The sequence below is a fragment of the Strongylocentrotus purpuratus genome, unplaced genomic scaffold (assembly GCF_000002235.5).
Source record: "Strongylocentrotus purpuratus isolate Spur 01 unplaced genomic scaffold, Spur_5.0 spur5_scaffold_19, whole genome shotgun sequence".
NCBI classification, from domain to species: Eukaryota; Metazoa; Echinodermata; class Echinoidea; order Camarodonta; family Strongylocentrotidae; genus Strongylocentrotus; species Strongylocentrotus purpuratus.
In genome coordinates, this window is record NW_022145604.1 from 14,562,873 (window position 1) to 14,634,757 (window position 71,885).

A 71,885-nucleotide genomic window follows, 5' to 3' on the forward strand; every position below is an offset into this window, starting at 1 on the left:
TGCCTTACATATTCCTTGTGTATGTGAAATTCCAGAACAAGATGTGAGGAAGGAAAAAAACTTTTATTTTTCATGCAAGATTTGATTTTGCTCATGGACAAAATAAAACGAAAGTTGCAAAATGTATTGGACTTTGTTGTGTACATTTTTGTATGTTTGGGGCAGCCTAAAGAAGGAGCTCACGAGAATATAATAGAAAGCCATCGTTAACGGTAATCCCCTTTTTCCGGAGCTCTGTGATGGCCATTAAAAAAAGGAGCTTGTGAAACTAAACAGAAACCAAATCGTTGTTAACGGTAATCCCCCTTTTCCATGGGTTTGCGGCTGTCATTTAAAGAGAGAGAGAGAGAGAGAGAGAGCTCATGAGATGGCAATGGAGACTTGCTTGTTGAGTGTTAAGTTGTGCTCTCCAATTGTTAACGGTGATTCCCTTTTTTGGGGGGGTTTGTGATGGCATAAAAAAGGGAGCTTGTGAAACTACATAGAAAGCCGGTCGTTAACGGTAATCCCCCTTTTCTGTGGCTTTGCGGCGGTCATTTAAAAGTGGAGGCATGTTTGTTGAGTGTTAAGTTGTTCTCTGCCTTTTCCGTGGGTTTGCGGCGGTCATTTAAAGAGAAAGAGAGAGAGCTCATGAGACGGCGATGGAGGCATGTTTGCTGAGTGTGAGGTTGTTCTCTGCGTCCGTATGGCTGGTGATGAGAGTAGATCCGTCCAGGATGTCACGAGGGGTGCTGTCCACCATGATCGTCCGACCCTGGAAAGTCTGAGAGAGGAAGGAAGAATGATAAATCGTGAATTGATTGATAGATTGTGAGGAGTGAGAGAAGAACATAATACAGGGGGGTGTTTCATAAAGCTGTTTGTAAAGTTACGCATGACTTTACGAACGACTTGTATATGAAAAGCCAAATGGGATGCTCAATCATAATTGATTATTATTTATTAAGTTGAACTGTGCAGATGTAGATTAACATTCTTATTATAACAACCATTTTTAATGCAAAGTATATTTTTTGCCATAATTTAATTGAGGTTATTGGAAATATCAGGAAATTTTTGGGCATCCTATCTGGCACTTCATATACAAGTCGTTCGTAAAGTCATGCGTAACTTTACGAACTCTTTATGAAACACCCCCCAGATCTATCTATATTACTTACAGTTGTGAGGTCCCGATACACAGTATGCTTTGTGGAAGGGGGGGGGGGGTTGCATTTTGTTAAATCTTTGTCAATAATGATAACAATAATTATAATAATAAAAATGAACACGTGTTTAAGTGTCAACTTTTCGGAAGTGGTCTCATTACCTATTACTGAACTCATAATTTTGGAGTATTTCCTAGGCTTGCTATGATTTTTAAAGGAAGAACAAACAGAGACTTTACTCTATTTTTTCTGTGTGTGTAAGCTATTGCATTTTTCAAATTCCACAGGTCGTGGCAAAATTAATATCTTTGCACAATACCTATACAAGATTGTCTACATAAATGGCTACTATGCTTAACAGTGATATAATGCAGGTAATTAATACATGTAAATTTTTAGTGAACTACTCAAACTACCACAAGCACTGCAGATTCCATTTCTAATACTATTATACTACTACTAAAAATAAATATGTACTAGCAACTGCTTATCCAAATACTTACCGTTGTCTGGAGTGAAGGAAGATCAATATCATGGAAAGAGTGCCTGTAGGTACAAAAAGAAAAGCAAATACATTTAAATAGCTTTGAAGCATGTGATAGATAAAACACTAATTAACAATTCACTGATAGAATCAAATCATATCTCTGTAACCTATGTACTGCTGTCTGCAGCAAGAAAATCTTTGAACCTTGGTTTTGTCGGTTAGTTTTACCCGACTGCTATCAGAGCATGTGTATGCTTGTAAGTAAGCAACCAGGAGACCAATGGCTTTAAGTCCTCTCCAAGGGACTTGGTAATGGGGATTAATAATGCCTTACCAAAGAGCTCGGGTGCATCGACTTGGTTTCGAACCTGGGACATCACGGTTACGAGACCACTGCTCTACCACTGAGCTATCAATCACGTCTTCTCAATGAGATAACGATGCACTATAATTCCTGGGAGGTGTTTCACAAAGATCCTAAGTCAAACTTATCTCTAAGTTGGACTTAAAAATTATGGAAAGCCGTTAGCATCTTTGAAAATACTTTGTAAAAGTTATTTTGAAAGGCACAAAATGTTGATTCAAATCATTCATATTTTCTAGTATCTAGGAGATGTCATGTTCTTGATGTGGAATTTATAAAAATTCTAAAATACTTCAATTTCTGCTTTTGAATATATTTCATTTTAAGTCTACAAATGGCTCTCCATAATATTTAAGTCCAACTTAGTGTTAAGTTCTACTTCGGATCTTTGTGAAACACCCCCCAGATTGGATATTTTAACGATGTTGTAGACAACGGATGAACCAAGTGAAATACAATACAATATTACATCAGCAATTACAATGACATAGAGATATAATACAACTTACTCGTTGTCAATCTGCTTGGCTCTAGAATCGTCAATGGCAACGTCTTGTCTACCCTTCGAATTCTGTAAAATAGAACAGAAGACATCACGGTTAATTAACCCATTGAATACAACAGTGATTTTTTTCATTACATACGTTACTATGGGCGTTACTTACACATTACAACTAAATTATTCAAACCCCTTGTAACTCAAGAATGAAAGGTGGACTGGCTGAATTATCACATTCTCAAGAAAACATAAATCAAGAAAACTCCATTTCTCATATACTTTTTGGAAAAAAAATCACAAAACTTAAACTGTAGTTGTGGAGAAATGGAGATGTTTTCAGTTTTTATATCTCAATATTTATAACCTTTCAAATTATCTTTGTCCAAGAAATTCTTCCCTCCCTTCTATTCCACCCCACCCCACCCCACAAATTGAATGATTCATACCACTATTTTTTTCTTCAGCAAAATTGTCTTAAATAGAGGCAAGTTTCTGGTTTGAGAGACAGTAATTTAATACTTCAATGTTAATATCTCAGAAAGTAGTGACTACAAATTCCACTGCCAATTTCAACTTTCTATTACCTCAAATAAACCTAGGCCCTGATTTATAATTCATGACTATCTCCATTCTTAATCAGCCCATAAATGATTCCAGAATCGTATAGCACTTATTATAAGATGATGACGTGGATCCTAATCAAATGATTGGTCGAGAGCGTACACATGACCAGGCATTATTTTGCCTAACAAGTAATTCTTATAATGGCCGGTCATTACCAAATTGGCTAATAACCGGTCATTAGTAAAATCATGTTATAAAACAAATAATACACATAAATTTGTTCATGCATTAGTAAAATTACCCACACTCGGTACCTTAAAAACAGTCCAAACACCCTAGGCTATCACCTTGGACTGTTCCAAAGGTACCTTGTGTGGGTAATTCTTACTAATGGTCTTATACTGCTGTGTATTATTTGTTTATTGTAACTTGTTATTTCTAACATGTTTCAATGAAAAGTAGCTGTATATTACCTTGAGGATGGCATAGTTGGACGTTCTAGCCACAAAGTCATCCCATTTCTTGATGGATTTCTCCCGCTGTTTGTGATTCTCTTTAATCTGAAGAAGAAAATACATATCAAAGCAAATGATTCTCACTCTTGTAAGTTAATTGTTGAATCCTTTATTAAGTTAAAAAATCAGCTCTCAATTAACATAAGAAAAAGGGCATCATGGGGGACCAACGAGTATCACTTAGGCATTGTTTGCTATATAGAGGGTGCAAGTAGCTATAAGTAGGGCAGTGGGGCTTTAAGATAATCTGTAAAATGTAAAGAGAAAGCATACTCCAGCAAGAATAAAGTCAAAGGGGATTTCTGTTATTCCTTTTCATGTAAATGTATCTTTGGTTCTTTGTAGCAATCTAAATACATGTAAGAAGATTCATTACCAATACACAAAATGGTAGTAGTTTGCACGAGAATCTAGCTGACTTACCTCTGAATAAAGCTCCTGTTCTTCCAATAAGGCTTGTTGTCTTTGTGATTCCAGAAGCTCATTCTGTTCTTCTGTGATCGTCTCAGCCATCTCCTGGTTTGATTTACTGAGCATCTCAAGCAATTCCTACAAATTTGAAAAAATTGGTATATTTCCATTAAAAGATATTCACTTCTTCATTACTGCACTGGAATATATTTATTTCAATGGTAAAATACGGTGCCTGAAGAGTCTAGAAAAGTGAATTCTATGATTTTTTAACATAACTTTTCATTATTTGTTTATAAAAACATGACCTGTTTCCTCAGCAAGATCGTACATATTTGGATACTTACTACATCTCCAACCCTGTGACATACATAATTTTAATATTGATGATTAATATTAATTTTCTATCTTAAATCTGAGATGCATGGCCCTACGTGTTATCAGTGTCTGTGATATGGTGTGATATTGAAGCCTTAAATATTTGCGCTTCAAAATGATCATGATGTGCTTCAAAAAGTAGAAATCTTTGAGTGACTGGTTTTACCACACTCATTTTTCCCGATAGATTGCAGTGTTAAACTGTTCAAAACCGTTGGGAAAATGGTTCCAATCATAAATATCTTGATAATTGAACATGCGATTGGCTTGTAAAAGTCATGGGATTAATTTCTGACCTAAATGTTTATGATCGCAGCATGAGCTAGATCCAGGATTTTGATTAGAATCAGAGGCAAAGATACCTATCATCTTTAATATACTTAAATCTATAACTGACAAAGGGTCACATGATATCTAAGATTAATGTCTATAAAAGCATGGTTCTTTGCTGATATAGGGAACAGAGCCTCACCTGATCAGGAGTGACAGGTCGTAGGTTCTCCTGCTCGAGCTCTGAGGTGATCTCCACCCAGATCTCGCCCTCTTTGAAGTCCAGAAACCTCCTGATGATGACCAGGGTTACCTGCTCCTCCGTAGACAGTCCCTTGGGGTCTTCAGAACCTGTGTTAGGATGCATATAATAGTAATGATAATAGTGGGTTCTTGTCTAGTGTCTGGGTCCCGTCTTACAAAGAGTTGATATCAATCGAACTTATTTGCTATTGATATCAATTGCAACTATGTACATAAGAGATAGGAGACTGCAAACTTGAGATTGATTTGGATCAATCGTAAGTCTTTGTAAGACGGGGCCCAGGTATGTTAAACTTGATACAATTATTACCCTGGCTTTAGCATGGCTGCCATTATGGTGCTCTAACATTTCAAGGAATTAATTCCTGCCAGGTACCCATTTATCTGACATGGGTTCAGTATGGCAAATGTAGATTAATATCCTGCCAAAGGAAATTAGTGCCTCAGCGGGACTTGAACCACGGACCATGTGATCCACAGTCTGGCAACGTATCCACTTGATTAATGGTAATATTCCATGTTTGGCGCGCCACCCACCCAGGCGCGCCTTGGGGTGATAGCAGTGGAGGCAAATTTCCCTTGAGCGTATAAAAACAGCCAGTCCTCTCGTAGCAGTCGATATCTCTATAGCCTACTATGCCCCTGAAAGCAGTCAATATTTGTATTTCATATAATGACCCAAATCAGCTTCCACAGTAATTTAGATATTAATAGCCCATCTGACACAAGAAGTGTAACTTAACATTGGTTTTAATCTCAGGACTAAAAATCAATTTTAACAAAGGAACTTGACTGAGGTCTATACTTACCAATTTTACAGAAGAGTGCATAGATCTTAGCTCTCATATTCTCTGAGATGTCAGTAATAGCATGACTGGGCTGATTAGCAGGTAAGGGCTTGATACCAGCCTCTTCCTGAAAACTGCCCATTAGGGGTACCGCTGGATCTGGATGAAATAAAGATGGATGAAAATTATATACCGGTAATTAAGTCATATATTCCAAGACACGTACTGCTCAGGAATTGCATATTAATTAAGGAACAAAGATGTAATAAATTACAGTCAAAGCAATTCAACAAAGAGACTGCTCAAGAGAGTTTTTTTTTTAATGTGTCCTTTATCGGAAATTAGTCTTTATGTACTGGTCCCCTATGATACAGGTTGCAATGAGAAACACTGTTCCAGGGGGAAAACAAACAATTGGTCTTTCTATACATGTGGTTAATAAAGAAGGTTCCATGGTAAGATATTTTACATTGTCCTTGAAATTGAGGTGCAATATTCATTACTTTCCTTTTTAATTTACAGCTATTCTTGCATAATCTTAATTCAAATATGAAAATAGAAAAAGAGAGAGAGAGAGAGCGGAGAGATAGAGAGAGAGAGAGAGAGAAAGAAAAAGAGAAAGAGAAAGAGAAATAAAGAAAGGCAAACACAGAGACAGAGAGAGAGAGAGAGAGAGAGAGAGAGAGAGAGAGAGAGAGAGCAAAGGGATAGTATAAGAGAAAGACAGGTGAATTCTATTTTAATTCAGGCTGCAGATGGAGTCATTTTGAACTCCTAAACATGTCCTCATCTTTTAAATGTTAACTGGAACTTTAATTCTCATTTGAAAATGTTCAAACATCATCTTTTCAAAATCATCTCTTTTGACTACCGGTAATCCTAAACTATTAGAAAGAATGGTTTGGAAAATCTTTCACTGACTGGAAGAATGGAAGGGAAGGTAGGGGTAGAAGGAGGATCTGTGGATGAATAGCTCAAGGAGTGGGATTTCTGAAAGTGGAATTGATCTCGGGGAGAATAAATTACTTCATAGAACATGGGACAGAGAGTTGTGGCATTCCATGGTCACCAACGTCTCAGGACATATGGCCCATAAAGAAGAAGAAGAAGAGGAAGAAGACGAAGAGGAAGAAGAGGAGGAGGAGGAGGAGGAGAAGGAGGAGGAGGAGGAGGAGGAGGAGGAGGAGGAGGAGGAGGAGGAGGAGGAGGAGGAGGAGGAGAATCCTAAACTCATCTCACCTATGAGGACTCCGTTCTCGTCCCTCTTGACGCCCATGTGGGTCTCCTCCTGCCTCCAGATGTCCACCAGGAGGCTGGCGATGGTGCGCTCCTTCTTGCCCTTCCAGGCCATGAGGTGGGGGACGGTCTTGGGGTTCTCACACAGGTCCGTCAGGCAGCCCAGCGACAGGTTGTGGGTGTTACGAGTCGAGGACTGTTGGGAGAGGAAAGGGATAAATAATCAATGAAATTGATTATTACTATATCTACAAAAATTCTTGAAGGTGTTTACAATATAAATTCAATTTTTCACAGGGCAGTTTCTTGAAGCAGGTTACAATGTCATATGGGGGCAGTAGGCTTAAATTAGGCTCCTTTTATACTTAATTCAGGGTAGAAATTTGTTGGGCCTGAACATATTGGCTTTTATTCTTCAGATTGGCAACACATGCATTTTCCTTTACAGCTAATTGGTTTAAGCTGTGGATCTGAACTGAACACACATGGACTGAAAACAACAACAACAAATTGCCAATTTTGTATGGAAAAATAGTGACCTTGAACTTTTCACGATGCTGCCAATTTATGGATTTTGATGCAGATTCATACATTCAGAGAGTCAAATGCCACATAGTGTGCAAAAAGTGTGTGATCTTTTTGCTCATGCTCTTTTGCATTGTTTTTTGGGGGGAGGGGGAGGGGGTTCTGAATCAGAAGTGATTTGAGCTAAAACTATAAAAAATGTGGGCAATTTTCCCAAAAGGGCCAAAATCATTTTGAAAAGTACCTCTAATAGATCGATGAGAAGGAAGACCCCCTGGCCTTCTAGGAACTGGTCCTCGTTGATGTAGGCCCCGATCACACAGCACCAGATGTTATCTACAGCTGCTAGCATGAGACGATGATGTCCCAAGCCTCGGTTCAGCTTCTTGGCGTCCGTCCTGAGGTATCGTAGCACCACCTCCACACCCTTCTCACCATAAAGCTCCTATAGAGGACAGAGAAGATTTTAGTGATGAGGCAAGAAATTTCAAGAAATATATATTTCAGCATACCTGCCAATCTCTTGTAGGAAAAATTAAAAATCTCCCAATACAAATTTACAAATACAGTCTCTATTGTGTATACTTTTTTAACAGAAGTTTTTGAGGAAGAGAGGAATCTAGAGGTATAGTTTGTAGGCCAAAATATAGACATTATTCCTCCAAAATAGGTATGGTTGGCAGCTACGTATTGCACTGTTGTCTTTGATTGTACACATAGGTATGAATTCTGTGAAGATGAATGAATCTTTTATTACACAATTGCACACTTCCTGGAGTGTTTTGCTTCTAATGTCATTCAGCTAATCTTCTCTCTAATGTATGTATATGTTTACAAAATTCTGTCACCTCGAAAAACAAAAAAAATTCTGAATTGTTACAAGTGTAGGCTTTATCTCCTCTATTTCATTTCATTATCATCTAAGTGCAAAACAAAAGAAAACTAGATGGAATTTTGACTGCGCGCAGTCGAAAATGATGCCTCCGCCATAGAGCAATTTAAACAAGTTTGGAGTTTAAATCTCCAGTGGTTCTTGAGATATCATGATAACAATCTCAATGTATGGAATTTCATAAGTTGACCTCTGTGACCCTTGACCTTTGACCTACGTGCTCCAAAATCTAATCAGATTGTCTTCCTATGGTGATACACACTATCATTAAGTTTGAAGTTTAAATCTCCAGTGGTTCTTGAGATATTAGATATGGTGATACATACTATCATTAAGTTTGAAGTGAAAATTCTCCAGTGGTTCTTGAGATATCGCGATAACGATCTCAATGTATGGAAGTTCATAAGTTGACCTCTGTGACCCTTGACCTATGACCTACATGCTCCAAAATCTAATCAGATTGTCTTCCTATGGTGATACACACTATCATTAAGTTTGAAGTTTAAATCTCCAGTGGTTCTTGAGATATTATGATAACAATCTCAATGTATGGAATTTCATAAGTTGACCTCTGTGACCCTTGACCTTTGACCTACGTGCTCCAAAATCTAATCAGATCGTCTTCCTATGGTGATACATACTATCATTAAGTTTGAAGTGAAAATTCTCCAGTGGTTCTTGAGATATCGCGATAACGATCTCAATGTATGGAATTTCATAAGTTGACCTCTATGACCCTTGACCTTTGACCTACGTGCTCAAAAATGTAATCAGATTGTTTTCCTATAGTGATACACACTATCACTAAGTTTGAAGTTTAAATCTCCAGTGGTTCTTGAGATATCATGATAACAATCTCAATGTATGGAATTTCATAATTTGACCTCTGTGACCCTTGACCTTTGACATACGTGCTCCAAAATCTAATCAGATCGTTTTCCTATGGTGATACATACTATCCTTAAGTTTGAAGTTTAAATCTCAAATGGTTCTTGAGATATCGCGCTAACAAACTCAATACAAGGAATTTCATAAGTTGACCTCTGTGACCTGTGACCTTTGACCTACGTACTCCAAAATCTAATCAGATCGTCTTCCTATGGTGATAAATACTATTCCCGAGTCTTAAGTTTAAATCTTAAATGGTTCTTGAGATATTGTGATAACGGTCAAACGGGACGGACGTACGGACGTACAGACGGACGTACGGACGTACGGACGGACGTACGGACGTACGGACGTACGGACGGACAACCCGAAAACATGATGCCTCCGGCACCACCTTCGGTGGCGGAGGCATAAAAATATGTGAAGTGCAGACACAATTCTGCAAAGTATTTGCCATTATCATTATCATTTAGGAAAAAAATATCAAATTTGATCATTTGATAAGTAAACTTCTGCGGGGTATGCAACGACGTGACTGAAAGGGATAGCTCAGAATAGACTTACCTTTCTATGTATATTTGATTCACATAATACTGAGAGAATGAAGAGCATGTCACACTGCATCTCAACATCAATAGCATCGTCTTCTATGCTGGACCTTGTAGCGCTCAACAGGATATCTAGACAAACAAAAAAAAGGAGAGAAATCATGTTGAATCATCAAAAAGGAATTGTAGGGGTTAGCTAAAAAAAAGGCAAGATAGCCCATTGGTAAAGAAGCAGTCGCATAGCTAGAAGGTCTTAGTTAAAAACCAAGTTGATGAACTGGTGTCCTTTCAATTTTGTCCCAAGTACCACCACAATAGCACTCAAAACATCAAACACAATCAGAAGATTCCATCTAGACATGACAATTGGTGGTAATGATAATGGTGATGCGATGATAGTGATGATGATTACAATTATGATCATGACAATAATGACAATAATAATGGCAATAATAATAATAAAAACAACAACATACTGTTGCCCATCTCACCTAGCAATTGGTTGATGGCTCCCTGGTCGACGAGGTCCTGGTTGACCTCGCCGTCGTTGAGAGAAACCACGCTCCTCATGAGATGAAGGCAGTACCTCATCTGAGCCCGCTTGTTACCCCGTCCTCCTTTACCGTGGAATGCGTTCCCATGACCAGCAAAGTCATCTAAAAGATGCAAGAGAAAAAATGTTGAAAGTAAAAGTTGAAGATAAGAAGCTAAACTCAAATGATGAATACAAATATCTACCCATATTTTATATAATGTACTTCTTTATGATTCATAGCAGCAGAAAATGAGGCACTTGCATGCAGGAGTATCAAAAGAAAACATCACTTTATATAGAAAGAAATCTTGTGGTGTCTTGACATGCTGTGTAGTCCTAAATGCATAGTGGTGTTATGGTGCATAAGGCAGACAATACGTACATACTCTACAGTAATCTACTGTAATACATGAAAAATATACAAGGTGTATCATAAAAACCTTACCTTTTCCAACACACCATTCCAGCAGCAGAAGTAACCTTGTGTTTCCTTGACATGTCATGTAGTCCTGGATACAGAGCGGCGCTAGCGTGCACAGGGCAGACATGGCATGGAGCTGGGTCTCTTCAAACTGGGCGGGGCTCCACTCCTGCGGCTGGCTGGAGTTCTCATTGTTCTTGATGAACGACAGTAGAGCTAGGATCACATGACCCTCGCTAAGGAGCTGATTCAAAGAAAAACAGAAGTTTAAAAAATTAACAGAGCAATTTTATGAGGCCTCTAGAATTATTTTCCTTGCAAATTGTTTGTTATCAAATAAATGTCAAGTAAAATCAGTTAACAGTAAACACTTTTTTCCACCTGATTTCCCTACCTTCATATCATGTAAAGCACTGTGAAACCAATTAGCCCGAATTCACAAAGGAGGTTTACATTTAACCCATGGTTTAACCCTTCATTTACATAACCCATGGTTTAAAATTAGCGCAAAATAAGCATACCTTGCCTGGCACGCGTCTAATATCGGACCCCTTGACTGTGTTGCGCTTATTTTGCGATAACTTTAAACCATGGGTTATGTAAATGAAGGTTTAAATCATGGGTTAAATGTAAACCTCCTTTGTGAATTTGGGCCATTGTGTTTGAGTACTACCTGGTATATAAATTCACATATCACAAAAATGCGTCCTCACCTATTTCATAATTTTTTTCCACTTGATTTATTAGATTATGATTTTTTCCACAATCTGGTTACATGGGCTCTGCCTAGGAAGAGTTGCATTTATCTCCCTCCTATTAATTCAATCACAACATTACAATCATTTTATCTCTTATTCAAAGTGCTACTCTTTACACTTTGGGGCCCCAGGATATAGGAAGGGGACAGGAGGAATATGGTTCCATCTTGCCTACTTACCGGAATGACCGCAGGTTCTTTGCTGAGGACAACCAATACATTGATCAGCATCTTCTTCAGCTCAAAGTCTTCAGGGCTCTGCATCAAGCAATTACAGAATAGAAAGAAAAAGAAAAACAAAATTACAAAAAGCTGTAATAAAGAAGACTTAAACCAAATCTATACAAGATGGTATTCTTATTTGATACATTTCTTTAGGTCTCAGTTTGCAACAGCAGTATTGAAAAGATTAATGAGAGAAATTTCCAAGTTATTATACATTCTAATTTTCATTATTCTCTGCAAAATTAGTTCTAAGATAAATACTTTCAATTTGAATCTTTTTTTTTCGTTAAAAAGAAAAAATGTATTTTAATTAGACAACAGCTGGAGGTAAATGACCATATAGAAAAACACAATGAGTCATGTCTTCCTAAAAGATCACTAACATGTATGTTTCAAAACTGCCGACTAGAAATGGCCCACATTTTGTTTTATTGAATTTCGGAGCATCCAATATTTGTATTTAATCCTGAGAATGTACATACCGTTCCTAATTTCAGGTATTTGACCAGGGCATTGTGACTTCTAACTTCTTGGAATGTGGCAAAGAGGATCAGGACTTTTGCGTAACCGGTTTCCTAGAGGATGAGGGTGGGGGGGGGTGGAGAGACAGGAGATCAATTTTGTAAAAATTAGCAAATATGAAAACAGCTCTGCTTTCCGTCATGACATAACTATGGTATTTTCAGAAGCCGATTGAAAATAGAGATGATGATGATGGTTGTAAATTTACATTTTGCAAAATCTATACAGTACCAATGAGAAAGGGACAAAGTGTCAATGATCTTGATGTGACAAAATAATAAGAGGAAGGAGATGAATTTTGTGAAGATCAGCAAATATAAACCAGTTCTGCTATCCTTCATGACATTGAAAGCCAATTGAAAATGAAGATTATAATAATGCTGGTTGTAAATTTACATTTAGCAAATTTCATACAGTACCAATTAGAAAGCTTTTCAATAATTTCTATACTACGTAATGTCTAGATTCATATAAGTTGTGACAATTCCTTCATAAAATTACTATTGCAGTAGATTATCTTTCCTTTGTTAACATGTTTTATTTAAAGGTAAAGTTGAGTTCTGGTCATGCGATTGCATTGTGAAAGAAACGTTGTGAAATCGATCAGAAAAGGTTGATCATCTAGCATCTAGCATCTGCAAGGTTCTGGAATCATCAAAATGATAAGAAATTTGGCCCATTCTTCGTAAAGTTACAAGCACTATACACAGAAAGATGTATATGGGACTACCCTATACTCTCACAGACCATGAGAGAAACAAATTTACCAAATATATGAATTAGTAGGCGGTTTCCCGGCAAATTTTTTATCATCATGTATTAGTCAAAACATATTCTTTCACATGATTGGTAATGAGAGCTTCCATTTCATTTTTTGAAATTGGGGCGTTTCCAATACTGGTCTTTACCTTTAAAAAGAACCATTAATGTACATTAACTGCAACTTATCATTATTCTCTGTGATTTTGAATACAAAAGATTATTTTTTGAAAAGTTTACAAGAGGGAATACTTACAATGAAAGGTGCCTCAGGATTGTTAGCTACTGCTAGCGTTGTTAGCACGAGAAGGTCATTCCTGTATAATGGAAAAAATTAATAAGATATATTGCAGAGCTTAGATTTTATGACCTAAACATTTAATGTCTCAGTATAGTCAGTAAGTAAATCAGAACTAATCCCATCAAATGGAGAAAAATATGCAACATATACTACAGAGGTAATTCTATGGCCAGAACATAGAATTATATCTTAACTACACTAGAAAAATGCCCCCCCCCCCCCTTGTCCCCTATTCACATCTTATATTTTTGTTAAATAAAAGGCAGCTGGATATGTAAATACTTCCTCTCTCTGTCTCCCTCCCTCTCTCTGTCTTCCTCCCTCTTTTGTTTTGAATGTTTGCATGGCATAGACTTTTTTTTAAGTATTCACCCCCCCCCCCCCCCAACAATGGAAAATATACTTTTCTGTGTGTGAAAGCTCTTTTGGGATTCGGTGTGTACAAGTTCTCACAGTGATATTAAATTATTTCAATGTTGTTGTTTTCAAGAGCTAAATCGCTCACCGCTCCCTCATATTTTTGTTGCTGCCCCCCCCCCCCACCCACAATCATGGATTACTATATGTATTGTTGTATTGAATCATGCCTTACCTCAACTGCCTATCATAATGACTGTAGCCGTTTGTCATCTGTTGGGTGAAAGCATCTTTCAGTGCCCTGTAAAAAAAAACATTTAAATAAATAAAGAATTAGAAGATTGAAACACATATCATGAGCTTCACTCTGAATTTTTAATTAAACAGTTTTATTCCGACTTAATTATAGTATTTTTTTTATTTATTAATGCATAATTTTTTAAATGGAAGGTACAGTTTTCAGGGTTACACCATGTAAAAACTCTGAAAATCAGACTATCACTTAGGTGATTACAATCACTTATGTCGATTCAACAACTAATGGTCGTTATTTTCCACACAAAAAAGCCATTTTCAAACTCTTTCGTTTTGAGGGAAGTTCTGAATAAGTATTGTCTTTCAAATGGCGTTGGAATTTAACAACTTTTTTTTTTAACCTGCAAATGGGACATAGTTCCTTTAAATTAAGAGAACTTGTAAGCTTTGATACAAAAATAAAAACTACCGGTATACAAAGTCAAACAAACATACATTCTAAAATTGATCTGTTGTTAGTATATGTTTGTTTCTTTATTTTATTTGTATGTATGTTTTGATGTGTTTGTTTTGTTTGATTTTGTTTGTTTGTTTTGATCACTTTGTTTTGTTGACTGATCAGGAATCGTACTCACTCTACACAGATAAATGAGTTAAGCTGTCTGGCCATCTCTTCCCTATCTCCATTCTCCATCAGATTCCACAAGATCTCAATGGAGTGGAACAATAACCTAGAAAGCAGTGAAGAAATATGTGAGAGTAGTGAGCAAGATGAAAAGAGATCTGGAAAAATAAAATCACATTAATAACTTTTTTTTAATTTTTTTTAAACACATAGGATTCAATGTATTCAATGTATTCAATGTAGGATTGCCATGGCCGAGTGGTTTGAGGCGCTTGACTGGAGATGTGAAGGTCGAGGATTCAAATCCTGACACAGCACTTATATCCAGGTAGTGTTAAATGGGTACCTAGTAGGATTTTTAGCGTCAAGTAACGCCTGGCTGGGTGCTCCCCAGGGAATGGAGGTTGTGCACAGTGTGTGCGGACAACTATTGAATGCAATGACCGGGGTAATAGTATATCTGTAAAGTGCTTGGAGACATTTGTATTAAGCGCTATATAAAAGCGGAATATTATTATTTATTCTATTTCTAAATCTCATTGTTACAATTGCAAAATCCAAAAAGATCACCTGTAAACAAAGTATTATCTACACAGCAAACTTGTCAATCAAGAAATACCCCCTCGTCTCTTGGAGAGTCTTCAGGAGATGTAAACTTCCGATAATGACATTACCATATGGGAAAAAAACGGGAGCATTACATAAAGCCTGTTGGTCATGAAACTGACGGCTTACCCTGGTGATTGACATCCCCTGTTATTGGGTAAACACCTGAACGGAACGGTGTCAAATTCCCCATAAGAGCCAACTTCTACAGTATGTGTTGAGTAGTCACCGAAGAAAATTTATGACAACTCATAATATGGACAAATTATATACGGATGGAAAGATTTTCTCTTGAAAAACATGAATAATTTGCTGAAAAATCATATAGATATCATGGAAAGGTGTAAAATGCAATTGTGTGGCTAGCTGTGTCCCATATCTGACGTCATCTTGACGCTCTACGGAGGACCACTGAAGGCAGAAAATCTGGATCTCAAAATTAACCTTTTTGAGAGATGATTACTGCAGGCCCCGGATATATTTTGAAGAGGGAAGTTGTTATATTTGATCAGTAAGGCTTCCCCTTCGCAATGATATGAATTTTGCATATTTAAAAACACTTTTGATTCTTCGGGTGACTACTTTAAAAGTAGAGCATGAAAGGAGCTTCAAGAAGCCAACGTACTTGCCGCTGGGGTCCGGGTCATTCATCCTGCTGCATATGCGACTTGCTGCATCGGCTGAAAGCATAGAGTTACAGTTGATAGGGGAGAAGGAAGAGAAATGCTGCAGGATGATCATCAGCCGCAGTTTGACCTCCAGGTCATTCTCAAGCAAGGTCAAACTCTGGAAGTGAAGAAGCAAAGGAAGGTTTACGTAAAACTTCACAATTACTGACAATTGACAATAATATCTCTTTTTATTCCGAACGGATTTACCATTGTTTGATGCCTAATGACTGAAGAATTTCTTTTATATGCAGTAATCATTAACTGAAATCCCATGTTAATTTTCGTTTCTTTTCTGTTTATCCATTTAATGCTTTGATATAAGCAACAAGTTCTTAAATTCGGACATACACTGTACACGTAATTAATATTTTCTACAATTTGAAGCAGTTGATAATCTCTTTGTTGAGATACGTGTAATGTATTCAACAATAATTTTAAAGGGGGAAGTCAATGATATTCAAAGCAGGAAAATGAGAGAAACAAATTAGTAAAAATTTTGAGCAATATATCAGATTAAAAATAGGAAAGCTATGATTTTTTTTTGTACAGGGCAAATGAGAGGGGAGCTCGCAAGATACATCACAGAGTTGCCAATTTGTGTTATATTGATCGCACTTTCAAAATTGCTAACATTCTTATTTTTATTTGGTTTTGGCTCAAACTTTCACTGTCCCGTTTCTCTCATTTTTCTGCTTCTATTGAAACCAACTTGAGTTCAGGGTGGACTGAATTCCCCTTTAAGGTTTAGTTTGTTCTCTATCAAGAAGGTAGAGAGTGATTTCTTACGATAACATATATAAGAAGACAATATCTATACCTTCACTAGTGTTTCCGCAATGTCACTCCTCTCCACCATGGCTGCATTATAGGCCCTAGTGGTAGGCTGGTGGTCTTGGACGAGCAGACCCTTTGTGTTATTGGTGTAGATGGCCTCCAGTGTATTGGCAAGCTGGATGCGCACTTCTCTGCTGGGTACTCTCATCAAATAGCCTGGCAAAGAGACAAGGCAATATATGTAAAAAGAGAATGTAATGTTGTGTAACACATACGATATACATTATGTAATCAATCTCTCTCTCTCTCTCTCTCTCTCTCTCTTTCTCTCCCTTTCTTTCTCAAAAACAATACAATACAAACACATCTACCTCAATTCTATTCCTTATTATAAAGTTTTCTTCCACTTCTCTGTCTCTTCTCTACAGAAAATCAAAAGTATTTTGGACTTGATAGTTGTAAGCATAAATATTAAATAGTCCTACCTGCTTTATCAAAAACCTGTATAAAAAGCAACCTGTTTAACAAAACATTATTTCCATTGAATAATGTTTATTAAAGGAACCTTCATTGAAACCTTCAGTTGGAAACATAAATATTAAATATTCCAGCCTGCTTTAGCAAACACCTGCATAAAAACCACCTGTCTAGCGAAACATTATTTCCATTGAATAATGTTCATCAAAGGAATCCTTCATTGTAGCAACATAAAGACATCCTTCTCATTAAAATCCCCTTTCTTGTCTCCATCGAGCAGGTTTTATATACAGGTTTGTTCTACAGTAAAAACCTGTATACCAGTAATTATAAAGACCACTCAAGGAAGAAAAATTAATTGGTCTTTATAGGCAGGTGGTCTTCATGTACAGGTTCTTTTTAGTACATTCAATGAGAGACTATTTTCAAGGGGAACAAAAAGTGTGATCTTCATAGACGGGTGGTCTTTCTATACAGGTGGTTGTTAAAGCAGGTTTGAATGTACTACACTTACCCAATTGAGAGAATGATTCAATGACAATCTGCGAGTAGGTGGTTTCATCAGATGACTTTTCCCGCAGGAAAGGCAAGCTACAAAGCTTCAGCATCTCAATCATGGGCTTGATGTACATGGGTTGCTCGTGACTCCTGTCAGCACACACATTGAGGATTTTGAACACTTGCACCAAGTCTTTGAGGAGCTGGGGCGAGGAATCCTCGGTCAAGGAAAGTACTCAATAAAACCATTATGACAACAAGAGGGTTCTACTTTGACTTATTCAACCTCTAGCATCTCACACAACAGAACATTACTAAAAACAGTGAAATATTAATGAAAAACAAGCAAGTTTAACACGTGGTTTATTGGATCTCCCATTCACGAACTCATTGAAATGCGTATACACATATATTTACATAATCATGAATATGTACATTATCATTAACATTTAAGGTTTGTAACACTATAAGAATGCAATAAAAGTTGAGAAAAGAAAAGAAAATATTCTTTCCTACTGCTGGTACTATAAAATATTTTCAGTCAATAAAAGATCAAAAGAATATGCCCCAAGTCATCCCCCTTGCAATAATGAGGTCAGTCTACAGCACCCTTCTCATCATATACAACTAACATAATGCAGTTTAGATTGAGCTTAACAATTAAAAAAATTTAAAGATTGCAGAGGTATATAGCTAGAGCCACTCCTTGTGTACAATCCTACTATTCCCCCAAGATTTTTTAATAGGACTTACTTTTTTAAAATTTAGTGGCTATTTATATTGTAAGACATTGTTGAGTACTGATTCTTGTTTTTTAAAGTATCGATTGTAATAGTAAATTCATTTTTTGTTTTGCTACGTTTTCTACACTGATTTGTACCAAAATACTTTGTTTAGCTGTTTAAGGGGTTAGGCTCGACTAGCACATGTGCTATTATCTGGCCCCTTTTACCAACCAATAGTTTGTCTTCTTGTATATCTAAATTATTGTACAGTATGTATGAAATGTATTGCTGTATTGGTAAATGATTTTCATTAGCGAATTTTCTTTTAAAATCATCAGTAGCATTTTAGAAAGGATACAAATCCAGCACTGTAGTGTCTGATGAGTCTCTGCAGAGCATGGTTGTGTCTTTCATAGAGAGCCACCTGAAAGAAAATTAAAAGGATATAAATGATAGTCACAATTCTGGACAACACTACATGTAAATTGGAGACAACCTGATTTGTTTACCTGTGTTTATGTGTATCTGTAGAGTAGTTCAAATTTTTAATCAAATTTATAATGGAGGTTTCTTCCACACAAAGGTTATTAAAGTTGTTGTTTTTTTTTTTAAATTTTATTTAATTTTTTTGTTGTTGATTTTTTTGTTGTTGATTTTTTTTTTTTTTTTTTTTTTTTTTTTAATTTTTTTTTCCAGGGGAGATTGAATTCACCCGTTTGCCCAGCATATTGGCACCTTTTATCAGGCAAAAAATTACTTCTCGCAAGTGTTATAACAAAATTGACAGAGTGGTTTTAACACCTGACAGGGGATGCAGAGGTGTTGAGTTCAAGCTCTGTCAAAAGTCACTGATATCCCCTAACAAGACACTACACGAACATTAAAAATGGATTTGCCATTCTCTACCCAGGTGTAGAACCTGTTAAGAGATGAATTTCTCAAATGCTAGAACTTATAGTAATCGTCTTAAGGCCAGATAATGAGGCTCCAGGAATATTGTGTAAGACAGACATGAGTGGTACAATGTTTAAAAGAACGAAGTACATGCACATTATGTATGGCAAGTGTAACATATATTATATTTTGTGGAACATCCTCGACTTCACCCCCATTCCTCCTTCTACTTCTTCTTTTTTTTTTTAGTTAGGGAATACTTACCGAATGTGGATCTGTAAGAAGTTTGATGACTTTAACAAAGTTAACCTGCTGGATCTTGATTCCCTGTAGTTTGGAGTGAAAGTTAAGACAAGAAAAAGAACATAAAATGGGTTACACAATCGTTACATTTGGGCATCTTCAAGCAATTTTAAAGACTTTAACATACTGTACATGTAATTAATGGAGTTTGATAAGCTAAGAATCAAATTTGGTAACATAATCTACAAATTCATGTGTGAGTGTGTGTGCTCACATCAAACCATGTACACATGTACAGGTAGGTCACGTACTGCTTGAAAAACATATGATTATAGTGCAGATATTTTTGAGAAATGTTATTAGACCTTGAATTTAAATATTATTTAATCATTGACTTAGGAGAATGGCAGAGAAAACCATAAATATTTAAAAATAAAAGACACTACAAAGTTCACATCTTTAGAATCAGAGTTTAGGAGTCTATTAAATTAAATTGCCTAAAACTAAAACAACAACAACAACTTTGGATTTTCACAATTAGAGTTTAGACTCTACAAAATAAAGACAAATTAAATGAGAGGTCTAGATCTAGTCTGCATTAATTTGATAAACAACCAATTTTAAAGCTTTTTAAATTTTATTTGAATTAGGTCTAAGTTAGACCGAAAGCTTCAGTCTCTATACCGTCGGTTGTTCCACTGAGACTACGTCTGGCTCCACTAGACCTCCGGTTATAGAGACAGAACGACTGCCTATGCCAGCCTGTGTTGAACTTATTCCGCTAGATTTTAGCCGCTAGGCCCCTCCCACAAACTTGCCACGGCCGTATTGTTATGCCCCCAAAATCCCCCAAAATGTCATTTTACCTCGTCCATATCCAATTTTAAATTAGGCCTAGGCTATAATACATCGGTTCCACTTACTAATTTGATGGAAATAATCCGTTTAATGGTCCCTTTTAAGGAAATTATGGGTCAAAATCGACATCCATGTTGAAAATCTTGCAAGCCGTGTTAAACTCTCGTTGCCGTCAATCTCATCCCTTCTAGTCTACGCCGAAGGCAAAATGATTATGAAGGAAAAAACTGTGATAACGCCATTACGAACGTGTAGATGGCGCACAGTTTTTCCTTCATTATCATTTTGCCTTCGGCGTAGACTAGAAGGGATGAGATTGACGGCAGCGAGAGTTTAACGGACGGCTTGCAAGATTTTCAACATGGATGTCGATTTTGACCCATAATTTCCTTAAAAGGGACCATTAAACGGATTATTTACATCAAATTAGTAAGTGGAACCGATGTATTATAGCCTAGGCCTAATTTAAAATTGGATATGGACGAGGTAAAATGACATTTTGGGGGATTTTGGGGGCATAACAATACGGCCGTGGCAAGTTTGTGGGAGGGGCCTAGCGGCTAAAATCTAGCGGAATAAGTTCAACACAGGCTGGCATAGGCAGTCGTTCAGTCTCTATAACCGGAGGTCTAGTGGAGCCAGACGTAGTCTCAGTGGAACAACCGACGATTATAGAGACTGAAGCTTTCGGTCTAGGTCTAAGTCTGCTCTCTTGACAAGATCCAATTAAAATGATATGAATGGAATAATTTAGATTTAGCCCAATTAAAGGTCATCAATGTAGTCTAGAGTTATAAGAACTGAAGCCTTGATTCTTGAAGGAGTAAAAAAAAAAAATTCTTGGTCCATTCAATTTGCCTATTCTAGTACATTTTCACCTTTTTCAAGCCCATCTCTTCATCTGTGATCACATGTCCAACAACAGGCACAGGTGGTTTAGGTTGCAGTTGCGTTGCCATCTTTGTCGTCTTCTTTTCAATGTCTGAATTTGTTGATGTTAACTTTTCATTCAAGAAATTTGACAATATTGTTTGCTGTTACTTAGTGTAGTGTTACTGTAGTGTTCCTGGATCAAGTCACAACTGTCATGTTCAGAAATAACCAGCACTTGCACTTAATTACAACGATCCCAATTTTGATGTTTCTTTTTTTTTGTGGAGAAATTCTCAAATCGTGCAATTCGTTTTATGCAATTGAAAAGGGGCTTCTAACTTTGCCTTATTGCAGGTGAAAATACCAATCTATATAACATTCAGTTTCCAATCTTTTCACACAACACACTGCTCCAGATAAGAACGACGAAATCAGAGCCTTGTCCTTCTCAAAAGGTTCTTGTGTGTGCCACTGCACTGCACTGCACAGTCCAGATTCAGCTGCAGCTGCAGACCACGGGAAGCGTGCAGGGATTTACCGGGGCGCTGTCGGCCCAGGTAATGCGGTTGTTGATAGAGCTTCGCCGTCCAACGCAGATTCTACCCGACCTAGAAATCACTCTTACAGTCGTTCTAAATTTTCCCTCCTTACGACAGAGAATATCCTGGTAAATAGAATATAAAATTTCAAAAAATAGGTGATCGATCACAAGCCAGTATAATATGTTTTATATCCTTGCTTCTTCAAAATAGAGAAAAATCACTGGCGAATCAACGCCATATTTACAGTTGCCACGATACCCCAAAGGATGCTGGGATATGATATTATTAGTAGTCTTTTTAAAAATCTTTATGAAATATATTTGAATGCAGATGATAGATAAATATTATCTCTTTAGTATATAAATATTTAAAAAATGATCAATACTAATCATTAAGTAATAATATTGCATAGTCAATGTAAATTAAGACGAAAAATGACTAAAAAGACAAAAAAAGATTACGATTCACATCTTTAATAATTCAGTACACATTGAGCCATCTCTCGCATGATTTCTGAACTGCGTAGTCTAAGATTTCAGGCTTCTTATCCACAAGCAGGTCAACAAGCGTCCGAATGCCTAGAAGGGTTGGGGGGGGCACAAGCTAGTTTAACTCGTGGTTTTAGAAAATCTATCCTTAAGGTATTATTTCTAAAGCTTATCTATTAACAAGCAAATTTGAAAAGAAAAGAAGAATGATTGAATTCTGGAAATGGAAATTACTATAGAGAAATGCCATGAAATGAAAAATTAATACAAATGAGAGAGGGGTGAAAAGTACATGGAAATACTTTTAAAAATTACAATTTATATCAGATTGGGACAGTTTCTCATAGGTTATGATAGTGACGCTGCCATGCATTCCCTCAAGAAAATTGAGCTGGTTTGAGTTCAGCCCGCCCCCTCCAGAAATTCGGATTTGACAAGCACACGCGCCTAGCTATGATCTTTTTATATTAATAATGACTCGAAAGACAAAGGAAGATATTTTTTTAAAACCAAAAACAATTGTGTGGTGGGATGTGTGGAGGGGGCAGGGAGCAGAATCAGGGGCGTACGCAGGATTTTTTCAAGGAGGGGGGTTTTAACATTTATAAATCGGTCCGAAAATTTCGCAACGACTCAGCCAGCCGCTGAATAAGCCGGGGGGGGGGGGGGGGTTAAGAGGACACTTTTTTTTTTTTTTGGTCTCGAAATTTGGAAATTTGACATTTTGCTCAGTTGGGGGGGGGGGGTAAGGTCACCTTTTTTAGGTCGGCCGTGGGCATAATTTTAGGTTTTTTTAGGGGGGGTTTACATACATAAAATTACCAAAGGGGGGGTTAACCCCCCCCCCCCCCCCCCTGCGTACGCGCCTGAGCAGAATGGATATGATTCATCACTCAATAGATGATTGGGAATTATTAAACTTTGGTCTGATTGTTGCCGTTTGTTTTTGTTCTTTTTTAATATGTTTCTTTTTTGTTTTTTGTTGTTGATTTGTTTGGTATTATTATCATAATCATTATTTTTGCCTTGATTGGCGTGGTCAGACGTGATTTGGTGTGGTTTTGTCTGGTGTGGTTTTTGTTTTGTATGTTTCGACATTCCTTTATTTTTTTATTTTTTTTTTGTTACGCGAAGGAAGGGGCTGGATGGGTCCGCATATATAGCAGAAAGTATGCCCGCTTCAAGTTTGACGGTGCTCAAATTTATTGAGAATACACAAAATGTCCCTCAGTCTGTTTTCTTCCTAACTGAATTTCTTTCTGTTTACTAAGCCCGATCAAACATATTCTTCTCCTTCTTACTCTCCTTCTCCTTCCCCCGGTTCTTGTTCCTCGTTTTATAGCCGGTCGGTGTTGTTTCCATAGGTTTTTATTCTCTTCTCTCATAAAGAAAATTGTACATAATTTATAACATTGTATACAAAATTACAAAATAATCTTTACGTAGGTTTAAACAAATTTGCAATTGAACTTTTACATTTCCATACGAGGTTACAAATAAATGAAGTTCCACATTTACTGATGAAAAATATTCACATAAACAAAATTATATTTTCACATTTTAAACAAATCGCAAAATAAGTTTGTACTATTTCTTCAACCAGTTTGCATATAAATTTCAAATCGTTTCTTTTCTTTTCCAAAATATTTTTTTTGTTTTTCTTCATATTTCCTTCAGATAAATAATGAAGGGTTATGATAAACTTTAAAAAAGAAAGAGAACAACTACCCCCGCCCAACACAACACTTAAACACATAACAAGTACAACAGTACACACACAAACAAACAAAAGAAAAAGAAAAGAAGAAGAGAGAGGGGGAAAAAAGAAAAAAGAAAAGCAAGGGTATAGTGAAGAGAGGAGGGTCTAGAAGTTGAATATAGAGACAAATTTAAAACACAAAACATTTATTCTAAGTCTTCCCATGAATTGAAAGGGTTTCTCTTTCCAATGAAAGTTATTTTCTTCATTTCCATTTTCCAGTATAATCTATATTCTTTTTCTTTTGCTTTTGGGGGGTTTCCCTTCTCTCTAATGTGGAAAATCATAAATTTAGTCGAAATAAAAATGTGGTTCAATAATTGCTCTGTTTTAAAGTACAGTCAACTATTCCTATTATATATGAATTTCCTTCCGAGATAATTTCTTCAGAATTGGTAAATTAAATCTATCTGAACACCCCCCCCCCCCCCCCCCTCCCGATGGCGTTATTTTTTTCTGCGGCTCAGATTGGGGTTAGGTGCGTGTTGAGCCTATGGGAAAATTTAGGGTTAGGGTTAGGGTTAAATCAAGACCTCTTTTTAAAAAAAGCCCCAATCTGTGCAGCAGAAGAAAATAACGCCCCCGATGATGTGACCCGATATCCCGGTCTGGTTGATAGACTACGTGATCGAAAGAATTGCGTTACCGAACAGATGATGGCCGAATGAATGAGTGATGTATTAACAGATAAAAGAGGATTTGCATGTCTGCGGTACATCGCAGCGTTTTAGGTAACAATGATTAATTAGCCGATACGTTCATATTCTCCTTAAACAATGTTCAACATCACCCAGAAATATTAATAGTGTACGTTCTTCAACTGTTCCATCTAGAAACAGACGTTCCAACAAGGCGGAATTGAAGTTGGAAGTCTTGAAATCTCCATCTGGCTTGAGTCTTGCATTTGCACAGGCACGGAAGGGCTCCCGCTCCCCCAAGGTTGGGCGCTCAGTCCAGTCAGTGCTACGTTGCCTGTTGGTAGATCTCCTCTACCATTGTCATGATTGTCCCTGACCAGTCAACTAATCTGATTAGGCATGTAAGGTATGTTCAAGAAGATTTCATTCCTACCCTATGTTCTGTTGTTGTTGTTGTCGTCGTTGGTTTATAAAATAGGAGTAGTGGCAACCATCCGATTTTTAATGCAAAATATTGAAGTTTGTTAGTCATAAAATTGAAGGAGAGTCACGTAAAGAACCCATTGCACTATTTGATAAGAAACCCCGGTGTAGGTCTAATGGTCCACCTGCAAGTCCTGCATACCCCAACTAGGCCGAGTATACGGCATCTGCAAGAATCTTCAGTATTGAAGGAGGCAGATTATCTTGAAGAAGAAGAAGAAGAAGAAGAAGAAGTTCAAAAGTGCAGACCAGAGAATCTGAGATCAGAGAAATAGAATTCATGTAGGGTCTAGGCCTAGGCCTAGAGGAAAGTGAATGTAATTGGATAAACAACAAGAAATTAATGAAACAAGATACTAAACTAGATCTAGATCTGCAACGAAGTAGATCTACAAGGTAGGCTACAATAATCTATTTCTGGAAGCTGGTATAATCAGGATTTTGTACTAATTTTTTTTGCTCTCGAAAATCTGAAAATCGCGCCAGCCGCAAATTCGCTCAGTGGGGGAGGGGGGGGGGGGAGTGTGCACTTATTGTTTTTTGGCCAGGGGGGGGGGCACGTGCCCCCCCCCCCTCCCCGGATCCGTCCCTGAATTTTTTTTCTGAATTCATTCTATCTTCTTTTGTCAGCTGAATTTTGCATTATTTGTACTTTTGTTTGTTTGTTTTATAGTATTACCATCATGGCATTCTATTCTGATTCATTTTCTTTATTTCTCATTATTTTGTCACTAGCATACCACACATACATGTACATATGTAGTTGGGCAACAAAAAAAACATGTTTAGCGTCCTGCCGCGTTTTTGTAAAAAATGGTGGAGGAGGCCCCTTTTTTTTCTTCAAAATAGCTGCTCGGCACATTTTCCAAGACGGGACCAGGCGGGGCCATTAATCAAGATGATCGCCAGCTTTTTATTTTTTATTTGTTTAATTCTCTGAAAAAGATAATTTAAGCAGTATGTTTTTTCATTAAAATTCTTTTTTTTAAAAAGCAGGTAGCCTCAAAAAAAGGAAGCAGGTGGGGACACTAAAACATGATTTTTAAAAATAAATTTCCCTTAAAGAGAAGGGTGAGTTATTGGAAGAGGTGAAAAATAATTTGCGACCATTATCAACATTGTTATTGCAAACTTGTGTGGAAAAACATCAGATAAAACATGTTCCCTGAAAAGCATGGCTCTTCAAATGCCTTCATATTCTAAATATGGCATGTAACATCATGTAACATGAAAATCGGGATGGATTTTTATGCCACATGGTCGTGTAGTCCCATATACATCTTTCTGTGTGCAGTGCGTGTAACTTTACCAAGACTGGGCCAGGGGAGTGTTTCAAAAAGACTGAGATCGACTTTAAGTTGGACTTAACTATGGCAATTTACTGGCATTTGTCTTTTAAGGGACGTACAAATCGTGGTCACAAATCTACAGAATTTACCTTTTTGATAATTATTTATTGAAGGAAAAATATTATATGAAGATCATAATTGAGAGACCATTTGTGAGAGCAACCAGTGGCATTCTGAGCGGCCTGCCATAGTTAAGTCCAACTTAAAGTCGATCTTAGTCTTTGTGAAACACCTCCCTGATTTCTTATCATTTTGATGATTCCAAAACCTTGTAGTACTTATACGCTAGATGATCAACCTTCTCTGATCGATTCAACATCATTTCTTTCACAATGCAATCGCATGACCAGCACTCAACTTTTAGGACACTATGTCCCTTTTGCAGCCAACATCAAATTCTGTAGAACTTTGCACTTTTATTGCAAGAATTATGACTATGTCATTTATGTCCCATCTGTGAAATTTGAACATTAGCAGTGTCCTAGTCAAATTGTGCAAGGAAACCTGTTAACCTTCTAGACCTCACTGTCTAGACCTCACTATTGAGTGACTGACTGACATCTTTTTTTCTTTGGTAATACTAATAACATACCGGTACATAAAATGAACTGTAACAGGTACATGAGCATTTGTCTACATGTACATGTACGTCAATAACCCATTACTTGTAATGTCGAAAATTAATCTGAGTGAATGATTTGAATTTTTGTGCAGCACAAAACGTACGTACGACCATTTGGAAAAAGGGTCTGAAAATCAGACTATTACTTAGCTTTCCAGATCAAAAGATAATGCAAAAGTTTCACTAAATGGGTTATTAACTATTTATCAGGTGTTTTTGCTAGCAAGTTGCAAAGTCTTTGATACATGTACAGTATGTAAGTCTAGAAAACTTAGATTGTATTTTGCAATGCAATCAACAATCCACTAATAAAGCAAATATATACAAAAAAGTGCCTGGACGATTGTAAGAAATATTGACCTGGGATGACCTTGATCTAGTACGCAGTCAGTAATTTGAGGTGTCTTGTACAAAATTGTGATCCATTAAACCAAATGTGTTCTGTTGGGTCAAAACGGGATCATACATGTACGGGTAGTTCATTATTGACACTTTCAAGTGTTATAGCATTTTATAGCACAAGCAAGTTTATTTCTTTTCTTTTAATTCATTGAATTGGAGATTATGAAATTTGTAATCTTGTGACAGGCACTGATTTATACTTGCGTAACTTTGTAATTCATATACACTTTAAGCTATTGTTGTAATCTGAATCAAAGTACGCACCCGCTTATCTATTTTCATTGAAGTGGCTACATAAGGGCCAGTTATGGAGCGTCACCTCTACATGTACTTTGCGTGGTCAAACTTGCGAGGAGGAACTGATTACATAACTTTTGCCCCGTTCAGATAATGGTTAACAATAGATTGCATGCATGAATGGGGTTGAGCTAGCTTAGTATTCAGGCTGGATAAGTTTTCCGTATCTGAGCAAAAGCATGTTCAATGAGTGTGGGCTTCAAGACTACCCATTTGATGCTTTTATTTGTATAAAGAGGAAAGTGAGGTAATGGATAGTCTATACTCTACCATAAATCCAAACTTGGTTTAACATTTTTTCAGATAAGAGTTTTACGGAATGAACTTCAGTGGAGTTGTCCTTGAAGCTAGACTAGATTTGCTGATATATACACTGTTATGTATGAAAGAGATGTTACACAGTCACTAGTTAGCTAGAGCAGTTTTGTTGCATAAGTCTGGAAAGACCTGTTTTTAAAGACCTGTTTTTAAATGTCTGTTTTTTGGTCTAGGGAAGAAGTCTGATCCTGGATTGTTTTGGAAATAATTTCACTCTGTCACAAATGCCGAATCAAGACAGAATTATGTTGTTTCTCTCATGATTGCACTGTTTGTAGCAAGGATGTTCATGTAGGATATAATCTTTTTTGTCTCATAAACTCCTACATGTACAGTTTTTGTACCATCACACAAGAGATTTTGTTGAGAGATCTTCCAAGGCAGGTAGACCTACATGTACGTAATACGTTCAGGTCATACATGTATATGTGCTTATAAATTGAATTGTTTTTAAAAATATATTTAATTGTTTTTTCTGCATGCATGTACACTGTGTATACATTTGAATATATACAGAAAACACCCCGATAGTTATTTGTTGGGTTTCATAAAAGCAACTTTTTTTAGAGAGAGAAACAGATCAGTAAAAGTAGTTTGAGCAAAATGTGATTTTAGAAAAAAAAAGGAAGATATAGTTGAAGTTGTATTTCATAATTGGCAACTCTCTTTAATACTTTTGTGTGTGTTCTTCTCCCATTTGCTGCATACAAACAAAATACAAAATTTACTTAGTTCCTGATGAAGGACTTTTTTACTTTTTATACAGGGGTAGGAACATAGATGTGCAGAGAATATATCTAGGGGGCATCTACGATTAAATGTTTTCTGTAGAAAAATGATAACTTTTATTACAGAGCAAATGGGAGATACATTAGAGAGTTGCCAGTTAAGTGTTTGGTAAATTAAAACTGTAAAAAACTTCCTTTCCCAAAATTCTGTTGGTCTGTATCTCTATTTTTCTGTTTTTATTGAAACCAACTTGATATCAGTACAGACTTTCCCTTTGTGTTTGAGGTCTTATGTGTTCATGTGTGTGTATAATGTGACTACCACAAACTCAGTTCCTGGTCTAGAGAATTGATTTTCATTAGGTTTTTATCAGACAACAATAAATGATAATGTAACCTACCGGCAGTCTATACCACCGTTCCTTATGAGACATATATGATTTAGGCAGGTACATGCATATATACAGGTAAAGAAACTTCATAATTACCATATGGCACTGACATTATTTATTTCCTGTCACTTCTCCCTCTATATTTGATTTGATTGATTTGAAAATGTTTTATTATTATGTACAATTTACATTGCCAATAATAAATACAAATGTGGATTGATATTCTTGTATGTTGAACAAATATGACATTGAATTGGATTGCATTTAATTCAAATGGGATAGGTTGTACATGCATGGTAACTTTAAGCTTTGTATCAGGCGTTTACATGTACCTTGAACAGATTTCATCGTTGTTTAAAAAAAAAATAATAATAATAATCAACTGTGAAGGAGTTCAGCTCTGGAGAAAATATGTGATTACAGTCTTAAATTCTTTGTTGTTGTTATTGCTGCTGTTAATGTTCTTCCTCTTCTTCTTCTACTTCTTCTTCTACTTTTTCTTCTTCTTCTACTTTTTCTTCTTCTTCTTCTTCTTCTTCTTCTTCTTCTTCTTCTTCTTCTTCTTCTTCTTCTTCTTCTTCTTCTTCTCCTTTTTCTTCTTCCTCTTCTTCTTTTGCTTCTTCTTCTTCTTCCTCCTCTCTTCTTTTTGTCATTGTTATTGTTGTTGCTGTTGTTGTTAGCAGCTGCAGTAGTAGTAGTACTATGATAAGTATCATCATTTTACTGTTTTTTACATCCAGTATATCTGTGGAGATAAATTATGGAAAGTTTTCAAATGTAAACTACAGTAACCCATTTCTGCTTTCCTATTTTTAGTTCTGGTTGAAAGCCAGGTTCTTGAGCTTCTCTTGCTCTTATCTACATAATTGATCAATAACACTTTCCTGCCTTCGCTTCTAATTCTGTTATTTTTTTAATTACTTGGAATAAGATTCAAGGTTTCAAATTAATTGGCAAAATACATGTACTGTATCTCAAACATGCAGCTTTTACAGAATTTAGATTATTATTGACTACTTCAGACTTCAGACTTCATAGGAAAATATACATTGCTACAATAAAAATGTAATGTATTGAGTACCGGTACTTCCGGTAGTATAAATATGTTATGTTTTTTTTTTTTGGGGGGGGGGGGGGTGGGGGTAATAACCTACTGATTTCTTGTGGTTTACAAGTACATTTGCAAGCACATTCTCTAAGTTGACTGATATTATGGTTATTGCTTCAATTATTTGTTTGTCTGTACACAGATGATTATAATATACAGCTGTAGTAAAGAAAGCATTTCTCATTTTGTTCAAAATTGCAGTCACAAGCACTGATGAACACCAAGTACCTTTTATCTTCACGACCTTAATAAAACATGGCTGAAATACCAACAACCACTTTCGTGTACCAAGACGATGCCAATACCAGTACGGGGACTCCAGCGACGCCCAACGGAACAGTCCTCGCCTTCCAGAACCTGATTCCGGCGCTCGTGCAATGCTTCACGATCATTTTATTTGGATACATCGCGGGACGGACGCGGATCGTTTGTCCCTCTCAGGCCAAGGGTCTCGGTCACTATGTCTCGTACTTCGCTCTGCCTGCCATGCTGTTCAAGTCGATGGTGGAGCTCGATTTCAGTGAGGTGAGAAAATGGCAGATGAAGATTTAGACCAATTTCTGGCTAATAATTAATAGGTTTATTCCATGCATTGTGAAATGTGAATAGTTTAACATACTGTGTGTCTTTTATCCAATTATTTTATCAAACAATGACAAAATCTCTTGATGTTATCACTCAATAGATGTAGTTATTGATAAAGAACCCTTAGTCAATAGGCAGTTTGAGAAATATTCATTTTCTGATGAAATAGATGGGTTATTTGGGACACATTGTACGGAATCACCATATTTTTATTTTTTTAGCTTTTTATGTATATTTAGCAAAATATCTGATCATTGGGGCTGCCATTTGCTTTGAATGACATCACAGTATTATAGTGCAGCCAAACAGTGTAGTTTGTATCTCATTTTGCACATCAAACATCAATTTTGACTAAACCATTTCTTGTATCAATTTAAAAATTGAATTAAATTATGCAGAATTTGTTTCTAATCCCTAAACTACTAGTACTGTAAGTACTTTTACCTGTATTTATTTTGTTGATAGACTTTTATAGACATATAGTTAATCCTCTTGAAAAATATTTATATGTTTTAACAATATATCTTACCATCATTTGATAATACAATGTATTAGCCATATGGTATTTACATATGTATGGTATTCTTATGAAAGAAGGTTCCAGGGTTGCATTTATAATATGTACCGTGTGCAGTGTACATGTACCGTATGTTTGAGGTCAGATAATCCTGTACTTACCGTACATATCAAGTTTCATCTAAAGGAAACCACATTAGGCCCGTCTTCACTATCTCGAGATTGCCAAATATCCAGCTATTTGAACTATCCCGATCGCAAACTATCCAGCTAATTGCGTCTTCATGAGAACGAAGTAGCAAATTAGCTGGATAGTTGGTCGGGATAATATCCCAAGATATCTTGGGATAGTTTGCAAAATATCCTACTATTTGGCAAAATATCCAGCTATTTGTCCCGTGCGTCTTTACTAGACCGAAGATTCGCAATACACGCTAACGCTGAGCAAAATATCTCGAGCTAATTTCTCAAGGTCGATTTTCAAGTTTCGAGGTCGAATCTCGAGATAGTGAAGACACGATTTGTTACTTCGGGATTATTTCCCATCGAGATGATGAAGACGCACCTAATGTACACAAATCAACTATGAGGAGTCCCTTTCTAACATTACGGGTGGGCAGGAAACCTGCATACAGTACATTGCTGATACATGTGCATGACATTGAAAATGTGCCAACTTGGTCCCACGTACTGGCATGATGATAACAGTTTTAGCATGAATATTTATGTATTTGAACAGTGAACATTCCAGACTTACTGTATATGTGTGAGAAAGCCACAACATGATGTTGTGCCAAAGTCACAATCAAGATATGTTTTGTAAAATACAAAGATAAACAATAGTACAATACTCCAGATGGTGTTTGAATCTGGTATAAACATAATTTAGAAATGTGTGCTTTTATCTTTTTTTTAAAAGCTGCACGTCGGTATAACATTTTTTTCAATGATAACTTGATAAGGCATAATATTTGTTTGTTTTTTAGTTTTTTGGGCACAGTAGGTCTAATGTTGAATACTGTAGACCCTTCAGAATTATAGCCACCACATTGATAATGATTATGTACATGTATGTACAGTATACAGCGCATTGTCCCTATACATTTTCAAATGCGCTTTACAATTATGCTATTAACAGAAGAGGTGAATTTTTTGATATTTTGTAAAGGTATCAACGTATTAAGTCATGGAAGGATACATGCACATAAGCTGTAGTGGCCAATTTCATGATAGATATTAATAACAATATTGATAACAATATTTCTCCCTTTCAAATCGCTTGCACAAAAAAGTGGAGAAATAAAAATAAAGAAATAATAAATTAAGAAATAAAGAAAGAAAATTCTGACGAAATCAATAGGTGGTCTGTTGACAACAGACCACCTAAAAATCAAATTTACGAGGGGTGTGAATAATTTAGTTGTTACATGTAACTGTACATGTACATGTACATATTGCATTTTGTAAGTCCTCTAATTTTTTTTCTTCTCATGTACATTTAGGTGAACTGGCTATTTTTTTCCAGTGTGCTGATTGCCAAAGCGATTGTGTTCACTGCGGTCTACATCGGAACCCTGGTGCTAGGTGGGAGTAAGCCCTTAGGCAAAGCGGGTCTGTACAGCATGTTTGCTACCCAGAGTAATGACTTTGCTCTGGGATACCCTATTGGTAAGTTGAATGGTTAAAAAAAAAGATTACTGAGCTCAGTTCAAAGTCATTGCCTGCATGTACATGATACATGTACATCAGACAAGAGTTTAATGTAAAATTATTCAAATTAAATTTTCTTAGGTTGTCTAGTGTAGGGTGTATGCATTCATTTGATCCCATATACACTGTTTATATTGTGAAAATCAATTTAAAAAGTTACACTTTTTAGCTAGTGAATATGACACAGCCCAAATCATAATTAGTTGCAAAGTTTGTGTTCTCAAGTATGGATGTTAATGATACAGCTGCATATGTAATGTAGAGATGTGGTTAAAATAGTGAATATAAAACTTTTACTTTTTGCATGTCCTGGTATATGTACCATCAGAAATTCATTATGTATTCAGAAAATAATTAGGAATTTCATACTTCCTGATACTTTTTTTTGTTGTTGTTGATGAAATTGCCTTCAATAACGTTGAATTAATGTGTATCTACAGTGTATGTTGTTGTTTTTGACACATTGCGCTCCCTGTATAGCACTAGCAACCTATAGATCATACATTACATCTATTATCTTTGCACCAATCCGTCCACAGTGTAGTGTTTCTGAACACATGTTGTTGTTGTTGGTTGTATTAATGGCGTTCCGTCAAATTTAACTATTTACGCCTAGTCTAGTTCTTTAGTCGTTTCGAGGTAGTCGAGTCGTAATAATTCCTAGCTTGAAAACTCTGTGCGTCTGTGTTTTGCTGGTTCACTGCTGGGGGATGTTTCATCCTGGCGAGCTTATCTAGCCTTTGGATCTAGGCCACTCTGAACTCATGGGTAGTTTCCCCTCTTTTTTGTCAAAAGTTAAGAAAATGTTTTTTTGAGTGGTACAGTTACAACTCTGCCTTCAGTAATATTTTAATTATCTTTGTTTTTGTAAACAGTGCAAGCCCTTTATAGCACCAGTAATCCCGAGATGATGCAATACATCTACATCTTTGCACCCATCAATCTGTTGTTCCTGAACCCATGGGGATTCCTGTCATTGGAAGTTCAGAAGATGTCCCGAGCAAACGAACGTAGGAGTAAAGCATTGGTGGTGTGGTGAGTACCAATTTAATAGACCAGTTTGCAGTTAGCACATGGTTCAAATTACCCCTAACTAACCACATATCTTTTAAACATGGACAAGTCTCTCTGTTTTGGATATTTAGGATAATCACTGCCAAAGTCATAGAGATGCTTCATGAATACCTTTTCTTGAAAAAAATACTTCCACCTGTGTATCATAAAAAATTTACCGTCGGTGAATAAATCAATAATGATCACATAACTTTTGACATTAAACGTAAAAATTTCCTCCTAAATCACCCATCTTTCTGTGACCTTTGACCCCCTTACAGGTCGGTCTTCAAAGGTCTCGTCACCAACCCCATCTTCACAACGGTCTTCATAGGGATCATCTTCAACTTTACCCTCTCTTTCTCTCTGGGATTATGATAGTTCTCTCATTCTATTAAACAGGTCACCATTTCCTCCTAAATCAAATGTCTTTATGTGACCTTTGACCCCCTAACAGGTCAGTCTTCAAAGGTCTCGTCACCAACCCCATCTTCACAACGGTCTTCATAGGGATCATCTTCAACTTTGCCCTCTCCCAGAGGTTACCGACGATCCTGGACGACATCCTGACCTCGCTGGCGAACTCCTTCGGGGCAACGGCTCTCTTCCTCTTGGGGGTCAGCATGGTGGGAAAGGTCAAGCAACAGAGTGGCCTGGCTCTAGTCACGCCCGCACTGCTGATTGCTTCCAAACTGTAAGACATGGACTTCTTTCTTATTCCTAATCATAAGGATCATGATATTTAATTTAAGAGAAGAAACGTACAAGTTGTGAATATTTCATGTTGTGCCATAATTGACCCCACCACAAGTACATTGTTCCACAGTAGACTGTTTATGGCGGCCTTACTTATAGTTCATTGGTTCCAAAACTCTATTTCTATTGAACTTTCCAGTTCTTGACCCATTATATTTACTATAGCTGTTAAAAACTTCTGAAATCCTGGCATTTCATTGGCTGAGAGCGAAATTGCCATAGAAATTTAGCATTTGTTATTGATAACATGTTTTTATGAGAGAGGGTCCTGAAATGTGTGGACCCGGGGTTCATGTTTCATGTTTTTAGAGATGTTGTGGTCTAGTGTCGTGGTCTAGGGGATATGTCACCAGACTGTGGATCACATGGTTTTCAGTTCGAGTCCCACCGCGGCACTACTGTCCTTTGGCAAGACATTAATCTACATTTGCTACTCTCCACCCAGGTTTTAAATGGGTGCCCAGTAGGATGTGAACGTTAATGTGGTTGGATAGGCATGTGTGCGCTTGTAAAATGGCACCTGGCTGGAATAATCCCCAGGGAGCGTAGCATGAGAACTATCATGTGCAGATTAGCAATTGAATTCAATAACCAGGGTAATAATAATTACAATGTAAAGCGCTTAGAAACGTAGTATTAAAGGGAAGGTTGAGTTCTGGGAGAGGTGAACAATAATTTCTGAGCATTTTCATTCTTATCATGCAATTGTGGAAGAACATCAGAGTAAAAATGTCCCCTGAGAAGCATGGCTCTTCAAATCGCCTTATATTCTAAATATGACAAGTAACAGCTTAAAAATGAGGCCCAGTTTTTATGCCACATGTTTGTGTAGTCCCATAAACATCTTTCTGTGTACAGTGCTTGTTACTTTACCAGGACTTTGCCAATTTTCTTATCATTTTGATGACTCCAGGACCTTGCAGTACATATATGCTGCATGATTAACCTTTTCTGACCCTTTCAATTCCACAGGGCAATTCCACGGTAACGGAAGGACACTCAGACAAGATTTTTGAACTTCAGGTTCATACTAAAAGAAATGTTTTATTAGTATGTATTAAACTATGGGGAACAAAATGTGTTTCAGTCAAGTGGAAAGCTTCATCAACTTCACAAAGTTTGGATAAACACTAATTAACTGGAAAAACCATGTCCATTTTTATGTCCTTCCGTTACCGAAATAATTAATATGCACATTCTTAAACTACTTAACTATAATGACAATTTTTTTGGGGAGAATTAAAGGCACTTATATAGGTATTATATCTGTACTGTTTCACATCTTATACTAATAAAACAGTTCTTTTAATATGAACCTGAAGTTCAAAAATCTTGTCTGAGTGTCCTTCCGTTACCGTGGAATTGCCCCACACCGTTTCTTTCACAAACCGCATGACCAGAACCCAACTTTATCTTTAAGCGCAATACAAATGCGACTTTTATTATTATTATTAATTGTCTGATTTTTTTTCTTTTTTGCTCATTATTGCTACAGATTGGTACTCCCCCTTTTAACCAATCAACTGGTGTATGCCCTCAACCCCGGTGGAAGCAACCAGACTCTGACAGACTCCTACGCATCGTTTGGATTCCTTTACGGCTCCCTTCCCACGGCACCTACTGTATTTCTCTACGCAACTCACTATCAACAGTCCATAGATATGGTAAAGAACGTGTTTATTGCATTTGTTTATCATTGTGACAAAGGACTTTGCTGTAGTTTCTTTTTTACATAATTGATTGAGATGAAACCGGAGACCGTAGGTTGAAAGATACGGTTCTATTAGGCCTAAAATAAAAACTTGTTGCATTGCCCTTTAGGTGCCAAAACATGGGTCGGTCGGTCGGAAAAGATCTTATTTTTTTTAAAAAAAATTTATCGCCCTCTTTGGGCCAATATTTTTCAGTTTCAAATGTTTTTTTGTTTTTTCCCGCCATCTTTTGGCTGATATTTCTCAGTTTGTATTGCTTTAATCCATGGTTTGCAATGTTGTGTTGAGACAACACCCTGTGCTTTCCTGCTGACGAAGTTGGTTTTTAACTCCCTGTAAAACTTGCCAGCAATGTGAAGATTGTTTGGAATAATTTGATTTTTTATGCATTTATATCAAAGTCAAACAAAATACATATTTTTTTATTCATTAATACAACAAATTCTAAAAAACGGTTGAAAAAAAACCTTTTTTAAAATGCCGACCGTAGATTTTCAGATTTTTGGGTCGGTCGCAAAGGGCAATGCAACAAGTTTTTATTTTAGGCCTTATCAGGGCACCTGATGTCTTTAGCTACGCAACTCACTATCAACAGTCCCTGGATATGGTATAGAATATGTTCATTGTAGAGATTTAATCATGATTGTTTAAAAGTATTTTGACCTTTGAATGACTATATTAATTAATGATTTGATGATTGTATTATGAAAGTTGATACCTCTAAAGCCTCTGCTTCTGGAACCCGAGTTGGACTTGAATTGTATGTATGTCCTCTTTTGAAGTGAAACAGTATTATCTTTTTTTCGTGTGTGTTCTTAAAGATAAAGCCGAGTTCTGATCACGAGATTGCATTGTGAAAGAAACGGTGTGGAATCGATCAGAAAAGGTTGATCATGCAGCATAATTATATGTATTGGTGTGTACTGCAAGGTTCTGGAATCATCAAAATGATAAGAAATTTGGCCCAGTCTTTGTAAAAGTAACAAGCACTGTACACAGAAAGATATATATGGGACTACACAAACATGTGGCATAAAAATCAGGCCTCATTTTTAAGCTGTTACTTGTCATATTTAGAATCTGAAGGCATTTGAAGAGCCATGCTTTTCAGGGAACATTTTTTCTCTGATGTTCTTTCACACTTGCATATTTACAATGAAAATACTCACAAATTATCTTTCACCTCAGCCCAGAACTCTGATCAATCTTCTCTTTAAAAATGCTGTTTTAATTTTATCTGCTGTATGAATGAATACATGCAGACCCAGAACTGCAAAAGGAAATTATACTTTAATGCTGGTTATGTTTATTGTTTCACAATCCTGTGTTGATATAGGGGATACAAAATGTCCAAACATCCTGGACTTACCCATCACTTCTCACCGTTTGTATCCGTTTGTATAATAGTCGATCTAAAAATAAATCTTGAATGCTCACTGCCAACCTAAATCCTTACATGTGAAGCCATTTATTTAGACATACATGTACTGCACCCTGTATCCTGCTGTCACTGACCTACATGTATTGACATATGTTCTTCCCAAGCGGAACTGAAGTTTTGATTAAAGGGATGGTTTAACAATGTTAAATCTGAGATGCATGACCCTACGTGTTATCAGTGTCTGTGAAATGATGCAATATTGAAGCCCTAACAAAATTGCACTTCAAAATGATCATGAAGTGCCTCAAAAAAGTAAAAATCTTTGAGTGACCAGTTTTACCATACTCATTTTCCCCTATAGACTGTAGTGTTATAAAAAGCGTTAGGAAAACGAAAAATGAAATTTTGATTTCCAATCATAAATATCTTGGTAATCAGACAGGTGATTGGCTTTTAAAAGTCATGGGATTCCTGACTGACCTAAAGGTTTATAATTATGATTGCAGCATGAGCTAAATCCAGGATTTTGTCCAGGAGTGACTTTAAAGACGAAAGTATTTGGTGTTTAATTGCATTTCATCATCATTGGTGAGTCTCATGACTTCAATTGTTGCCTTTAGATTATGATTAAAATCACAAGACTATTCCTATTATATCTTTTATTAATTGAATTACAGATTGCCCCTACCATGGTGTATTGCACTTTTGTCTCCGCCCCTTTCATGTTTATTACCGCTACCATGGTGATGATCCCCATGGCAACGGAAGGACAATACCACAACGCCCTTTCCGAAGGTGCCTTTGACGTGAGCTGTCTTGGTCTAGCATCTGCAGTAAGTTTCTCCTTGTATTATTTATATTTGAATAATTAATTGTGTAAACGTAAATGCTGTCAGTAACTCAGTGTTTTCTTCTTCTTTTTGTTTATTTCACTTTGAAGAACTATTACAAAAAAAATTGTCAGTTTTGTCACTTAAACAAATAGTTAAACACATGCAAATGTCTACTGAGGACCAGAATTGCTCCACATGCAATTATGTAGAGCATTATTAAGAATTCAGTCTTCAATGCATCTTTGTATACGTTATTGCAAGTTCTGATTACTTTTCTCTCACAAAAACAGTTTTAAGAGGATGTAATATCATCAAATCAGTTCTTTTAATATTTAATATTAGAGTATTATTCAAAGTCTAATTATTTTGTGTTTGTTTCTAAATCTTGATTTCATACTACCATTTTTCCAAAATCTTCTTGACTAATATCGTTCACCCTCTCTTTTTTGTTAAGATCTGGGTTTTCATCATATTCCTCCTGAGAAGAAAAACATCTCATTTCCCTCATCAATTCACAGCCAATCTCATTGTAGCACAGGTAAGAAATGTAGAGCATATTTTCCAAATGTTATCACTTTATGCTTATATTTCACATTTTCGTGCGGTTTTATGTGTATGTTCCTGCTCTCAAAATAGCTCTAAAACTGGTCAAACACCCAACTTTCACTTCGGACACCGCACTATATCTACCCCTAAACTTAACCTATAACCAGCATTGCCATACAGAGGGAATAGCAAATATGTTTGCCAGCCTTGGTTTTTTTCATTATCATGATTTCAGGAATCCATCCTTAAAAAAGGGAAAATCTCCATAAAATTTTGTTGGGGGATATAGGACCAAGAAAAGACTTGCAGAGACATCCTAAGGCCAAATGGGGGAGAGGAATGCAGATTTTTTTTTCCCCTGGAATATGGAATATAACATTTTTAACAGTGACAAAGCTTTTTTTCTCCCTGTAAGTGGAGTTAAGGGGTGGAGGAAAGCCACTCATAGCCCCCCCCCCCCACCAACATTTGGTTTTATTTCAGTATTCTTTCATTCGTTAATACCAGGCGCTAGCAGCATTTGGTGTGATCCTCTGCCACACGGTGATCTTCAACACCTACTGGGGTAAGCTGGTTCACTTCATCATCATGCTGACCGGTGTGTTTGGCGCTCGCTGCTGGACGGCCATGGTGGCGCTCTCCCTCTTCCTGCTTCGCTACCGTAGCACCTGCTTCGTCATCAAGCACCGCTTCTGGTTCTATTTCTATGGATGGGGGTGAGTTCAATTCAATTCTCATTTATTTCATTCTTGGTTGAAAATTACATTGATACAAAAGATACAAAATACTTCATAAACAAATTTAGAAAATGAAATTGGGAACTACATAAACAGAGCCCTTAGGCCTTGTATGATTTAGCACCTGCTTCGTCATCAAGCACCACTTCTGGTTCTATTTCTACGGATGGGGGTGAGTTAAAGAAATGGTAATGATATTGATGTTCATTTTTTGTTTCATTTCAGATCAGTTTACTTTATTTAACCATTCTAGATCAAATATACCTAGTGTTGAGCTTAGGAAGAACAAGAAGTTTCAAACTTCTTCTCCTTAGACAATATCATATTGACTGAAACTTGTAAATGAGAATATGTGATAAGGGTGATAACGTTGACTTAATATTTTTTTAATTTTTCATATTTTCTTTTATTTTCAGGATTCCTGTGATGACTGTGGGTGTCCTTGTTACTGTTATACCATTAGATGATGCTGAGGTGGATGTCTTATATGAGATCGAAAAGCCACAGGTAAGATCTCTTATACCAAAAAAATCATTGTTAAACTGTATTTTAACCACATGGTGTTCAATTTTTTGTTGTTGTAATGGCTACAAGATTACGTTTGTGGGATCCTTATTTGTCTAATGAATTACAAATGGTACATAAATGAAACGTATCTTGGGTGTTTAGGATAGAAGACGGGGCTATTATATGAAATATTAATATCATCATCCTATTCCTCAACTTCCCTTTCAATAATCTTTCAAATATTGCTCCTGTTGTATGAACATTTGTATCTTAAGTTTCTTGCATATTTATGTCAGTTGCATTGTCAAATCATAATCTATCTCTCTCTCTCTGTTTCAATATCCCCCCCCCCTTCTGACTTTTGCTTTCAATTAATTCTCTCTCTCTCTCTATCTCTTTCTCTGTCTGTCTGTCTCTCTCTCTATCTCTCTATCTCTCTATCTCTCTCTGTCTGTCTATCTCTCTCTCTCTCTTTCTCTCTATCTCTCTCTTTCTCTCACTCTCTCTCTCTTTCTTTCTCTCTCTTTATCACTCTCTATTTCACTCTCTATCTCTCTCTCTCCCTCTCTACCTCTCCAGCTCGTTGCCAGCATCATCATCCTCATGCTCAACCTGGTGGTGTCTCTGGTATCCCTGATCGGATTACATCGATGCGACCGGTTCCGTCGTCAGGGTTACCAGCCCATCCTCGGCAACGACTCCGAGGAGGATGAGAATGAGAGCAGAACCACAGTCAGTCTCAGCAAGTCGAAGCAAAATGTTGACAAAGAAGGTATAAAACTGTTTGTTTTTTGTTAAAGCCCCACTGCACTACTTACAGCTACTTGCGCCCCCTACGTAGTGAACAATGCCTGTTGGTACCCCATGATCCCCTTTTTCTTATGTAAATTGAGAGCTGATTTGATGAGATAACGACCTGTCAGTGACCTTGCAGGGAGGTCTAATCCCCCTGGCCAAACTAGTAGAGACAGGCTTTAAATCTTTGTTAATAATAATGATTATTTGATAATGCCCCTCTGCGTCTCAAAAGGATTTGGATATCATTACCTTACCCAAAAAATGTGCAATGAAGCCTGTATATAAAGACAGCTCAAGGATGACAATAAAAGTGTTTTTTATAGACAGGTGGTCACTATTTAAAAAGTAGGTTTGGCTGTAATGTAGCTTAAGCTCTGGCAGCCATTATTAGCGCATTGTGCATTTCAAGAAAATTAATCTTGCCAGGTACCAATTTAACCTCTGGTTGGAGAGACGCAACCTTATGTTAAATGCCTTGTCTATGGACTCCTTGGATTTGAATCTTTTCATGGGCCTTTTTCATTAAAATGTTGCCAATTTGATCGGGAGATAGAAAATCCTTGATTACCTGGTCTTTTCACGCAACACTTCTGATAACTTGCCTACACCCTATGCAATATTTTTTCTCTCATTATTCTCTCCATGGATGGGTTATATTTCTTTTCATTTCAATATTGCCAATTTGAAAAGGAATCCCTATCCTTGACATCTGTCTTTTCTAATCTCATTTGTTCTTTCAGGCGCTACCTCAGATGACTCTCCCACACCCCCGGGCAACGATTCCCCATCATCATCCTCCTCCTCCTCCTCCTCCTCATCATGTACCCTCGGCGACATCGAGGACCTCCCGAGCCTGAATGCCGCCATCAGCCGTCAGATGTGCGGCCGCAACTTTGGCTGTTCCCGCGTCCAGAGCAGCGAGTGCCGTCGCCTGCTCCTGAGGAGGAGCATGAGGGACATGAGCAGGCAGGAGGAGGAGGATGCGGTGATGCTGAACGAGGCGGAGAGACACCAGCTCGGTCGCCACATCCTTCTCCTCTACTTCCTCGTACTATCCATGCTTGTGGTAAGTTCACTCCATGTTATCGTGATGAATTTGGTCACAATTCAGCCACTTATCTTACACAATTGCTTCCTTTTGGTATGCTGTTCCTTGTAATAACAATGTTATTTTTAATACTCTTTAGGTTGTGTTTTCATGTTTCTAGTTTTGCAGTCAAACAGTGATCTTCTAAGAATCTTCCTTCCTAAAATTCTAGATTTTCATGCAAATCCTTTATTTTGTAAATTGATCATTGTGAGCTCTTCAGCTGTATGTTTGATGTAGATTTATGATGATAACAAATAAAAATCCTAATACATTACAATAATAGCTGTTTTTGTTCTCCTTTTTGTCTCTCTCTCTCTCTCTCTCTCTCTCTTTCTCTCTCTTTCTTTCTCTTTCTCTCTCTTTCTCTCTCTTTCTCTCTGTCTTTCTCTCTCTCTCTCTCTCTCTGTCTCTCCATCTGTCTGTCCCTTCCTCTTTCTATCTCTCCCTCTCTCTCTCTCTCTCTCTCTCCCTCCCTCCCTTCCTCCCTGCCTCCCTGCCTCCCTCCCTCCCTCCCTCCCTCCCTCCCTCCCTCTCTCCCTCTCTCCCTCTCTCTCTCTCTCAATGCAGGCTGTGTCACTGTGCTTCTGGAAGTTGATTGGTTCTAGCCAGTCAGGGATCTTCTTGGAATTGTCTTTCCTTGACTGCATCCTGAACTATGGACAGGGGTTCATGGTGCTGGCCATCTTTGGCTTCGACACCGAGAATGTCATCATGCCCGTCGTCAGATTGTAAGTAAACTCTAATAAAAATAACCGTTCCCTTTCCCCAACTACTTTTCTCTCCCTTTTCACATTCTTTCCTTCTTGTTCGTCCTCCATTTGTCTTCAATCCCTCTCACTGACTTACTTAAAGCCCCACTGTACTACTTAGAGCTACTTACGCCCTCTATATAGCAAACAATGCCTAATCGGTGCCTGTTGGTCCCCCATGATCCCCTTTTTCTTATGTTAATTGAGAGCTGAATTGATGAGATAACCACCTGTCAGTGACCTTGCAGGGAGGTCTAATCCCCCTGGCCAAACTGGTACAGAGGGGCTTTAAATGTAATAATCATTCCCTTTCCCCAACTACCTTTCTCTCCCTTTTGAACGCATTCTTTCCGTTTGTCTTCCATTTGTAATCTATCTGTCTCACTGACTTACTTAAATTTTTAAATTTTACAGTGACTAGCAAACTCTCCATTGGCTTTTTCTAACAAACCAAATTTGTATGTGCTTTTTAATTTGTTTTTCATGCCCAATCACTAAATCACTTTTGAACTTTTTTTTATGTGCTTTTTCTAACAAAGAATATTAAAAGCACACTGGATGTTAATTAAAAATAAGAAGAGCAGGGGGGGGGGGGGGGGTTGCTGCTCCAACACATTCAATGTAATTGCCATCCCTGTATTAACAATTGTTTGTAGTGGCTACTTCACTGTTTACCCAATCCATTCCAAAAGTTATTAGATAAAGCTCTTTTTCCTTGCAGTTACAAAGACAAAGCCAATCCAAATTTGTAATGCAAAATGTATATCTAACGGGCAGTGCAATCTACATTTTAGTGGTGATTGGCTGATTTTGATGTATTCCCCAGCTTTGGGGGTTTCTATTTTTTTTACAAGCAGAAAAAAAAAAATTTTGCTTGCAGAAGTACGAATGTGTCCTAAACATGGCAGAAATACAGCAAACTTCGGGTCAAGATCGATACACTTTAATACATATTTGCAAAAAAAATCTCTCTGTATGTATACTATTTCCCTTTGGTGACCCATATATACACTGTGTATATAGTTTGCCACCTTTGTCTTGTTAATGTTAATTAATCCTTTCAAAACAGGATTCAATTTTAGAGCTAAATTGAGCACAGATTGTTCTTCAAATTGGCAACAATAAAACGAAATGTAATGTCTTTGAAAATAATATACATGGGCGAGAATGTTGTCGAAAAGTTGAAGAATTTGTCAGTTTTTATCGAAATACAATGATTTATAATCTCTCAATCTGTTGCCAATTTAAGGATTTTAAATCATATTTTCCTTTTCAAAATTCCTGGTATTAAACGCTATACAGTCGTGAACAAACATTGAATGAATATGTGCATATATTATCCCATTCCTACTCATGCATCTGGCTTATTTTTAGGACTCTGAAAAAAAAATTATTGATCCAAACCGTAAAATGTTTGAAAGATTGTTGCTAAAGGGTTAACATAAATCCCAGGGAAGGTCAAAGTTTGATCCTTTTGGTTTCTCTTAGTAATAATAATCTGGATTTATATAGTGCTTAATTATGTCTCTAAGCGCTTTACAGACATTATTACCTCAGTCATCGGATTCATTCAAGCACAATGTGCACCATCTCCACTATCTAAGGAGTATTTCTACCATATGGTCACTTTGAGGGCATAAGCAATTATTAATTTATCATATGACTTTGATACACAATGCTTTCTTAATCTTTTTTCCTGTCCTGTTTACGTCTAACTTTACATTTTCTATCAGTTTGTATCTGTCACTAAATGGTAAATTTCTAACACATTTTTGTGTGTTTTTGCACAACTTTTCTACTTTTATTTGCATCTTTAAACAAATAATTGATTACCAGGATGACGAGATGCAGTAAGCCTTTCAAGAAAAGGTATTTGGAAGAAAGCAAAGCTGTGTGCGATGTTTTTTATTTTATTTTATGTCATGCCTGGCTTTGCTTTGCTTTAATATGATATTTATTTTGATATGACCTTTGTTGGCGGAGTATTTATACATTTATATGGAAAAATCACATACAAGCTCCTTATCTCATTACACCCCTGAGAGACATACATGTAATGATGTTAATGCTCTCTGAGTTAATGTCATTCTGACGCTCATCACAATCAGACAGTCAAATCTGTCTTAGCGGCCACCTGCAGTTAACAACTAAATTATTCATGCCCTTATCAAGTTGTGTAATTTTTTAAGTACCGTATTTGCCGGCGTAAAGGCCGCACCCCCGCATAGGCCGCACCCCCGATTTTGACAAAAAAAAAAAAAAAAAAAAAATTGTTGTTGTTGTTGTTTTGCTGCCGAAAACCCACGCGTGGAAGGACCTTCGTTTAACATCGAGGTGCAGTTAAAGGCGCTGATTTGTGCTTGTAAACTTGTCACAAATAATAGTAACAATGTCGTTTTTAGAAGAATGTGTAAGATCATTAATGTGAATTAAAAACAATAAAGTACCTATGGTACCAGTGGTGTACCTTGTGGTACACCATTTGTTATAGAAAAAAATTTGAGGAACTATTATTATAAACTACATATTGAGATCTATTAGAAAGATTACTTTCAAACCAAGATGACAGTCAAATTTTAGTGTTGTTGTAGTTTCCGAGTGGTGAGTCAACACACTGATTACTGAGCTGGGAGACATTGCCAGGCATAGCGCCATAAATCGAAACTAAAAAAAAAATTAATAAATAAATTAAAAAAAAACTTTTTTTACTCTTTCGGCGCATAGGCCGCACCCCGACTTTTTGATATTTTCTCTTCCAAAAATACTGCGGCCTATACGCCGGCAAATACAGTATGGGAAAAAATAATTTGTCCCGAATTACTTTTTTCTTGAGAAAGTGACGTAATAATGCTCACACCTAGAAATATTCAACAAAGACCCTAATTCAACCAGTCCACCTTACATTTTAAGTTACAAAAAACATGAAATTTACAAGGGGTATGAATAATTTAGTCGTTAACTGTACATGTGAAGGCCACCTGTCTATAGTGGTCTCCCATATTGCTTCCCTCCAGAAGGAAATGTGTGTTGCACATGTTATGTTGCTTTGTTTTGTTTTATAGTTTGAAGGGTATTTTAATTTTTAGCATTTATTTTGTGTTTTGTTTTTATATCAATTTTTTTTAAATCTCATTGTTATTTTTTTTTTTTTTTTTTTGCTCCTGCTTGCAATTTTTGTGGCTAATACTAGTGGTAGTAATTACCAAATATTTTAGAGATTGATGTACATGTATGTCTGTATTAATTCACAAGCAGCACTCTTACTTTCCACGTAATTAAGTGAAACATAAAATACAAATTTGATTAGTTTTTTAATGTTATATTTTAAAATTTGCAACAGATGCAATGAACAATTTACCACTCTCCCAAAGCAAAATCATTGAAAATATGGAAAGTTGAAATATTACAAGTGAATTTAAAAATTCAGTGGCAAAAACAAATATATACTGCTTAGAAGTCTCTGTCATTCAGATGTACATGTGTCTTTGCTGCAAAATAATCAGTATTTGAAAATGATTCAGGTATTTACTGCATTTATTAAGTCACCATAAGTATTATTTTCTTTTGCTACAAGATACATTGTCTCCTGTGCTAGTAGGTAAATAGGATTCAAGCCATGTACTGTATAAAATTAGTATCTTTCAGATGTATCTTTTGCATTTGCTACAAAATGCTTCAGGTCTCTTGTTAGTTGATACAAATTATTCAGCCAATTTTCTGCATAAAATGCACATATTTCAAATTAGCACTTACCCTTTTCACAAAATACATCATCTCGTATATATAAGTAGATGAAAAACATAGAGGCAATACATATAGCTACCTCTTTCAAAAGCCATTCATTGTATTATTCTCATCAGGAACTTAAGCAAGCTAAATTCATATAACCATAGTGAGCCAGTTCCATTTAAAGTAGGCCTGATCTTGCTTAACCGTGAATTGGCATTGTACGCAGAATTACCCCCCCCCCCCCACCCTGCCTCGCACAGATACATACCTGTATCTAAATCTGTATCAAGTTATCCCACAAAATAATTAATGAATTTGACCAACAATTTCCTTGTGCCCATCAATTTCACTTTCATCTTCATTCTGCAAAATTATTTACTTTACTTGTAGTAAAGAGAACTGTTGCTGAGCTAGTGCCATGAGCGTCCCTGGACGGTGTGTGCGCTCTATAAGTTTACACTATTATTATTATTATTATTATTACTCTGTACATGTGTCTATAAACCAAACTGATTATAAACCAGACAGAGCAGTAATATGCATTGTAAAGGACTTGCCGGTGAGAATGTGTTTCATGGGACATTCTATACTTTTGGCAATTAAAGGATTAGGGGACATTGGGACAACATCCTAGTCAACCAAAGGCCTTCGAGAACAAAGATCCATAAGACTGGTGCTAGGCCACATGTTTTGGTAAAAATTGAATGTGATCTTATGGACCTTTTGTCAGTTAGGGTTACTTACTGAAGTTGTGAGTGCCATAGGATATTTTAGTGACCCGACTTTTGCTTCTGTGACTATTGCTCCTGTCGTTCTTATTGGTGTTCTTTTTATTGTTGTTGTTTAAAATTGGCACCTTGACAAAGTGATATGCAGTTGCTGACAGGAGTCAGAAGTTATAATTGGTTGTTTTAGTGTGTTCAAGGGAGTAAGTAAGGGATCAGTATCATCAGTTACTAGTAAAATATGAATTCTTGCTCTGTATACATGTATTTAAGAAAATGTGGATTTTTATAATTGGGAATATATCTTTTTGCTCCTGGGACCCGTTTCACGAAGCCTTTTTTCAATGACAAATGACAAAAATCAGTGGCAAATCTGCTGATAACCAATCAGAAGCAAGGATTTCACTAGCTTATAACAAAAACTTCACATTTGCCACTGATGTCAATTTTTGTGAAATGCACAAAACCTTCCATTGATGGTAAATTTGTCATCAATGGTAACTACCATGGAAACCTTGATTTTGATTGGCTGTTGAGCCCTGTTACCATGGTAGTTGCCATTGATGGCAAAGTTAACATCAATGGTAAGTTTTATGCAACGATACCTTGTCAACGATAATAGAGTTAGGGCATAGCAAGTGTTTTGGTTTTAGTTAGGGTCTAGGTTTAGTGTTTGGTCCATATTTGAGGTAGAGTAGTCCATTAGTATTTGGTGAAGCACTTTTCACTGAAGCATGTATTGTACAATAGTGGTGGCAGTGATATTTACATCGTAATATGGATGTTTACATTTAATTGAGTGATGGGTGTCTGGTATGAGTAGATAATTGGAATACATTCAAAACTTTGGTAATCATTAGTCTATTCTCTGTTTCTTTATATTTTTAGGGAGATATTTTCCTCTTTTTTTTTTTTTTTTTTTTTTTTTTTACCGACACCTTACAAAATGCTGTCTTTATTTCATCATGGTTTATGGAAGTCTAGAGATTCATAACTTTATAGGGATACCTGTATTCAAATTTCTTTTATGACCATTCGGCTTGGGTTTTGGTGTTGGCTTACGAGGTAAGATCCAGGCTTGCAAGTTCATTCTGGAATACTTCTTGGCAGTTCTGCCAACCAGTACTTTACTCATTGGTGGTGTACCATTCTGTTTTTTTTTCAGCCTTTTTTGTGTAGAGTTCTAAGACATTTTGATTAAAAAATAAGTTTATCAAAAAGAAATATGTATTGAGAGTGTGCTTGCCTTGAACACATTTGTCAGAATCAAAACAGTGTTTTACTCTTGTTATATGACATGTAAAAAAGGTTTCATACAGGTATGGTAGTATTACTGATTTCATTTTCCATGATTAATTACTCAAACATGTCTTCATGTACAAATGCCTCTTCTTCGGCTCCTTAGAATAGTGTTTATATGCAGGTTTGATTAAAGATAAAAATTGTCTTTTTAAATATGGTAGTTATCTTGCCTTTTCAAGTGAGTGTGCCCTAAAAGTTCATAATCATGAGCGCATAGTAGTCAATTTATAAACAAAAATGCCTTTCATACAAATTTCATAAATAAATGCAGCCACAATATGAATCTGTATGCTTCATTCCATGAAAAAACTTCTCATGCTGTTATACATGTATATCAATTCAATCATTAAATAATGCCAGCAAAGAGAATGATTCAACTGCATGCATCTCAATGCAGTTCCATGAATGCATGGAGTTTCTTTGAAATGAATAAATGATGTGCTGTTGATAGCAGGACAATATTAATGCCAAGATATCCACTTATGACTTCTCTCTTTATCTCTCTCTCTCATTCTCTGTCTCTTGTTTTTTTCTTACGCTCTCTTCAATCTTCTGTTTACCTTCGTCTCTTTTCCTTTTTATCTCTGTCATTTTTCTTTGCTTCCCCCTTTCTCCTTCCCCAACTCTCTCTCTCTCACCACCTCTACTTCTCAATATCTTCTTCTTTCTCCCCCATCCTTTCTTTCACACATTCCTCCTCTCTTTTTCCTTCTCTCTCTCTCTCTCTCTCTCCTCCCTCTCTCTTCTCCCTCTCTCTCTCTCCATCTCTCTCTCTCCCTCTCCCTCTCTCCCTCCCACCACCTTTACCTCTCTCTCTCTTTCTCTCTCATATCCGCTCTCCCCCTCTCTTTCTGTTTCTCTCTCTCTCCCTCCCTCTCATATCCCCTCTCTCTAATATCTCTACTTCCCCCCCCCCCCCCACTCTCTCTCCCTCCCTCTCTCTCTCTCCCTCTCTCTCTCTCTCTCTCTCTCTCTCTCTCTCTCTCCTCACATCCTGGACTCTGTATGAGTAGGGTAAGGAGATGTATCTATGGGACTGAGAAGGTTCACCTGCCCCGCCGTGACTCCCTCAGTCCAGAGGTCATGCAGACGTGTGAACAGTTCAAGACCCATCATCTTGCTCGGTGCAGGGACGTCATCGTCACAGATCGAAAGTAAGTCTTCACCATTCCTTCTCCTCACATGGAAGACTGTAAATGGATTGGCACCAAACTATTTACAAAAACTTGTTATGCCTCATACACTAGCTCGTAGTCTAAGATCATCACACCAGCTTCTTAAGATCCCCAAGACATGGGTAGCCTGTGGTGAAAGGGCCTTTTCAGCTGCCAGCACCTTCTCTTTGGAATAATTTACCATTTAATTTGAGAATCATAACTTCCTTAGAGACCTTTAAATCCAAGCTGAAATCTTATTTCTTTTAACAATACCTGTACTTGGCACTATGACACCCATCCAAACTCTCTCATTATTTCTATTTTTCTTGTGCGCCTCGGAATAGCATTGTCTAGATAGAGTATAGACAGCGCTATATCAATGCCTATTTGTATTATTATCATTATTTTTAGATGCATTTCTTCTTTCTTTTTCGTAATTAAACTATAGCCTTGAACAACATTTTTCAAACGTAACATGCAATCAAATTTCTTTCAAAGATCTTTTTTAACATCCAAATGTACAAATTCCCTGTCTTGAGTTCAGATATTCTTCCTCAGTTTTTTAAGGGATTATTTAGTTGTAGCTTATTGATCTATTTGCCAATCACTAGCTTGTCAGAAAAATGAAAAAATTGATAATTTGTGGAAATAAGGCAGTGAATTTAAACAAATATTGGTGCTTTGAATTGTCAAGTATATCTGGAAATCAAAGAAAACTCTTTTTCCAGTCGGAGAATATTCATGGAATTTTATTTGTCCAAAGAAGAAAGAATCAGTGTTTTATCTTTTGTTTTGTGTCCATGAGGAAAAGATATTTTGAAGACATTTAGACTGGAAATAAGTTCAAATAATCATCCTAGAACTTAGGATTTTCATCAGAGAAATGAGGACATTTCGTTGGGAACCCTAAATTTGGTTTACATACTGATATCATATTATCATTTTGTGTTTGTTTCTTTTCAATTCAATTCAATTCAAGGTTTATTAAAAAATATTTGCAGCTGTTGGTGGCTGAATTGTGATATAGTTCACATATAGAAACATGCAAAATTATAAAATATACATATCAACTACACTTAACATAGATTGGCATAAATTAAAAATGAAATATAAAATATATGAACAGAAAACCAAAGAGTTCAAATGTGAGTTTCAGAAAAATGGGTTGTTTAAATTACATCAGGAGTTTAGCGATTATTAAAAACCATTGTAAACATTGTAAACATCTTTCCCCTCAGATATCACTTGCGAACCTACAAGAAAGTCTTCCGCGGCTTGGACCTTGTGGATTGGCTACTGGAAGTGGGTCTTGCGGTGGGCCGCAGCGAGGCTACCAACTATGCAACACGCCTTCTGATTGGACGAATTCTGGAACACACCCACCAAGAACATCATTTCCATGACAACGGGCTCTTCTTTCGATTTGTGGAGGATGAAGAGGAAGGGGGAGGAGGAAGCGGAGGAGGGGAAGAGAATGGCAATGACAATACTAGTGATCTCATGGAAGATTCTTCTTCTCCGAGGGCTGTAATGTCATGATAACGGATGCGTTCCATATGAGATGCTAATACCAAACACAGGTTTCATGATTGACATGCATATCCATAGAGGAACGTGAAAGAATGAGGGAGGAGAGGATGTATGAAGAGGAAGGTTTATGGAGGACAATGGCAATTGCAATAACAATGATATTATGGAAGATTCAACAAGGATTGTATTGTCATGACAACGGATGCGTTCCACCTGAGATACCAACATCACAGACTGTTGTTATTGTTTGCATATTTATTTCAGTAAGATGAAGGATGGAGAGAAGGAGAAGAGAATAGCAAGAACAATGAGCTCTTGAAAGGTCCACAAGAATCTGATGTCATGACAAGATATGAAGTGTTAACATTTTTATAGTTTACGTACTTCATCCATTATGGTTTGAGGATTTGAGAGGAGATAACGGGATGGAAATAGAATCCAAGAATTTCATTTGAAGAATCAAAGCCGAACAGCATTTAACCTGAACGAATACGCTTCCACCATCGACTCTAATGTTTCTGGAGCATGCATTCTGCTTTAGCTGCTCTTGAGCACAACCGAACGAGGGCTTCCCCCACAACTGACTGCAGCAAAATAATGCACCCCTTTTAATATACATGCATGAGCTTTCCGTTCCACAGTTACAGTAGAATTAATATCGCAATTTTTCTAGAAATATAAATATTTTACATTTTGGTACTATGGTGATATGGTGATGGTGGTTATTTTACCCGACTGCTAAGAAAGCATAAATGCTTAAGCAACCAGACGGCCGATGACTTTAGGTCCTCTCCGAGGGACCTGGTAATGAGGATTAATGCCTTACCAAAATGCACTAGCGCACCGACTTGGTTTCGAACCAGGGTCACCATCCGGTCGACCACTGCTCGACCGACTGAGCTGTCGCGCTTCCTCTAGTAATAACAGAAACAGGGTCCCCTTGTTTTATTTACCTCTTTTAAAAAAAAGAATAGCTTGGCCATTTACTTGTGAGAAGAAAAGAAATCATATTATGTAAGTGAAGGAGAAAAGAAGAAATTGTATGTAACTATTAAAAGAAGAACACCTTTTTATTTACATGTGTGCTATATACACTAACTCAAAGTAAAAACTTTTAGCACAAATGGCCTTCGGGTCAGATGTGATGCAATATTTGTTTTCTTGTTATGTCTGAAGATCTAAGATTCATAGACAACTTGGTATTTCTTACCGGGAGAAACTTCAATTTTTACCAAAGAATAGACATTATAGTAACTATATATACATTTACATCAGTAGGGCGTAACCAGTTTAACATCTGACGCAATAGTAGAGGGTGTACAGACTGGTATCGGTACAGAGGTAGATATTTTTACTATTGCCTAAACATTTTATGCTTATTATTTATTTTGTAAAATGATGACTTTTATCCTTTCATTTGATGAATCACCCTCATCTTAAAGTGTATAGCCCTAGAGTCGACCGATGGGATTAGATAATTATTAAACTGACCTGTCATTAGCCTTTTCTATTGACCGTACATGTAATTACTTTCTAATGACTGGTTATGTGTTAGGAAATCTGAATGCCTTGTCACTTATCCGTTCATTAGGATCTGCATGTGTAGGTCATGTTACATTTAAGTACATGTATTTGTGGTCTTATTGGTGGATCAGTCAGTTAATTGTGACTGTAGAATTGTAAAATGTAAAGCTAAAAGAATTATTTGTGCAAAGGGGATGTGGAAATTCTGTGTGTGCAAGATTTGTTTCAATTAATGGGATGATCAGTTAGATAAAATAGAATATAACATTAACAATGGTGCCTTTTATCAACTCCTTTCCTTCACGATCATTTGTGTGCTTATTTTTTTTTCTTCATTCACTACAGGTGTATAAGGTCATGTAAAGTTTTGGTAAGCCCACAAACGAAAATGTAGATATCTTTGATTTTTAGATGATGAACAACAAGATATTAGTTGTACAAAGCTGCTGGAACGTTTTTTTTTCCTCGTCTAATGGAATATGAAACAAATGAGAGGTTACAAACAATTTAAATGTCTGACCCGGCACATCAAATCCAGCAGCAGCAGTTTGCTTCAGACACGTGTATAAAAACCTACAAGGTCTACGTTTCTGCTTTTGTATTGAAATACACCATGCAAAACGTTGAGGTTGCTGTGTGGGGAGCTGTTGGGGTAGAAGTATCCTAGCATAGAGCACTACTATGTAGCCATGATCTGGGCTCTATTTCATAAAAACAATAACTGTTATAAGGTAATGAAATTGTGGCATCTGATGGTCTGAGAGCTAATTTGTCATAGAATTCTAGCATTTGTAATTTTTTTTTTTATTAAACATGGTCCTGGTACGGGTTTCACAAAGATCCTAAGTTGAACCTATCTTTAAGTTGGACTTAACAATTATGGAAAGCCATTGGTATCTTTGAAAATATTTTTTTTTAAAGTTATTTTGAAAGGCATAAAATGTTGATTCAAATCATTCATATTTTTTATTATCAAGGAGATTTCATGCTCCTGATGTGGAATTTATGAAAAGTCTAAAATATTTCAAATTTACTTTTGAATGTATTCCATTATAAGGCTACAAATGGCTCTCCATAATATTTAAGTCCAACTTAGAGTTAAGTTCAACTTGGAATCTTTCTGAAACACCCCCCCCCCCCCTGGTGTTCTTTTCAGCTATTTACACAAAGTTCATCAGAGATCATTGATAAAGCATCAAAATACCTTTCACATTTATCTTTTGATACAAGTACAATGTAGGACAATGTAAGACAACACATCGTTCCAAATTTCTTTATGCTATCAAAACTGTACATTGGCTTTCATAATATACTTTAATGAAGTGATTCATTACAACTTTGGAAAATCTGTGTAATATATCTATTGTATCATATATTAATTTTATATGTAATCTTGCTTACCACATGTGCATTAATTGTTTATTTAATTTGTTTGAGACTAGTGCTTAAAGAATTGTCGAACCAAAAAACAGATATGTGTGCATAAAACTAGAAAATTTTGTGAAAAAGTTAAATTTTCTAAAACTGTCATGCGATAAAGTAATAGAATAAAAACACAGATTTTTATGCTGTTCACAAGGCCTTTGTATTCTATATATGTAAGAAGTTAAACCCTGTGTATGGGGCTTGCATGAAACGTAAGTAGGATTTGGGTTCTGTGCGAGCCCTTATCTATGTGAATGCATTTAAGCGTGTGTTAACTAGTCTATATGATCAGTAAATTATAGAATAATATGTCCATGTAACATGTGATTAATTCTGATATTCAAATCGTTTCATTTTAATTGTCTACTGTTGAATCAATGCATTATTGTGTCTATGCCCTTAACTGGGATTCCAGTTGTATTGAAATACATCATGAATGATGAATCTAAAAGATGTGTAAATCATAGTACTATATGAAGGATGTTATATAATATGTATAATTTTGGAAATTGGAAAGGAGAAAATAAATGGACAAAATGATACACTTTCAGTATTTGTGAGTTTATTTGTGTCAGACTTTGTCTTGAAAACTTGCACCATAATGCATGATTGTATACAACATAAATCATAATACCAAATCACATACACTGGTCTAGATAAAACAATTAAAAACATGTTTTTTGTAACATGATCACATATTATCTGCATCTGCTCGTTCAATCCATAGAGGTACATGCAGGTGGTAATAACATGTACAAACATATTGAAATTGGCATACCACAACTAAAAATTGTAATGAATTTCGAAATAAACCTTAGATCAGCTGCATGATTTGAATAATTTCCCATTACACATGAAGACAAAATCAAGATAAACTTCAGCACTCGTGCTAATAAAGGTTCCTTTACCTTTACCTATTTGGAAAGGAATTTGATTTTTGTCAACGATTGTTGAATTCAAATGTTAAGTACACTTGGATGAAATAAAACCCAAGGATAATACCGGTAACTGAAGTCTTTATCAAAAATGCATCTTCTTTTAATACTCAAATAGGGCCATTCTTTATTAAATCCATATGAGTTCAATCTTTCTAGGACAGTTCATTATGAATATCGTTCATACGTGTATAAAGTTATACATGTAAGTAACAATAATGGAGAGCTTTAAATACGGTATGTCTTTTAAAGACGTACAGGTAGATGAACAAAACCAACCATATCTAGCAATATCAAATGACCTCTTTAGGGCTCGTGGGAGACCACATCCAACTGTAGCTGGCCTTTGTAACCATTCCAAGACGTACATGTGGCAGATCTATGTGATTGTGTGCACCAGGTGGCCACAACCTGGGCCCCTTTTCCCAAAACTTGTCATCAGTGACAGTTTTTGTTATAAGCTACTGAAATCCTTGCTTCTGATTGGTTGTCAGCAGATTTGTCACTGATATTTGTCATTTGTCATTGAAAAAAGGCTTTGTGAAACAACCTCCAGGACAGAAGTAAATCTTCATGACACTTCATTTGAGTCATTCCTAGGTCCTGTTTCATAAATCTTGTTATCAATAACAACTGACACAAATCTATGACTAATCTGCTTACAGCCAATCAAATGCAAGGATTTCAGTAGCTTATAACAATTATTGTATCTTGTTCTAAATAACAAGTTTTATGAAACAGGGCCCTGCTCCATTGTGTACCTTCAGGCTTCTTGCTTAGGACCAGCAATCCTAATAACACATCAAATCCAACATAATAATCTGAATTTATATTGTGCTTAATACAAATCAACACGAATCATCAGATTCATTATCGCACAATGTGCACCATCTCCACTCCCTGAGAGTATTCCTACCACATGGTCACCGTGAGGGCATATAGCAATCACTATAACAAAGGCTTTCGTCAGCCTACCAGGTCACCATTCCTCTCCTGGGTATGGAGTGGCAAATGTTGATCAATGCCTTGCCAAAAGACATTAGTGCTGTGTCTGGGATTGAACCCATGACCTTTGCATTTCATGTCAAGTGCTTAAACCACACCACTACAACATATATCTACACAGCAAGAGGATATAGTTTAGTACTGATATGCAGGCAGTTCCCCTGGGTTCATCTTTTCTTCTTCTTATTCTTCTTTCTGTGTTTGCCACCATGCTGGGTTGATGCTGCCAAAGAAGAAAAATATTAAAAACAATGAATGATTGTTTTTTTTTATTTTTAAAAATCCATTGTACACTTTGCAGACAATAGGCAAATTTCATAATGTAACCAAGTTTATGCATATATGCCTTGTGAAGCGCCTCGATACGATACTTTGCTCTTACCAATAAATATATCTCAATAGTCAGAATTCGGATTGCATACATTAGTTGTTGCTATGCAGGACTAACATTATGGCTTGCCCTACCTAACAACACGTAATACATGCAATTTACATTCTGACTACTGATATAAAATTATTTGTTACAGGTGAATTATTTGTATCGAGGCACTTTGGTTTAGAGGGGAGGGCAGGAAGGTACATGCAATAAAATGGGACTCAAGAACAAATTTTTTTGAGAGGGCTGTGTCCTAAGTGTACTTTTATCGTGCAAACTCAACCCCTTAGACACACTTTGAAGAAGAGGGCAAAAGAAATGTGATGCAACTTACGATGCTTGAAGTTTTGAGGAGAAGGCGGGAAGGTGAGAGGGACACAGCCCCTCCATCTGTTGCTACGATACGGGGCACTGGGATCCAGAGGTACCCAGGGGATTGTGGGAGGAAGTGATGTCATCAGCTGACTGGCTTTATGAGCTGCATGAAGGTCATACGGTGCCCTGATAAAGAGAAAATACAGACCCATGGTAGTGGGAATTACAGATACATACAAGGGAATCGGAGCATAAGAGTAAAATTTTGTCAAGTACCCTGTAGAAGGGTGAGAAAAGATGCATCAACAATACATTTATAATTTAAGGAAAAACAAATTCCAGTTCAACATTATCTCAAATTAATAACAGTGATGGGTGTTTGAATAATGCAACATGGTGGCTTCGTGATCACAGTAACACAAGGCTGTCTACATGGAAAGATGATAAAAGGAAGATCTCCCAAAGGATTCTTAGACAATATCATTGGAGAATGTGACTACACTGATTAACCTGTCATATCGTAGGCGTTATGAAGAGACAATCCATCATATCTATTACTGTAAGGACTTGTCGTTTCATAATAACGCCAAAGATATTACAGAGCGGTATTGATAATGGGTGGTATTTCATCCATTATATTGCACAGTTTTTGTTATTTCATTGATGCCGTTTTTCTCTGTATGTTTTGGGATTTGTTCTGTCTTATTTTGACAGGGGGGGGGGGGGCAAAGGCTGTCTTGCGATAACCTGCAATTCACCTGTGCTACAATGTACTAATACCTGACATTCTTGGCTGCTGGGCCAATGCACTGAAGACACAGCTATGAACATCTTCAGGTCCGAGTCTCAACAAAGCGGGACACAGGCATTTCATAATAACCCCCCAATCAGCAAATGATATGTGTACTTACCGTACATTCTTGGCGATTGGGTCCACGCACTGGTAGATGCAGATATGAGCGTCTCCAGGTCTGTGCCTCAGCAGGTATCTGCCCTCGGATAAAGCCGCTAACTTGCCAAGGATTAGATACAGTACCTTCATGCACATACCGGGGCTATATATATATCAGAGAAATTGAAGGAGAATGAAAGACAAATGGAACACATAAGATGAATATCATAGCACAGAGCATGTAATACCCTTATCAAGAAACAAACCTTATATTTGGTGAAAAGTTTGCACATTCGTAATTTGTAGAAAATGCCTGTTCTTTAATTTTTAAATAAAGACAAAGACAAAAACAAAACATTCAATCTATATTTTTGCATGTAATTTTTTTTCCATTTTAAGAACACATCATAAATTGATGGTTTAAACCATGGGAGATAGTGGTACGTTCACTTGGTCAGCTCTGTGCCTTACCCTACAAACTAATTGATAAATGTCTGTAAAAACCCAACTAACACACACATGGTAGGGTTAAAACTGTCTTTGTGAATCCATGCCTTAAAGTGTGTACTTTGTTTCAGTGTACTCACCTGAATGTTTGTTGTGGCTGACCCATGGTTGAGCCATCTAGGCATTCCCAGCTTAGGATTTCTGATGTTCTGGAATCTATTCTTCCTGTCGATGATTGAATACATAAATGGAAAGAATGAAGGGGAAATTTACCGGTTGTTCCTTGTAGCTACTTCTAAATGCATGTTTGGATTGGTTTAGGGTTATTTAATTGATTTTCAACTCTACCATCTACCGTTCTTCTGCTCTTCATATGTATCTGTTTGTCCCATCTCTCACTCACTCACTCACTCACACACTCTCTCTCTCTCTCTCTCTCTCTCCCTTCATATGCATGTATCACTCTTCCCCTCTCTCTCTCCCATTTTATGTATGTACATGTATCTCATTTCCTCTCGCTCTCTTTCTCTTTCCCTTTATATGTACTTATCCCCCTTCCTTTCACTCTCTCTCTCTCCGATTGCGTGTCACTCCATGTTCATACCTTCCTTGCATGGTATTCTGAATGCTAAGTTATCATTAGCAAGATGCCTGTGAAGCCTCGTTCAAATATGAAGTTGTAAACCACAGCACTTTTAAAATTTACGTCGTAAAATGTTGTATGCTTTGGATCTCTGTATCTTATGACACACAGCTATTAAAAGGAATAAATGAAGGATCTTTGTTGCAAGTAATTGCCTTTCATTTACCCAAATAAAAAAATGCCACATTTTTTTTTTGGGTGGTAGTCTACTGCGTCATGTCTGAACGAGCCTTACTAGTGACATTACGTGCCACTGTACACATTCATGACAACGACTCCAAAGCTCATTACAATACGAACCTCTGAGGAACTTTGAACCTGGGTTAAGGGAGAGGTTGAGCCACATCCTAGTCAGGTCACTGGCTGTTTGCATCTCTAGGCCAAGACCCGACTGATACTCCATCTTCTCACCCACACTCACAACCTCACCCTGCAAAAGAGAATAGCATAAGAGGATTGTTTGTAATGGCAGTAAATTAAATATGTTTTGTGCAAACTTGTATGTTACTTGTATGACCAAGAAAAAGTAAATGCCTTTTTTTTGTGCTCAAGGCTGGGGTTCAGCTTTCATCCAAAACAAATAATTATAATACTCTGGATTCATATAGCGCGTAATACGAAATTCCATTTCTAAGGGCTTTACAGATATTATTTCCACGTCATTGGATTGATTCTCGCACAATGTGCACCATCTCTATTCCCCAGGGAGTATTCCTATTATATATGGTCACCGTGAGTGCATATGGCAATTAATAACACAAAGGCTTTCGTCATCCTACCAGGTCACCATTTCTCTCATGGATATAGAGAGGCAAATATAGATTAATTACTTCCTAAAGGACATTATATATATTTGTCACAACTTTGATCTTCATTTTTTTGTTGAAAGTTCTGTCCCCAAACAATTTGATGATAAAGTTGCCCTTCATCACATTTGAACAATGATCAATCAAGTTATCTCTTTTAGTATCCTCATTCCTACCTGTAATGTGCCAGGACATTTGCTTTGTGTAAGGAGTCGTAATCTGCCAAACTTCCAGAGGCTATAGGCCCAGCTTCCTTCAATCGGAGGCTCCAAGTCCACACCTTCAGGCAAGAAACCTGTCACAGCTTGTTGCGTCTCTTCGGCACCAATGGCTTCATGACTTCCTTGATGACCTTGTTCGTGACTTTGAGTGCCATGACTTTGAGGTTGACCTTGAGAGCCATGACTTTGAGGTTGACCTTGAGAGTGTTGTTGTTGACCATTTGACTTCTGTCTGGTGAGCATTTTCTCCTGGAGCCGCATGATTTCATCAATGGTCGACTCTGCTTTGTTCTTCTCACCTTGGTCTTTATTTCCTGGCTTCCTGGGTGTGCTTGACCTTGCAGATGAACCTTTCTTTGGTGTCCCTTTTCTCTTCATGGCTACCTTAGAATTAGCACCATCTTCTGTACTCACTACAGTGGTTTCCTGCCTCTTTGACACAACAGCACCATCCTTATTTTGGTCAAAACTTTTCCCACTGTCTGCAGAATTGTCTTTTCTACTTCTGATTCTTAGACTCCTCACAGTCCCATAGTCTTTTCCCTTTTCAACCTGTCCACAAGCCAAACTTTTTGGGGATATCTTGTGTTCTGTGACTGGATTCTCATCATTGTCTTTCCTACCTTTGTTTACTTCAGTCGAGGCCGACTGCTCCTCCTTGCCCGGTTGTTTCCTGGGCCTTCCCCTCTTTTTTTTAACTGGCACTTCTTCCACTTGTCCAGCACTAGTGTTCCCATCGCTGGAACTTTGCTTCCTGATACGAGAACTTCTCCTTGTAGCTATCCTTCCATCAGGCACTTCTTCATCAGGTTTCCTGTTTGTCTGTTCATCCTTAGCAATGTGTTCTACTACTTTTGCCTTGCCCACATCTTCTAGCTCTGGTTTTACATCAACCTGTCTTTGATCACCCCCTACAATCACTTCTTCCTTTACCATGTCTTCTTGTTCCTTGTCCCTTATCTGCAAAGTGGTTTCCTCCGCAGATTTACCTGTTATCTCGGGCCCTGTTGAGGATGGCCCGTCTCTTGTTGAGGATGGGCTGCTCCCTGCATCGGACTCCATCATGATGACTAAATTATGACCATCGTCGCTGCTATCGCTCATTAGCCTCACATCAGGTTTGTGCTGACTTTCCTGAACAGTACTTATATTTTCTTCATCTCCATCCTCCATGGTAATGTCTAATTTATCTTTGGTGTCTTCCACACCCTGTAACTCTTGTGACTGAGCAACACATGCCTGATCTGTTTCCAAAGCAGTATCATCATCAATACTTGTTGACCTCCTGGGAACAACAACCTTGACAACTTTCCTCTTTGAAGCTGCTGCCAATATCAGCGCTTCCTTCTCATCACCACTGTTGTTCTGATTTTGTGCTGAAGAGTCAAGGGATGCCTGAATGGTGTCCTCGGATGAAAGGCTTCTATCTAAACTAATATTTCCACTATTACTTGATTTAGTGTCATCTAGACACTCCATCTTAACATCATCACCACTCAAGGACTTTCCATGATCCACTAGATCAGTACCATCGGCTGGAGTCTGTTCAGAAATCACCATGGGACTGCTTTCAACCTTCACAACATTTGAGGACTCCTTTCCTTCACACTCCACTCCAAGTTCCACTTTCGACTCCTCCGTTCTCTCTTCCTTCTCTGGTGCCTTGGACGTAGGACTTCGAAGGTCACTCCCAAAGGTCTCTAGGTCAGTCAAGGACATAGAGCCAAACTCATCCACATCCTCTTCCGTTTCAGGCTCCTCCGGAAGTGTGGTATCCAGTTTTTCATGCATTATGCCCTCAAGGACATCTTCTTCTGTCCTGTCTGACGTCTTGCAGTACTTCTCGTTGCCTCCAGTTGCCAGCATCTGCTTCAGTACCAGGTTGTGGTAGAGACCACTTGCATCGTGCGGGTAATACAGATGTCTCATCAATGGCTCTTCGATAAATGCCACCTTCCCTGTGGGCCTCTCTGAAGAAGATGAAAGAAATCATACAAAGACAAAAAAGGTATCAAACAGAAGTCAACGAAGTCATGCACTAAAAATGTTAAATATAAGATTCAGTCTGTACAAAGTAATTTCCTCTCCGTAAGTTCCAGAAAATCAAGTAAATATGTCTAATATGCCATCTCACAGAAATGTAATAAATTGCCCTAAAATTCTGCATTATTTACATATATCAGTCCCATGTTGGACTTAAATTTCACTTGAAATGCAATTCCAAATGGATAAATCATGGGTTATTGTGGGCTTTTAATATGCTTCAAAGGGTTAAAGTTGGTTAACAAGGAACCATGATAATTTAATAAACAAGAGAGCGAGGGGATGGGGGCTTTTATTTCTACATGCAGTTATGAGACTTTGTAGACAGGTTCCTTTAGTACATGATTCAATGAGAAACCGTTTTCAAGGGAAAGAACAAATGTGGACTTTGTAGACAGGTGGTCACTAAAGCAGGTTTGATTCTATCAGAAAAAAGTGGTATCAAGTTCACCTTTGACCTCTAATGGAATCTCCCATTGATGCTCATAGAGGGGTGCATGGTTGTTCACGAGGGTGAAGAAGCTGCCGGCAGAGACAACAATGTCTGCCTTGTACACCTCTGCGAGTTTCTGGCAGTTATTCTGGTTGGTCACCTACAGGTATAAGGAAACAAAATAGCATAAATAATAATACATCTTTTTTTAACTTTTCTAAAACATTCAGGACCATGTTTCAAGTTTCAAGTTTTATTTCAATTCAAATCCACAAAAAAACACATACATAAGATACAGATTATATACAATAAAGAAAACAGAGAACACACACAAAATGGAAACATGTCTACAAATATACCGTAATTATACAAAGTTAATCAGCAATAGAAATGAAGTGTATATTGTTTTCTGAGATATCACATTTTATTTTAAGAAAAGAAAGATATTACTGTTGCCAATTTGAATATTAGCCCTTTAAAAAAATCCTGTCCTGAAAGGGTTAACAGTATTTCAGTGAGAAGTACAATTTAAAGGAAACGAAATATGGTCTCTATAGATATTAATATTATTATCATTATTATTATTATTTATATATACTGCGCTTTCCCAGAGCGGCCCAAAGATAGGGGTTCTTTCTATACAAGCGGTTTAATACTGAAGCAACTTTAACTATACTTACATCTTCTTGCACTTCTGATAGATTTTCGCCTTCAGTTCCCAATGTTTTCAAAATCACCTTCCGATCTTCCAGTGGTGGGACGACCAATTCTGTAGGCTTTCCCTGAAAAAATAAGAAGCCAAATGGTTCAAAATGATGCTGATGGTAAGATAGTAGCTAGCAATCTTGTCTCATTTATAATTTTGACCCAAATTGAAAACCAACTTTAAATTTCAACAATAGGGCTTTATGGTATTGATGTCTTTGGAAAGGGGAATGCATAGCAATCTGAATTTGAAATACTTTTTTTTTTTGATGTCCCAGCACAGAAAGTGAAATTCAATTACCTTTGTACCAATGGTCTAACAGAGTTCATTCTTAAAAATTTATCTCATTAAAAATGTGTGAAAAAAGTTTGAAGGGGATCAGGTCGAACCCATTGGGTGTTTTTTTTAATACCGGTAGACAGATCTTAGAGAGAATTACACAAATCCTGTCAGCTAGCATATCGAGGATAGATTTATGAAAATTGAGGAGAACCCAAAACATGGCACTTATGTCTCTTGGCAAGGCAATAATCTATAAATATTAATCTATAAATAATTCTGCTATGGCAAACAATGGCACAATGGTCAATTTTGAATAGTTGTCAATTCCTAGCTTTAACCCTTGACCCATAATCATTCAGAACATTTACACTAGCCAGGGCCCTGTGTTATCAAACTTAATTGTTATCAATAACAAATGCTAAATTTCTATGAGAAAATCGCCCTCAGCCAATCAAATGCCAAGTTTTCAGTAGCTTATAACTGCTATTGTAACTTGTTATTAATAATATGTTAAAGAAACAGGGCCAAGAACCAAATGTAAAACCCTATCGCAACCCATGCTCTAACCCATCCTCTGTTTTGAAATGCATTGCTTATAGCAAACCCCTGTAATACGTGCTTACCACAAAGACTGGTGATCCTATTCTCTGAAGTGTGGGATCCGACGGTAACGGTACTCCTGGGTTAAGAGTGACAGTCTGCAGAACTGCGTAGTGCCGAGGAAGGGATTCCACTCTTTCCAGATTTCTCTTCAATGAATCCTTTGAAAGCACAAGTGAAAAATAATTTAGCCGTTAAATATTGAATATTGTGGATTGGGGTCTACGTGTTTAAAGTCAAATGTGTCTATGTAAACATCAAATCATATTGATAAGGTTACTAACAGTAGGCATATATGTAGTATACTCTCTATATGGTAAATGCATATCACAGCCTTTAAAAATCACTGATATGATATGACAAGATATGATACATATTATCAAAATTAATCCGATGACCGGGGTAATCTCTGTAAAGTGCTTTGAGAGGGCCTTTGGTCCTGGAAAGCGCTATATAAGAAGTTCTAGCTATTATCATTATTATTATTATTAACAAGGGCCTTTTACTAAGTAGGAATGAGATAGGTTCAGACATTAAATATCTAAATATTGTCGTAATCTAGGCACTGATACCAAAGATGGGACTTTGGACTAAATACCTAGTGGTCGAATCTTTTGTCTACCACTATACACGACCCAAAATTTGATCTCAAGTCACATCTTTCGGAAGGGCGAGGTGAACAGTGAATACTTTATAGTAGATGAGTTTGGGATTGTATTTTCAAAACTTGGATCCTTCATCAACACCCCACTCTTTCCAAACATCATTTGATAAAAACATAGATCTCCAATTAAAGTTAATCATTACGGGACTGTGGGTAGCAGGGCTGTCAAACTAATGCCCAGCTCAATTTCAGACTAGATTTGTGAACATTATTCTATCAATGAACTATAATGAAAGAAATATTAAATGTTAAAAGAAATGTTGATTACCTTGAGGTATTTCACAGCTCCAGTTGGCAAAGAGATGTAACTTTCTGGCTGGTTTTTAGCTATGTACTCTGCAAATGAGTTGAAGTCTTGTTGATCTTGGTATATCTGGGCTCCAAGTTGCTAGCAAGAAGAAATTGATATTAAAGTGTCCTTTATGATGAAGTAAAGGACATTTTGCAAGAAAAGTGTCATATACAGAATATCTAGTATACATCATATATTATGGGTTTTTTCATTAAAAAGAAAATGAATTTTCGATTGAAGATTTCTGGTTCATCATTCTATATAATAACCATACTGTTACAAAAGCCTTTTCACTGACTTATTTTACAAACAATTGCTGCACATAAATTTGGTGCAATGATGCACAAGTTACAAAAAGCCCTAACCCTAAGTCCACCCTGCGATACTGAGGTGCTCTTACCCTCCACTGCTGATGTTCTGCCGACTGCTTGGAGGTCGTGACCCTGGCGCCCTTTGACCCATACTTGGCTTGGAGTTCCAGGAACTTCTTGTGCTGTGCGAGCGTCAAGCGAGAGAAGGTGGGGTACCTGACCTTTGGGTCCGGCGAGAGAAGACTGTACACGTTCCCTGCGACCTTGGGCTTTGGCTTCTTGGTGGAGCTGAGGTTGTCGGGTGCAGCTGCTTGAGGTGGCTTCTTGGAGCTGAGGTTGGGTGCAGCTGCTGAAGGTGGGTTCTGTTGTTGCGTGATAGGTTCCTTGGGAGGGTTGGTGATCTTCGCCTGTTTGGGTTGTTTCTTAGGCTGCTTCTTCTCCTTCTCTTTGGCAACCACATCCCGCCTAAAAATCATTAAGTTTAGAATCTTTTTGTTAAAAATCATATTGATTGAGAGAGAGCATATAACTCTCATTTATTTCTTCCAATATGTACAATTTTTTAATTTTTAAAAAAAGTTAACAAGACATTGATCTACATTTGCCACACTCCACCCAGGTGAAGTAAATGGGTACCTGGTAGGAATTTATTCCTTGAAACGCAGCACGCATAACAGCTGCACTGTTAAAGCCCGGGTAATTATGCTGCATTATTGTAGAGCGCTTAGAGACTTCTGACAAAGTAAGTGTTAGGTGCTATATAAGCACTGTAATTATTATTATTATTATTATTATTATATATTGATAACAGAGTAAAACATATATATGTGAACTAGTAATTCAACAACAAAAAATGAAAGAAAAGAGTGAAAGAAAAGGGTGTAACTTCAAACAAATGAAAGCTCTAAAAGTGCTCTGGTAAAAAAATAGTCAAAAGCAGTAATATCACTGTGGGAATGTCTCACTTAAATGCAACACCAAATCATAAAAGAGCGCCCACAAAAAGAAAATCATTGTTTACACTGCAGCTTGGGGTTCGATCATCCCTTCACTTTCTTATTGTGCCTCACTTAAATCCATTCAGATTTATAAGTACCCACAAATGTTGGAAGAGCTTGAAGATTTGTATTTCTTCATTTTTTAAATATTTATTTATTGTACTTTTTGTGTGGGGGGAGGGTAATTTGTCCATTTACCTTGTCCATTTAGATTTAGAAACACCAAAATATGTTGGGAGAGCTTGAAGATTTCATTTCTTCATTTTTTTATTTTTTTTTGTGGGGGGGGGGGGGGGGGGGAGGGGGGGTACCTTGTCCTTGAGCCTGTAAGCCCCCCCCCCCCCCCCTAACCTCCCCCCTCTACCACCGTTACTGGCTTACTGCATGCTTTGAATGATGATAGATGACAATTTTATCCTGTTAAACTGTTAGAGATAGTTCTGATACTTACCAATTTTTTGAAGCTTTGGTTTCTTCATGACGACGGGCTCGAACGTTGTGTGTTCTGCTCAAAGAGAACATCTCATAATCCTCTTCGGTAAAGAAGACGTCATCTTCATCATCATCCTCTCCCATCTTTTTATCTGGTTGTTCAACAAGTCTACGTTCCACAGATCTCCAAACTGCAAAAAGGTCAACGCAAGCAGGGCATTGAATCTGATAATAACCTTCGCCACAAAGTGAAGTGATGACTAAATGCTGTGTGAAGATTAAAACAAAATACTTTTGTTATTGTTGGAAATAAATCATCAAATTTACTAGTCCAAAAGCTTCAGTCTCTGAACTGATATCGACGGTTGTTCCGCTGAGATTGCATCTGGCTCTTCTGACCGCCTCTATACATATGTCAACAAATGTCAGTTTAATTAAAGAAATGACCCATACCAGACGATAATTTCTGTCTAGAAATTTACAAGCTCAATCCATATTTTATTTTAATCACATTTAAAGAAAATGCAAATGACCAAGTCAATTGCTCAGTACCAAAAAAACTCCCAGATCTGCATCCCCCAATACCCTAGATCTACATTTAATATTTGAACAATTTTCATGTTTTAACTATCATTTATTAGCTTACCGGTATAGACTTGTCACTTTACTTGCCTAGGTTCTACAGGAATACACTGCACAGCTAGCTCTAGCACCAAGTTCACATTGTGACTGGTGTTGCACGCTCGCCTGGCCGTAGCTCCGGGGTGCTAGTTATGCTAGATTGCCTAGATGGAACGTGCGCGTGATAGCCTAGCTAGCTGGGAAGGCTGATGGATACAATAGCGCAGCTGAAAAGCTGAATCTGCGCACCTGCTTCGAATATCGCTGCATTGTCATTGACGCACGGCCCGTCCATGAGACCCCGTCCAATATATGAGCTATACTATCTTCGGACTTTTACGTTGGCAAAACAACTTAGGTCTCAGCCTAGGAGCGAAGAATCCTTGAAAATGAGTGATATCGGTAATCCAGAGCAAGAGGATTTTGTGAGTATTGCTTTTCGTCCGTTTTAAGACTCTTTCGTAAAGTTTTTTTCGCTCTGCTCTGAGTAAGATCAAGTCTAACTGAATTGTAATATCAAATCATGCCATGGGCATGGCATGAACTAACTCCAGGCGGTTCAGCTCCGACCCCCCGACGCCCAAGGCGTGGCGACGTGGGAGCTCCGGAGCCCGCACATGAAAACGATTCAAACAGCGGGTTGGGTCACATTTTTTTAGAAATGTAAAGAGGTAGTAGATCTAGGCCTAATTACAATTATGGACGCTAATTCAGAATCATATCCATACTAGTTGCGTGGAGATACCTTACTAAAATAAAAGGTAACATATTATATAGGCCCTAAATCTTCATAATTGTTCAAATAAATAATGGTCACGATTAATAAAATAAAAGTGGTTATGTTTCCATTACCTGTACTGTAGGGTGTCTGATCGCGTACCTGGTTTTGTGTGCTAAAACCCTTCCCGTAGACATTGCACACATCCCTATGCAGTGTACTTGTATTGCGCGGTCATGCAAAATCGGTCCATTTTTTATCACCAAATTGAGATTCAAACCTTTATTTTTGTGATCCTGAAGGCGATGCACAACAAATGAGGTGTCATGAAAGAGCAGGTTAGTCCCATAATTCTCAAAGGTGGTCGAATCGTAAAGGGCGCATGTGTGAAGTTAGCGACCATAATGATGAATTGCTTAGATCAACTTAATAAGGATCTAAGATTACAGTCGCTAACTTGTCGCTAACTTCACGCACGCGTGGAAGATAAGTAACCATGCTTGAAACGGAAACGAGTAGACTAGGGTCTATAATTATTAATTTGGTGACATGATTAGTAGATCCACAAGAAATAAACAATTATTTCTCTCCTTCTGTCTCTCTTTATTTTAATTTTCCCACTCAGGAGGCACAGGTGACTGATTCCGTCCTTGCCGATGAAGAAGAAGTCAAACCGACAGTCCAGAAAACAGCCGACAAGGCGATAGGCAGATCCAGGTCTCGATCCACTAGCAAGCATAAGAGCAGATCTTATCGGTCAAGGTCAAGGTCGAGGTCATACTCAAGGTCAAGGCGAAGAAAGCACCGATCTCGCAGTCATGGAAGTCGACATAGATCCTCGTAAGTTCTTGACGATACTGGGAATGGGATACGGTTCTCTGACCATTTCGATGACACAGCAATTTTAATGCATATTCTACTTTGGAAAGTATGGACTTTGGGTGTGTCAAAAGGGGGAGGGGGTATTTGGTATGAGCATCAAGAATACTTAGTGGAAAGTTTTGAAACTAGGGACCTGTTTCACAAAGCCTTTTTTCAATGACAAATGACAAAAATCAGTGACAAATGTACTGATAACCAATCAGAAGCTAGGATTTCACTAGCTTATAACAAAAACTGTCATTTGTCACTTATGACAAGTTTTGTGAAATGGGGCCCTGATAACAGCCAAGTGCTTACTAATCTCTAATCTCTTTTTACTCAGAAAATCTTTCAAGAATTTGTGAACATGTGAGATATGTTTTTATTTATTTTGTTTATATTTGATATCTTTCAGACGTTACAGGGAAGGTCGAAGTCACAGTCGCTCTCCCATGTCTGACCGACGTCGTCACCATGGTGACAGGGTGAGTAAACACACACAGACATTCCTTTTGACTAATAGTAACCATCTTGCCTACATATTAGATCTGGGGGGTGTTTCACAAAGAATAAGATCGACTTTAAGTTGGACTTAACTATGGCAGGCTGTTCATGCCACTGTCTGCTCTCATTATTTACGGGCATTTGTCTCTCAAGGGACGGACAAATCATGGTCACAAATCTACAGAATATACACTTTTTGATAATTCATTATTGAAGGAAAAAATATTATATTAAGATCATTACAGGTGAGAGCAATCGGTGGCATGAATGGCCTGCCATAGTTAAGGCCAAATTTAAGTCGATCTTAGACTTAGTCTTTGTGAAACACCCCCCAGATCTGATAGTGAAGGAAGTGTGAATGAAAAAAATACTGATTGTGGTCCTGTAATTCCATTTGTGCATCAAAGTTACATCTGCCAAATGTATTAATGTTAAAGCCTTGCCTGGTAATTTTGAATATGTGAGAGGACGTGCTACTCCTAATCGAAACTGTCTATTGCTCTATTACAGTTGTCTGACATTTATAAAGAGAGAAAATGGGAGAGAGGATAGGGAACAAGGCAAGACTCTGTTTCCACTTATAAATATCAACGATTACATGGCTCCCATGGTCATGGTCATGGAAATTGATCATGGGCGTGGGCCATCTGTGGCCATAGCAACCTTCCAGTTTGAACTGACTATGGGGGTGATATTAGTATGCCACTTGGATGGTGCAAGCCATACCAAAATGGAACTTAATCTGGCCATGGAAAGGGTAAACTGGGTCTTGGAAAATCATTTAAAGTCATGGAAGTTAGTTCTCATATTTCTGTGGGAACCCTGGATATGACCAGTGCTCTGTCGCCCCTTTCACATATGAGCCCCATTTCACAAAACTTGTCATCAGTGACAAATCACAGTTTTTGTTAAGCTAGTGAAATCCTTGCTTCTGATTGGTTATCAGCAGATTTGTCACTGATTTTTGTCATTGGCAAAAGGCTTTGTGAAACAGGTTGACAAAAGGCTTTGTGAAACAGATCCCTGAACTAGCAATCTGTGAACCGTAAGTTAACCTAGAGGTTCCATGGCATAGTCTTCTTCATCCATTTACTTTTGTAGAACAAATTTCTTTTACAGGAAAATCCTACAGAATCGTCATGCCTGGGTGTGTTTGGACTTAGCCTGTATACTACAGAACGGGATTTGAGGGATGTATATGAACACTATGGCACTCTGACCAACGTGAATGTTGTCTACGACCATCAGGTAAGCTGTAATCAACTCTGAAAAGTTGACACTTATTAATAATCAAATAGTTAGAAAATGTGTTAAGACTCAATAGAATGATCATTGTTCTTTACATAATAACATCAAATATTTTTGAAAATATCAAAGTCCATCCTGACATCATTGGTTTCAATCAAAGAAAATGAAACAGGTGGAAATCCAGTAATAGATTTTCAAGTTATGATCAGTCAATCACAAATCTGCAACTAACTCTGATATCTCTTCCTTGTCAACAGCTTTCCCTTTGGTTTTATACTACATTGTTTTGTTGATTTTAGATGATGTGTATACAGTGTTTGAACCTGTGTTAAATTACATTTCTAAACATGGGTGTGATGAAATATTATCTTTGGAGAAAATTGGAAATTTATGAAATTTTTGTACAAATGGAATGGTAAAAGTAAATATTACCCAAGTTAACACCACACACAAATAATCTCCTTGTGCCAAATTGTATTTATCATTGGATAAATATGACCAAGACGATGCGCTAGTTCCTGTTGGTAAGGCATTTATCCTCATTACCAAGTCCCTTGGAGAGGACTTAAAGCCGTCGGTCCTCCGGTTGCTTACTTACAAGCATACACATGCTTTCTTAGCAATTAGATACAACAAACCATCATAGCTAAGGCTTCAAGATTGTTGAACTCTTTCAAGTACAAGATTAATCTATACTGAAAAGGTTGTCACAGAACTAATCAAGATCGGAAATGGGTAACTTTGCAAAGCAGTTGTGTTGCACAAAGCAATCCTTCCATCAATCGGTGCCTATTGTTTTGTGCCAAATTGCACATGTGGCAAATGAGCGACTGCTTAGAGAGGTGAAGAGAGCAAACAAAGTGTTCAAACCTGGGGCTTCCCCAGGCA

General features: G+C 37.2%; 4 protein-coding genes across 6 annotated transcripts in view; 2 read left to right on the forward strand and 2 right to left on the reverse strand.

Annotated features, from left to right (window-relative positions):
- Positions 1–510: 510 nt before the first annotated feature.
- Positions 511–21,951, reverse strand: LOC115918781 (cilia- and flagella-associated protein 69-like). Its single transcript, XM_030990376.1, has 23 exons — positions 21,159–21,951; positions 19,444–19,506; positions 18,644–18,709; positions 17,577–17,763; positions 16,629–16,801; positions 15,766–15,926; positions 14,545–14,640; positions 13,890–13,955; positions 13,253–13,313; positions 12,198–12,290; positions 11,671–11,748; positions 10,758–10,977; positions 10,269–10,433; positions 9,794–9,909; positions 7,694–7,894; positions 6,928–7,120; positions 5,710–5,847; positions 4,839–4,987; positions 4,001–4,126; positions 3,536–3,622; positions 2,509–2,570; positions 1,652–1,694; positions 511–763 (listed from the first exon to the last, which is right to left on the reverse strand). The coding sequence occupies exons 1-23, from the start codon at positions 21,237–21,239 to the stop codon at positions 629–631; spliced, it is 2,760 nt and encodes a 919-aa protein (XP_030846236.1). The 5' UTR covers positions 21,240–21,951; the 3' UTR covers positions 511–628.
- Positions 21,952–24,638: 2,687 nt separating this feature from the next.
- On the forward strand, positions 24,639–52,373 carry LOC115917980 (integral membrane protein GPR155-like). Of its 2 annotated transcripts, XM_030990377.1 has the most exons (16): positions 24,639–24,986; positions 30,481–30,804; positions 32,883–33,048; positions 33,966–34,125; positions 34,601–34,837; positions 36,395–36,563; positions 38,670–38,825; positions 39,280–39,363; positions 39,879–40,087; positions 40,525–40,615; positions 41,195–41,387; positions 42,154–42,479; positions 43,071–43,231; positions 45,089–45,121; positions 50,022–50,162; positions 51,404–52,373. In XM_030990377.1, exons 2-16 carry the CDS (start codon positions 30,535–30,537, stop codon positions 51,702–51,704), a joined length of 2,697 nt encoding a protein of 898 aa, XP_030846237.1. In that variant the 5' UTR covers positions 24,639–24,986; positions 30,481–30,534; the 3' UTR covers positions 51,705–52,373. The 2 variants fall into 2 exon arrangements, with proteins under 2 accessions (XP_030846237.1, XP_030846238.1); XM_030990378.1 differs by lacking the exon at positions 45,089–45,121 and having other exon boundaries at positions 24,640–24,986.
- Positions 52,374–56,645: 4,272 nt separating this feature from the next.
- LOC100888429 (little elongation complex subunit 2) lies at positions 56,646–67,804 on the reverse strand. Of its 2 annotated transcripts, none has more exons than XM_030990379.1 (13): positions 67,692–67,804; positions 67,065–67,312; positions 65,705–66,080; positions 65,281–65,400; positions 64,372–64,509; positions 63,441–63,542; positions 62,779–62,920; positions 60,240–62,254; positions 59,558–59,687; positions 58,755–58,839; positions 58,187–58,330; positions 57,295–57,461; positions 56,646–56,807 (listed from the first exon to the last, which is right to left on the reverse strand). In XM_030990379.1, exons 2-13 carry the CDS (start codon positions 67,187–67,189, stop codon positions 56,752–56,754), a joined length of 3,600 nt encoding a protein of 1,199 aa, XP_030846239.1. In that variant the 5' UTR covers positions 67,190–67,312; positions 67,692–67,804; the 3' UTR covers positions 56,646–56,751. The 2 variants fall into 2 exon arrangements, with proteins under 2 accessions (XP_030846239.1, XP_030846240.1); XM_030990380.1 differs by having other exon boundaries at positions 67,065–67,236; positions 67,692–67,791.
- A 53-nt stretch (positions 67,805–67,857) lies between these two features.
- The window catches only part of LOC592201 (transformer-2 protein homolog alpha), a 10,783-nt gene continuing 6,755 nt past the window's right edge, over positions 67,858–71,885 (forward strand). Inside the window, exons 1-4 of the mRNA XM_030990381.1 lie at positions 67,858–68,091; positions 69,010–69,224; positions 69,661–69,730; positions 70,869–70,997. Of these exons, the coding sequence (XP_030846241.1) occupies positions 67,960–68,091; positions 69,010–69,224; positions 69,661–69,730; positions 70,869–70,997 (546 nt within the window). The 5' untranslated portion in view covers positions 67,858–67,959. The remainder of the gene's footprint in view (positions 68,092–69,009; positions 69,225–69,660; positions 69,731–70,868; positions 70,998–71,885) is intronic.

Coding starts and splice junctions, on each gene's coding strand:
- LOC115918781 (XM_030990376.1), bottom strand. CDS start 21,239: ATGGCAACGCAACTGCAACCTAAACCACCTGTGCCTGTTGTTGGACAT. Junction 12,291..13,252: donor ATCCTGAGGCACCTTTCATT/GTAAGTATTCCC, acceptor CTCATCCTCTAG/GAAACCGGTTACGCAAAAGT. Junction 11,749..12,197: donor AATACCTGAAATTAGGAACG/GTATGTACATTC, acceptor TGCTTGATGCAG/AGCCCTGAAGACTTTGAGCT.
- LOC115917980 (XM_030990377.1), top strand. CDS start 30,535: ATGGCTGAAATACCAACAACCACTTTCGTGTACCAAGACGATGCCAAT. Junction 39,364..39,878: donor CCAATCTCATTGTAGCACAG/GTAAGAAATGTA, acceptor CGTTAATACCAG/GCGCTAGCAGCATTTGGTGT. Junction 40,616..41,194: donor ATGAGATCGAAAAGCCACAG/GTAAGATCTCTT, acceptor CTACCTCTCCAG/CTCGTTGCCAGCATCATCAT.
- LOC100888429 (XM_030990379.1), bottom strand. CDS start 67,189: ATGGGAGAGGATGATGATGAAGATGACGTCTTCTTTACCGAAGAGGAT. Junction 66,081..67,064: donor ACCAAAGCTTCAAAAAATTG/GTAAGTATCAGA, acceptor AATGATTTTTAG/GCGGGATGTGGTTGCCAAAG. Junction 58,840..59,557: donor AGGTTCAAAGTTCCTCAGAG/GTTCGTATTGTA, acceptor AATCATCGACAG/GAAGAATAGATTCCAGAACA.